Here is a 52,996-nt window from a genome sequence, read left to right on the forward strand (position 1 = left end):
ACAAATAAGAACAGTATGCAATATTAGGGAATGTTACTACTATAAATGCTACAATACAAAACTAATAAAGGTATTTTGCAAAGGCAGTGTGTGTCTTCTGAATTTAGAACTTGAAGTATTTCTTCATAAGTTATAATAACTTTTCAGACCAGAAGCATGTACAAACGTAGACTGCACTGTTAGAAATCTCTACTGGAAGGCTTACAGCCAAACCCAATGCATGGTTATTCAGAAGTAAGTTTATCTATATTTCCTGCCCTCAGTCATATGTAGGTATGTAGAGCCATTACAGTTTTAATTTACTCAGTTTTTAACTTTACCACTTGGGATTGGGAAAATCAGATGGGACAGGAGAAAATCTTGTAAAATTCATTTGGACAAAATCCTATAAAGTCCTTATTCTTCAACTGCCATCTTGATTCAAAATGGCAGGTGGTGTTAAACATGAATGAAGAGTGCCACCCCCACCCTGGCAGCCCTCATGCTAAGTTTGGCAATGATATCTCAAGAGTCATCAAGATGTACAGTGGTACCTTGGGTTAAGAACTTAATTCGTTCTGGAGGTCTGTTCTTAACCTGAGGTACCACTTTAGCTAATGGGGCCTCCCGCTGCCACCGCACAATTTCTGTTCTCATCCTGAAGCAAAGTTCTTAACTCAAGGTACTATTTCTGGGTTAGTGGAGGCTGTAACCTGAAGCATCTGTAACCCAAGGTACCACTGTATAGGGAACAAACAGACAAAGAAAGATGACAACACTTTCCATCAGGACAAAATTTGTTGAGTAACGAATTGTCAGAAAAGCCATTGTTATGGTTGATGGAATTCTGTGTTTTCAGTTTTAACTACAAAGACCTTAAACATTGAAATAGAAGCAAAATAGCAGATGAAGCCTTTCAGAGCCAACTTTCGACTGAACTTGATTTATTTATTCACTTGTGGCAGAAAAAAATAATTATCTCTCTCCCAGTATTTGTTACACAAGCGGAAATGAAAGTTGTTAGTAGTAAGTTGTGTTCAACTTCAGCGTTTCCCCTGGAGGGTATATCTTTTGCTAACTTGCCAATTTTGTGTGTTTTCTTCGTTCCCAGTTTCAAGAGCAGATGACTCTTATTTTGCCTTTTCCTCTGCTCTTGTTGCAGCCTCTTCACGCCACCTGGCTTTCTTTGCTAAGTTCCAGCTTGTGAGGGATTCATGGCGTTCAACAGCCTGCAAAAGTAAAGCATCCGCTTCATAGTGGCACAGTGAAATGAACAGCTGAAAGATAGACATTATTCCACATAGGGTGCCCCATGTGCTGGCATTGCAAGCGTAGCATCCTCAGAAATTTGACCTGTAAGAGTGCAGAGTGTTGGACAAGGGAGATCTGGGTTCAAACCAGTAGGAAGCTCCCTTTAAGCAATCACTCTCTACCCAATCCCTTGTAGGAGTGGAGTTTGCATGCTACTCTAAGCTCCTTGGAGGAAGAATTGGGTATAAACTTAATACATGAAAACCAAGTGGTGGCCCCAATAACCTAGAGCAACCCTGTGCCTTCAAGATGATGTTCCAATACCCATCAGTCACACAGTACGGCTGACAGTGAAGGGGTATGAGAGCTGGAGTACAGCAACATCTGAAAGCAGCAGGGGTGCCTTGTGCCCATTGGGACTAGTAGGGTGGAAGGCTGGGAGCCCAACAGTAGGTGGCGCCAGAGCAAGAGAGGGGCAGAGCTAACAAATTCTAGTTTTGCCTCCATCCCACCTGCTGAATTCTACAAGGGGCAACACTGAGACACAAGTAAGTAAGGAGGCAGGCAGGCAGGTGGGGACTGGAAGAGAGCAGACCGAGGTTGATGGGCCAGTGCCCCTTTTGCCCAAATGAACCAGTCTCCACTGTCCTCACTCCTGACGTGACGGCAGATGAATCCTTTGCCCCGCAATATATCTCATTTGAGCACTACTGTTGACTGCCCAGCCTAAGTAGCGTTGACATGCCTCGTGCCAAAACATAATGCAATGGCTTGGAAACAAACTGCTGCAGCAGTTGGCCTTTGTTCCGAACAAACGTGCAGGAGTAATAAGTCTGATGGTCACACTGTGGCCCAGATAGTAACAGAATCAGAGTAGATATTTCACAGAATCAAAGCATTGTGGGGTTGGAAGGGTCATCTTGTCTAACCCCCTGCAATGGAGGAATCACAGCTAAATAATTCCTGACAGATGGCCATCCAGCTTCTGTTTTAAAACATCCAATGAAGGGAGAGACCACCACCTAATGTTTAGTTGGAATCTTTCTTCTTGTAATTTGAATCCACTGACATGGGACCTACTCTCTGGAGCTTGCTCCATCTTCCATGTATCAGCCCTTCAAGATTTGAAGATGGCTATCATATCACAGTCGTCTCCAGGCTAAACATGAAAAGCTCCCTCATCCATTCCTCATACGGCTTGGTTTCCAGACCCTTGATCATCTTGGTCATTCTCTTCCACACACATTCCAGCTTGTCAATATTAAATTTTGGTGCCCAGACCTGGACACGATATTCCAAATGTGGTCTGACCAAGGCAGAAGAGAGCGGTGCTATTACATCTCTTGATCTTTATTTCTAGTTTATTTAAAGGTGTTTTTTGTTTAGTGTGAAGCCGTTGTAACATTAGGCAGAAATCAATTTAACAATTGCTATTTTAAAAAGAAAATTGTATTGAAATCCAGAAGTTTCCCATGGAACAATACATACCCTTTTAGCAGAGGCAATCACAGCAAAGCAAGCCATGATTGTCAGGGCAATCATAATGTAACAGGCCTTTACTCGGGCTTTGTTCCTTGCAGCATCCAGCATCTCGGGCCTGCAAAAGAAATTGGGTTGGAACCAATTAGAGCAGTGTTCTTCAACAACCTTGGGCACCCAAATTTGGCAAGCAATTATGGGAATTGTCTTCCAACTTCTGGGGACGAGCACCCAAGGCTAAGGAATACTAAACTAATGTGTGACATACTGAAATGTTTTTAATTGCTTTGTTTATACTACAAAAGATACAGAAGGGCTAAATTTTGGGGGTCTTTTTTTAGTAATTTGTAATTAAAGCCATATTTGGTTATGTGGGTGAGAGCAAATATGGGGGGGAGGGCAGGGAAAATGCTCAAAATTGCCTTCCTCATTCCACCTGTTGGATATAATCTGCTGAGCTGTGAACCCTAACCATTTCTATCTGAAAGTAGATCCTATTGAATTCAATGGAGCTTACTCTCAAGTAAGTTTGGTTAGGATTGCTGCCTTACTTGGGAGTGAACACCACTGACTTCTGTGCTTTCACTGAATTTCTCCTGTGAATAATTATTATCAGTAGTAGTATTTATGTATTTTTGTCACATTATACAAAGAAGTCTCAAAGTGACTTAATTGATTGAAATCAATGTGGATGTGGTTTTATGTATGCTGAATTCCCAATAAAGTTTTTGGAACTGCAGCGTCCCTTAGGGATGGACAGATCTGTTCATTTCAGATTTTCATTTTTCCAATCTTAAATTTAGTTGTTCACATTTCCATATTAGTGTACTTTTTTTTTTTTAGTTCTTGTGAAAATTTATCAGCATCTTGGAAAGAATTTCTCTTGGCATACAGATTTTTAAAATGCAATTTTACCTAACATACATTTTTACAGATCAGTTCTCCCAAATATATTGCATTTTTGTAGGTGGTTGTCAGTAATATATGCATTTATATGCATATTTAATCCTAGGTTATACCTTTCAGTACACATTACTGCACTTGGCTGGAGAACTGGATTTCAAAATTAAGAGAAATGCAAATTTTTGAAGCATGTTTCTATGTATTTTGGTACACGTATTGCTTTGAAAAACTCTAATTAGGTAGGTTTGGCTTTAAATACAAATCTAATCCAATTTTTCCCAATTCCTGTGTGAATGCATCACAAACAAAATATGTTTGTTATTATAATACCTCTCTCACACACAAAAACACTTGCAAAAGCAGCCTTGAATATTGGGAAAGAAGCTTCAGAGCTCCTCTCTTCTCAGTGTGGGGAGACAAGACTGTAGATAAACCTGCGGGCAGATGGATTTCATAGTATTAAGGACTAAATGCATTTAGAATTGAACAAATCAAAAACAGGCCAGGCCATTAAACCCATTAATCTCTAAGTCACTTGCCACGAGAGGAGCAAAGCACAAACTTGTTGGGTTAAATCAACTAATTGTTATTTCATGGCCCACTAATTGGAACTGTTTTGAAGCGGCAGATCAGTGCCTTAAACCAGAGGCATAAAAAAAGCAAGAGAGGCAGACATTATTACGATTCCCTGTAATCTTTCCCTAAATGCAGGATCTAACAGTTTCAGGGGCCCCCCAATTGTTTGGGAGGAGGGGCTCAAAGTGGTCCAATATTAGATTAAAAATTAAATTCAAACAGGATCCCAACTAGTGAAATGTCACAGCTTATGAATATTATAGAATGGTAGGAACACTGGAAGTGGAGGGCTGTAGCCAATGTTTGCCCTATTCAGAGTAAACCCTAATTTGCATCTCACTGCCCTGATGTGCCTGGAAAAAAGGGACACTTATAGAGTCTGTAAATAAATTAAAATTGCCATACGTCCTGATTTTCCCAGATATTACTGGGATTTCAAAGGTGGAATTGACACCTGGTGCCTTGTCCTGGATGTTAGGCAAGTCAATTGAAAAATCCTGTGGTTTGTTTGTTTTTTGGCGTTTTTGTAAAAAACAAACAAAAAACTTTGGGTTTGGCTAAAAATCTCAACAATTTTGGGGTCTTCCTAAAAATTGCAACCCTAAAATAAATGTTGTAATTTTGAGTAATACTGTTAGTACATTGTCATTGCAAAAGTATTTGCCTGCTTTCATAAAAACAGCCATGGGAAGCTGCACAGTACAACAATCCTTTGCTATTAAAGGTCAGAAAGTTACAGCTGATGATCTCTTCATGCAAACAGGAACACAAACAGATAAAAAGCACAGCGCTTTTCTGTGGTGACAGGGATGAACAGCCAGCAGAAAATGTTACATTTAGCTTATCAAATGCTTGTATTTCAACAGGATAGAAACAATGATTTTTTTCAAGGAACTGAATGTGGGAGTAGATGAGTGTACACGAAAAAATGCCCTAGAAATGTTATTTCATCCTCAGTCTTCTCGGCCACATGTAGCACAGGGAAATGCAAGCCTTTGAGTTGTTTGCCTGGCATTGGCCATTGCTGTTATGATTCTGCAAGCAGGCCACATCTTTTGCTGCTGTGGCTGCGGCTGCTCTGAAGCGATGGTAACAGAGAAAGCTTGTAGCCTTAAATTCTATCTGAGAAGGGGCTGAAAGACCATGTACGGTATTCCCATCCTGCCACCCACCAGGCCCATTCTTGATGCGCTGAGTGAAGTCTGAAAGGGGACTGTAAATGCATTCAGCTGAAGACACTTGCAGTCCTTCCCAGAAATCAAGAACACATGGATAAAATTTAAGAAGGGCTGAGTCAGCACTTAGGTAGTATCTTGCTTTGCATAACCCAGGAGTTGCAGGAATATGGGAAAGTCCTGCCACTGCTCATGAAATTGTACAGACACCAGGACAGTTATTGCAAGAAATATCTCATCGTTCTGTGGCGCAATGAGGGATGGCTGAACCAGTTTCTCTCCATTTTTAACTTCTCAAATCTTCAGTTCTCCACATTTCTACATTGGTTTACTTTTCAAATTAAAAAAAAAAAGTTCTCTTGAAAATCCATCTGCATTTTACTGCAAATTTCTCCTAATAAACACACTTCTAATACAATTTTGTGCACAGTTTTCCAAGCAATAGAAGACATTTTTTGTATGTTATTTTGGCTAATATATAATATGCATTTTTATGCACACTTTCCTCACATAGGTGCATTTTGGTACACATTGCTTAGCTGGAGACCTGCATTGCAGAATTGGAAGAAATTTGGATATGAAAGATGGCTTGTTTTGGTCCACAAGTTGTTTGGGAAGTGAGAATTAAGTAGGTTCTCTTTTAAATGCAACGAGAATCAAATTTCACCCCCATCCCTGTGCTCAAGGTCAACCTAGACGCTATGATAAGCATATGGCTGGCACTAAAAATGGCCACCATGCATCCGAGACCCACTCCATGACGTCCAGTAGAACTTACTTTGTGTCATAATGGTGCAGGGAAACACAGAAATTTGTAACATCATGCAAGAAGTACAGAGCCTAGAGAGGAAAGTGAGACATGCAATAGCCATTTGGGGCGACAGCAGTACTCCATTGCAACATCTAGTCTGGCCTTAGTTGCACGTCAGGCATGTGAACCATGGAGAAATCAGGCTGGAAAAAATTAAGTTGACTGTGTAGTTCAGCTGTGCATTGGTGCATGTCTGATGCTAAACTGCCCCATACCAATATCTCACTTGCATATATTGCTTAAGCCTGCTGATATGCAAAGCCATCTCAACATGATTATTATTTTTTATTAGGGTGTGTGTGTGTGTGTGTGTGTCACAGTCAACGTGCATGGTGCTTGACAAGAGTACAAACCATGAGTTAGTAAGCCTAAGCATTCACTTAAGTGTGTGTTTGTGATCAAAGTTGTCATTTTTACAGAGGGCAATAAAACATGCTCTGACACACATTCCTCCTCATTTCCTTTCCGACCTTTAAGTGGAATATGAACCTCGCAGTCCAATGTGGAGATGACAAGATGACATTGTTCACGCAGTTTATAAACAAATACGGACACCATCCGCCTTTGATCACAGTTTGCGTTTCAGATTTCCCCCATGCCCCTAAGCAAAATAAAAATGTCATCTTGTACGTGCGATAAGCTAAGCTTCAAAATCCTTAAGGCCATATCCTGGTTTTCTTCAACTAAAATTTAAATTTTCCTAATGGAAAATATCGTTAGGATTAAGCCTATTTGTAGATCACTAGCAGCTCACATCTCATCGCTCCAACCGGCATGGCCAATAGTCAGGGATTAAGGGAGTAAGAGGCAGATAGAGTGGTGCAGTGGACCTAGGCACGCAACTGCCTGCTGAGGAGGGCACCTTCTCAAAGCCAGGTAAACACTTGCCCAGCCTCAGGAAGGAAGTGTGAGGGCTCTGACAGGATCCTAGAGTCCTCCTGTCTCCTTCCCAAAGCAAGAGAAGCATTGGGAAGGAGGTGGGAGTGCTATAGGACCTTTTCAGAGCCCTTACACCTCCTTCCCCAAACCCCAGCACAATGAGGACTGGAGAGAAGGCATCAAATGTTGGCCTTGCACAGGGAGGCATATTACTAAGGTCCACCCTGATGGGAGTTGCTCTGTGGAGCACTAGTTTAGCAAGCCATGAGATAGTCAAGTGTCACACTCCTATTGCCTGACTTTTGTAGTAAGAACATAGGCTGGAAAGCTGGATTGGCCATAGTTTCTTATCACACATAAATAAAGCAAAATATAAATACGTGAGTGCATATCTGTGAAAGTTTAGTGCAACTCAATGATGGAAGCCAGCAATTATTTTTGATCTATATGGTGTATGTTTTGATTGCAAGGTTCATCTTACAGAACAAGGAGAACAGGGGTAGGGAACCTGTGCCCTTCCAGATGTTGTTGGACTCCCAATGCCATCAGTCCCAGCAGCATGGCCAATGGTCAGGGATGATGGAAGTTGTAGTCCAACAACATCTGGATAAAACCATGTCGACTATTCCTGAGGTAGATGGATAGCTTTGTTTTTTCAAAAGTCTTCCATTCTCCCCTGTCCTCCCTTCCACTAAAGGATTGTGACTACGTCTAAAATATGGCAGTGGTTTTTCCTCAGCGTAGTGTTTCTAGTGGTTGAATAAAATGAAGTACATACGGGATCCTTGGAGGAATTTCATCTTCCGTTCTGAAGCGTCCAGTCCACAGGAGGATTTTCTTGTCAAATGTTGAGGGTTTGTGTCCGCCAGGCACTTTGTACACCTTCTCGGCTTCAAAATCCAGTAGACAGAACATCATGTCAAATCACAGCCATGGAAAGGGTAAGGAAATAAATGTCTCTGCTCAGACAGACAGACAGACAGACAGACAGATTTCAGCCGCTTCCAAACAACCTCTGTGTGGAGCATTCATCCTGACTTGTTTGCAGGGTCCTTTCCCCATCACTTTCCTTATTGCAAAAAGTCTGATTTATTTTGGGCCAAATCAAGCCTCACTTTCTACTTGATGCTTTTAATTGGAAAAGTCAGGAAGGAACCTGAGAGCTCCTGTATGCATGAGCTCTGTTTCTGTGTTATGGTCTCCCTTCCTCCCTCTCTAGAGGCCTGTTCTGAATGTCCCCAAGGCTTTGAAATCTATTCCTAGAGCAGGCATGTCCAAAGTCTGTTTCGTGGGCCTAATCCAGCCCCCATGGCAGTTTATTTCCTGGGGTAAAATCCTAAAAAAACCCTCAACAACTTCAATCCTTAAAAAAGTTTGATAACTTTGGTTGGTCCCTTGGTTGGCCCCCATGGCCCTTCACTTCATCAAATCTGGCCCTCTTTGAAAAAAGTTTGGACACCACTGTCCTAGAGGAATATCATCCTTTTCCCCTTGCTGTTTGTCTTCACTACAAGTCAGGGTACTCTTTTTTAAAAAAATGGTATTGGGCCCTCTGAGCTTGAAACCAGCACAAGACATTTTGCTGCCTGGGACAAAGGATAAAATGACACCTTTCCTCCATTCAGTTACAAAAGCCAGCTGGACTGGCAGCTGAATCGTACTTCAGCACTGTAAATGGGGCAGTGCCCTCCACTGTATCTGAAACCAGCAGGTTAGCATAGGGCAAGCTGCTCTGGCCAATAACGTCTCCCCCACTGCTTGCTACCCCTTTTGTGCCAGAGGCACCTGCTTCACTCTGCCTAATGGTAGGGTCGGACATGTTGAACAAATGCCCTTCCCAGCTTGCTCTGCCAGATCATTCCCCTCCGCCTGCTGCTGGTTTCTTTGTTGTTGCTACTGCTTCCTGTTCAATCATTTTGGAGTAGCTCAGTTTAGTTACAGTGGTACCTCAGGTTACAAACACCTCGGGTTACAGACTCCGCTAACCCAGAAGTAGTACCTTGGGTTAAGAACTTTACCTCAGGATGAGAACAGAAAGTACTTAACCCAAGGTACCACTGTATTTCATTATGCATTTGGTGTAAAACAAACAAACACACACACACACACACACACACACACACGAGTTAGATGCTTTGTAGACGCTTTGGATCAAAAACAAGATCCAAATATTCCCATGCATATATATGAATAAGGCATGAATGTAAAATTCAATCCACTATAGATTCTATTTTTCTGTATTGTTATTGGTCTTTGCAGGTTGGTTTTAGAAATGTTGGTTTGTGTGTGTATGCACATTGTAAGTCACCTTGAATCATTTTTGGAAAAAGGCAGGATATATATATATTTGAAATAAAAACCCCCAGATATACTCTGTATGCTTATAGTGGGGTGCTGCTTATGCCAGGTCAAAACATTCAACCCAAAAAAAGTTTTAAACCATCATTGCAACTGAGCTGAGCACAATAACTGAAGCAAAGCTTTTCAAGTCAATAAATACAAAGAACTCTAATTCGGATGTAATAAATACAGTGGTACCTTGGGTTAAGAACTTAATTCGTTCTGGAGGTCCGTTCTTAACCTGAAACTGTTCTTAACCTGAGGTACCACTTTAGCTAATGGGGCCTCCCGCTGCTGCCACGCAATTTCTGTTCTCATCCTGAAGCAAAGTTCTTAACCCGAGGTACTATTTCTGGGTTAGCGGAGTCTATAACCTGAAGCGTCTGTAACCTGAAGCATCTGTAAACCAAGGTACCACTGTATTAAAATCAACCATCTCTCTCTCTCTCTCTCTCTCTCTCTCTCTCTCTCTCTCTCTCTCTGTGTGTGTGTGTGTGTATGAGAGAGAGAGAGAGAGAGAGAGAGAGAGAGAGAGAGAGAGAGAGACAATCTGCACCTGCACACAGAGAATTCCCACAGGGATCAATAGAATCCTGTCTCCCTCTTTCTTCCAGTGCACTTTTAGGCAACACATCAGGGCCAGCCCTGCCATTAGATAAGATGCAGAAGCCACCTTGAGCAGCAGATACTGGAGAGCGTTGTTGGCAGACCTCCCTCTCCTCAGGGCTGCCATTAAGGTCAGAGCCTAAAATCGTCTAACTGCACCACTGATGGGATCTCAAAATCACACTGGAGGGTGGTGCGTTAACAGTCCTTGCCAGCTACTCACTTGAACCCGGTGCCCCCGAGCTTCTGTTCTGATCCGTGCAGGACAATGCTGTGGAGCCCAGGAGCCCTGGTCCTAGAGGCCGGCGCACAGGAGCACTGAGTTGCCCCGCTTCTGCCAGGAGCCGCCCAAACTGGACGCGGATGCGGGTCCCGCTTGCAGCCAGCATTGCGAGGGCAGCCCGTTTGAGTGAAGAAGGAAATCAAGCAAGCCCTTTGCTTCCCACGAGTGGTGTCCAAGCTGCAAAAACAACAACCCAGAAATGACATCCAACTCCTCAGCATCTGCCTTTATCATCTCTGGAACCGCCTCTCCATGCCTGGGAACAGCAGAAGCGATTTCCAGTCTCCTTGATCATTTGCCAACCTTTCCTCCCCTCCTCCTCCTCCTCTTTTCCTGTGTTTCTCCATGTTCCAAATGAAAATTAAAAAGAGATCCCTTTCCAGGTTTCCCTAACCTTCGCTAGAAAACAAGGTTGATGCTGCATTTTATTGTCTTTGTTGCATTTAAATTAGTGGGGTTATTTTGTATTTTAATACAGTATTTTGGGGAACATAGGAAACTGTTTGCTACAGAGACTGTTAATTGTTCTAGCTCATTACGGTCTACTCTGACTGTCAGTTTCTTTCCAGGGATTCAGACAATGAATTCTCTAAGCCCTACCTGTAGATGCCAGGAATTAAGCCTGAGACCTTCTGCTGGTGGTGGGAGAAAGATTTGATTTAGCTTGCATTTAAAGGAAACTTCCTGAATTTGCACCTTCCAAAACGCTACTTGAACCAAAACAGCAGCCATCCTTCGAAATTTGCACTTCTCTGAATTTTGCAGTCCAGTTCTCCAGGTGAGTAATATGTGCAAAATACATATATTAGAGTAAATGGTGCATATGAATGCACATTTTTAAAAAAATAAAAAATAAAATGCATAAATGTGTTCAAATAGAGGAAATTGCTTTGCAAAATATTACTATTATGTAAAAGAAATGTAAACATGCGCATATTAGAAGAAAATAGCACTAACCTGAGGACTTTTTTAAAAAAATTGCAAGCTGGTGTGAAAGTGTGGGGATCTGAACTTTAGATTGGAAAAAATGTGAAACTGGGAGATTCTGGTGTTGATAAATTTGTCTGTCCCTAGTTTAAGGTGATATTATATTTTCATTTACCGTATTTTTCGCTCTATAACACGCACCCGACCATAACACGCACGTAGTTTTTAGAGGAGGAAAATCCGTAGGCATGCCACCCGTAGGCATTCCCTCCATAACACGCACAGACATTTCCCCTTACTTTCTAGGAGGAAAAAAGTGAGTGTTATGGTGCAAAAAATACGGTACATCCCCAATAATCAAAACTCTACCATTTATTAATTTATTGGGTTCAGGGAGGTCCCCCACAAACACGATAATGATATGTGTCTGCATGCAAGGATGGCTCAAGTCATTTTTTGTTTCCTAGGGTGAAATACGAGGTGATGTTTCCACACTCCATGTACAGAAGCCTGTCAGACTGGCAACTGACTTTTACTGCAACACTGGGGGTGTGGAGTGGGAGGGACAGGCACAGTTTTGGGGAATGCCCAGCCACAATGATGCTCTCTCTCACATGACTTTGATAAGCAGCAGCACAGAATGAGACCGCACAGGCTCGGTCTCTTTAGAAAAGAAAACGAGGCTTCCCTTCAGGAGAAGCAACAATCTTGAGAGTGTGAAGACAATGCATGGGTTGACTTACTCAGTTTCCACAGTGCATACCAGAAGGACTTCAGAGCTACTCGTTTATAGAGGTGATATAAGGATATCCTACTTCCAAGCTAAAAGTGAATAATATCTTTTGGAGTGCGTGTGGGGAAGTCTTGTGGTAGAAGACTGACATTATATTGTACCAGGTATAGACTTAATCAGACATCTGGTGTCTGGACCAAGTGTGCCAGCAGTGGAATAGGGGGAAAGGACTGTCGCCGAGTGTGGCAACATTACTTCAAGTTGCAGTTCGCACCCAAATAGCTGTATCTACAAACTCTGGCCACGAGGAGGCAGTATTTAACACATCTTGTGATTTTGTGGAGCTGTTCTTAAATATTGTTGTTTTATTACTCATCCTTAGAGTACGAAGGTCCCCGGGCAGGTACAGTTTAGAACAGGTTAAAAGCTTACAATTAAAAAACACAATCACAAAAATAGGGTGGGTCCTTAAAATACATACCTTGGGTGTCAAAGGACAGAGTAAAGAAGTGTGTCTTCAGCATTTGCTGAAACCTGTATAATGGAAGTGCTAAGTACACCCCTGTGGGAAGGGAGTTCCACAACCTAGGGGCTGCCACAGAGAATCATAATAATAATTCAGCTGTTAACCTAACATGCTGATTCTCAAACCGTGTTCTGTGGGAACTGTGACCTCTTCAAAACCCTTATCAGGGCGGATCAGCGAGATCAATAATTGGAAGCAAACTTCCCTGAAAGAAAGCCTTCCAACCACTACAAATCTTCCCCTGCAATGCACAACCCACAGATGAGTCTTGCTAATGTTTGTTCACAGTTCACACAAAGCAGCCTAGACTGTCCATGAATCTTTACTTCTTCCTTCTTTTCTTAATCATCATTCATGTACATGTCAGAAGATTATGAAGAGATCTATGGATGGAAAGCTTTCCATAAGTGCAATAAATCAATCAATAAATAACTGATTGCTCACAAGAAATGTCCAGGAAGAACATAAATTTAAAAGTTTATTTTTAATAGCAGTATATTTGTATTCCTTTATAATGAGAAGATCCCAGTACACATACATCCATTCAACAATGCTGTAAGTAGCCAGCTGCTGAAAAAAAATCGATATTTTATTAAAATGTTATAGTTTTGTCACTTTCAGATGGATGTAAAGCCACAGACACAGCCAGCTTTCAACGGCAAAATGCTTAACACTGAGGACTTCTGAGGTATTGGTAACAGCATTTACAAACAAATATTTACAATTGGTTGTGTGTGTGTGTGTGTGTGTGTTGTGCATCTTCACACATTTTTCCCAAAGGCTCAGAGATCACACACATAGGTACCGTGCAATCCTATGCAAGCCTACACAGAAGTAAGCCCCACTGAGGTTGATGTGGCCCACTCCCAGGTAAGTAGGTACAGGATTGTCTTCTAAATACAAATTTAATTTCTATGAATCACATTACTCCTAAATTTGTGCATATACGTGCACATAAGGTGTGGCTTTGCAGCAAGAATAATGGGTGGCGAACTGCCCCCTAAAAAGTTCAATGGAAGTTCTCATTTGCTCCAAGGAGGTCACTGTTTCACCCTATGATTAACTATATAGGGTTACTGATGAAGAAAATACTGGTCTAATGATATGTGATTCCAGCCATGTGAACCCAAATCCACTAGGAAAAAGCAAATGTGACAGAAACAACCGGCTAAGCATTTTAAATGTGTTTTCTCATATAATTACTTATAAATGGAATTACTGTGAGATTAATTATAGACCTGATTATTTTGTCAAAGAGTTCAACTTCCAATTTACACACATAAAAGTAAAATCAGGATCAACATACAAAAGTTATCTGTGCAGTTGTGGGAAATCTTGTACTGGAAGCTAATCAGCCAGCAACACTAAGGGCTAATGGTGCAACCAATTCAAAGGACAATGAAGTACTTGATCCATGGTTGTTTGCACCATAAACTTTATAATGAGGTCTTTTACCTTTGGGCGCTAGGTGTCTTCAAAGCATAATTGTCATTTGGCTTTTATTTGTATAATAAAATACATCTTCCCCTTAACTTTTGTCATTCAGCCTCTCCATTGGGATGGAAGCATGTATGGAATGCAATTATTGTCGAAGGACATGCCATAAACCTTCATCATTTGAACTCTTTCTTTGGACATTTTTGTGTGTGGTTGCCATGTAAAAAAAACCTACATGTGTAACCATTTAATTTATTTTTTAACACTCTAAGCGGTGGACTCCAACTTCCATCAGCCCCAGCTAGCATAGCCAATGGTTGGGGATGATGTGATTTGTAGTCCAATAACATTTGAAAGACCACAGGTTGTGGAAGGCTGACTTATGGGGAGATCAAAGAAGGTTTGCTTGTCCTAAAACTACATTTCCTACCACAACTGCTTTATATGCTAGAGAGTCTTCTTCTTGGGATGGTGGGCCCTGCTGCATTTGTGGGTTGCAATTCCCTCCTGATCTCCCTGTACCCAGATGCCTGGAAATGGCAGCTGCCATTCACCCAATTTTTCTGACCCTTAGTTTTGCAACAATCATTTGCACTGGGAATCGGAGGCGTCTCACTTTTCGAGTCCAGAGAACTTTGGTTTACGCTTAGACTCCCTGCACTTTTGGATGAATAATTGTAAAGCATTTTTAGGAAGGCCGACTTGGTATTTGTCTCTTGCTTATACTGTATGATGTAGCACTTGGGGAGGAATGTACAGCACAGGATCCCATAGTTGGATATTAAAATGACAATGATTTCCACGGCTGGCAAATACTTGCCAAAAGTAGTTGTGTAGACGGGGATAAACGTAATCCACGCAATGAAGTAGATTAGCATGCCAAACGTTATGAATTTGGCTTCGTTGTAGTTCTCAGGTAGCTTCCTACCTTTAAAGGCACATATGAAGCATATGAATGCCAAAAGAGCTATATAACCCAGCATGATCCCCAGGGCTACAGCCGAACCCTCGTTACATTCCAGGATAATAACTCTCCGGATGGAGAAGTTCTCATCCACAAAAGGGCTTCGAACGCTGATCCAGACAGCACAAATCATGACCTGAATCCCCGTGCAAAAGGACACGATGGGAATGGGCTTGTAGAGGCCCTTCAGCCATTTTTGTAACTTGGGATCAAAGCTGAAGGCCAGCAGGATTTTCAGAGACTTAATTAAAATGCACGAAATGCAGAGCGCAAAGCTGATGCCAAAGAGAGCTTGCCGGGTTTTACATTTGTACGCCATGGGCTTGCCGATGAAGAAGCCTGTGCTCACAAAAGCGAGGAAATGACAGAGAAGGATGACATAGCAGACAGTCAAGCCGCCCGATGCCTTTACAACAGGAGTGTCCACGTTTCTAGTAAATATTATGATAATGCTGCAAATTAACACAATTCCAAGGACAGAGAGTACCAGTAACAAAATAGCAAACCAGTCATTCCAGTTGAGGTACTGAACCATCTTCCTATAGCACCTCGAACTGTTCACAGGGGCCCAGTGTGTCCTGTTGTTGCATAAAATGCAGTAATCCATATCTGTGCAGAGAGAAACAAGAGACTTCTTGACAACTAGCCCCTAGCAGTGCTGTGCATCTTATTGGAGAGATTAGGGCAATTTAATGCACAATTGTGGTCCATTATAATGAACTCATTTTGTTTTGAGAGCCAAATCATATTATTAGCAAACAACAACTGCATTTATAGACTGATCAATAGCCTATCTTTGTGAGCAATGTAAAAATATATACATGCATATAGAAAAATAATACAATCATGTTAGATCCATTACATTCAGTATTTAACATGGGGCTCCCCCTGGGTACCACAGCACCCTCAGATGCATCTCTTGGCACCTTCTAAAGCCCATTTCCCAATGTTGTTTTAACTAAGGGGTTTTTGGTCTTTGTGGTGTTGGGGGTACCTATTTTTTGGAGGGGGTTTTGCCTATTTTTTATTTTTATTTGGTTTTTGAGGGGTGCATATGATTTTGAGGTGGTGTCTGAGGATCACCAGTTGTTACCCTGTGAAATGGGTGCCCTGTGGTACCCACAACAGTTTATTAGATTTCCAAATGTGCCCTCAGGTAAATCAAGTACCCCTGATTTAAGTTAATGTAGTCACACCGAAGCCAGGCCTTTTCAACTGGAACTGGGATTCAGGTGTTCCAGCAGAGGACTGTTGCCCATGCCACTTAACTGAGTCACAATGGCTAGAAATAGAGGGCACTTCATTTCAGTGCTTTTTCAGAAAATGTACTTTAGTTGGATTGTGCATGCGAATGCAGGTTGCTTTTGTCTGCCCCCCACCTGCCACCCCACAATTTCTATGGCTCCTGAAACAATCAACAATATATTTGATTCACAGAAAAATACATTAAAATTATTATTCTTAAGTAAACATTCTGTTCTGATTCCACACCTGATTTATTAGTGTAATAGTTTTCGGGGCAGCTTATACACTCATAGCAGCAGGTATGTGGGCTTGCGGAAACTTTCTTCACCTGTCCTGGGCTGCATTTGCTGGAGCATTTGGACTGAATGTTCTGCAAAACAAAAGAGGCAAACGAAACCTGGAGATCTTGCATGTTAAAATAATCAACAATGACCGCTCTCCCATCAACCGGAGGGCACCCTTTGTGTGGCTGCGCACAGCACCCCAATCTCTGAGACAACGGCAGAAGTTCCTGGTCCGCCTCCCCATGTCACAGCCCTTTGAGGTTCCAGCCAAATCTCAGTTCTAATGAACCTATCTGTGGTGGGGGGAGGCGGAGCTCTTTGCGTAGTTAAAAGGGGTGGGAGCCTACCTGACAGCACACAGTTGGCTCCCCCGTTAAAGAGGCTGAGGGGAGTCACTGGCCATACACTGAAAGGTTGTCAGTGCACTCTTCCATGTTGCGGTGAAATGGGGGTGGGCACTCTGCATAAACAAACTTTTGGAAAGTTTGGAACTTTCATTAGTCGTGTTGAGCTTAAGTCCCATTGATTTCAGTGGGTCTACTCAAATCATGACTAAGTCTTGATCCAAGTTTAAGCACGCATGACATATGCAAATTGTGGGTCTTGGGTGCACATTCAGCATGCACACTGTATTTTGCAAATCACACAGCATCCACTTGCAGCTTGCACCAATTCCTGCCTATTTAGAATTACAAGCTCATCACAACCGACTTATTGGATAAAATGCTGTTGGTGTAACCATCACATTAATACCATTCTGTTCAATAAGTCAGTTGTAACGACAACCTCTTCTGTTTTGTTTCCCCAGTTTCTGCTTTCCATTCTTTCAACCATAAAATTTGAAAACAAGAGGATAAATACAGAAGTGTTTAAAATCCCTTTGGTTTTATCTGTGTGCCTCTAAATACCTTTAGATTCAGGAACTCCATTTCATCTTCCTCATCTGCAAAGATGAAGTCATCTTTCTCAAGGTCGTACTCTGCTATGTTGGAAATCACCATCCGCCCATCAATTTCCTTCCAAACCAGCACATCATAGCCTGTGTTGATGTCTCCGTGAGAGTCGAAATAGACTTCCCTTTCATTGTCAGTGAACCTGATTTCTTTCAGTTCTTCAAGCAACTGCAGGGATAAAAGTGAATAGTGATGCAAATCAGTGCTTAGGGAAAAGAGATGGCATATAGTAGCATTTTATAGAGGGGCAGTACAATTCAAAAACATATCAGAAGAAAAAGAAATGCTTCCAGAGGCCAGATCACTTCACTCATTATAATCATATTTGGGCAACTTGAGTTTTATCAGTTTGCAGAAAGGATTCCCAATAAAAAATGACTGTATAATTACTTGTTATGTGACTAATCTCCATCAAACTGATCACGGTGTGACCGATCTCACCTCTTCGCTGATGTGTTTTATTCCCAGATTCATCCTTCCTGAATATTTTAGAATGTCCAGATTCCATTTTCCAATTTGGAATCGTGTTTATTATGGGCATGAAAAGCAGCTCTAAGAATCACTTGTGAAGCTGCTTTCCCACTAACAAAGTAGAGCTGGAAAAGGATCATTCTGGGGAGAAGTTGTCAAAGTGTTGAATATTCACATTTAATAGTCTAACGTTATTGCCCTATGGCTATTGCTTTCAAGGCACAAGAGGTAAGGTATTTTTTTTAAAGTACTCTGAAGTCTAATTTCATAAACAAAAGTTTAAAATTGAAGACATTCAAAATGAAGAAAAAATGTATTCAAATGTTTCATAAATTTCCTATTTGTCTATGACATTTCATTTCTCCTCTGCTAAAAAAAAATGTAACCTTGTGGTCTGGGAGTGGAGGAGAAATTAGATTCAGTTCTCATTTAAAGGTGAATCTGAGAACTGAAACACAGCTATCCTTGGGAATTTGCACTTTTCTGAATTTTGTGATGCAGTTGTCCAACCAAATAATGTTTACAAAAAATGTATATATGAGGGGAAAGTGTGCATTTAAAAAATGAAGACATTAGTGAAGATAACAAAAATGCATTGTATCAGGGAAAAATGCTTGCAAAAATGTGTACATTAGTGAAAAGTCCATACTGATGCTGATTTTAAAAATAAATAAATCACAAATTGCACCAGAAACATGTAGAACTGAATTAAAGTTTTCTTTAAAATGAAAAACTGAGAGAACTGAAATGGATAGATCCTTCCACCCCTTAGTATATCTTTCCCTGAAAAAAGAAGTTTAGGCAACAGCAAAAATCTTTCTTCAGTCACAGAAGGTCAAAGAAAGCTAAAGGGTCACATGCAGTCATGGTGCTTCAACTTTGTTTATCTTAAAATAAACCTTGGTTAACTATGTAAAAAATGCAGAAGAGAGTACTGCTGCCCAGGTCCCTAGATAAAGGTGGTCAATTCTCATTTCTTTGCCTAATGTCCCTCTCTAGCTTTGGCTGCCTCACATTGGGCATTTACTGCGGAATGGGCACACTTCGTTCACTCACTTTTTATGGGGCACCTGCATAGTGTCTTGAACAAAATATCATGTTTTCCCCTGTTCAGCTTCTGTTTCTTTTCAGAGGTCAGGAACATCAGAGTTCTTTTTAAATCAATAGAAAAGCTGTGCGATTTCTATTCCGGTCAATTGGATCGCTCTATTTTTCAGATTGTGCTTTTCTATGTCCTGTCTGTCCTCTCTTGGAATCAACCTCACCAGTTTAACACTTCCCTTTCCAAATAGCATTGCTTTTATATCTCCTTTTCCCATCTAAATTGCAGCTGGGGATGGCAGAGAGGGGATAGGGAGTGCTTAGCGTTCCCCACAGCCCACGGTCCCAAATAAAATTACCTGCTTCCCAGGCCAGGTCCAATACATTTTTCTGCTCAAGGCAAAGGGCAAGATGGTACCCCTTCATTCTACATATAGAACCTGACTGGACTAGCAGTTAAATCTTACTTTAACAATAGCAATGTCTCCTCCGGTGCACCTGAGGACAGCAAGCTAGTTTAGGGCTCACAGGACAGGCTCATGGCACTCATAGCTGTACATTTCCAACAGAGGAGAATGGCTGGGAATCCCACTATGCCCCTTTCCCCAACAACTGCTGTCTGAGGTACAATTCACACAGTGGTTTAACAATTAATCCATGTCCCCGACCAACCTTGTTTTGCACATCGTTATATGTATTCTGATATTGATAATATTATATGCATATACATTCCTGGTTTCCTAAAGAAAGCAACACACAAACACATGTATGTATATATACAAGAGACATCACCTTGCCAACAAAGGTCCGTATAGTTAAAGCTATGGTGATGTATGGAAGTGAGAGCTGGACCATAAAGAAGGCTGATCGCCAAAGAATTGATGCTTTTGAATTATGGTGCTGGAGGAGACCCTTGAGAGTCCCATGGACTGCAAGAAGATCAAATCTATCCATTCTTAAGGAAATCAGCTCTGAGTGGTAACTGGAAGGACAGATCCTGAAGCTGAGACTCCAATACTTTGGCCACCTCATGAGAAGAGAAGACTCCCTGGAAAAGACCCTGATGTTGGGAAAGATGGAGGGCACAAGGAGAAGGGGACGACAGAGGATGAGATGGTTGGATAGTGTTCTTGAAGCTACCAGCATGAGTTTGACCAAACTGCGGGAGGCTGTGGAAGACAGGAATGCCTGCCGTGCTCTGGTCCATGGGGTCACGAAGAGTCAGACACGACTAAACGACTAAACAACAACAACATGTATGTATGTATAAAAATTCTGATGTATTCATTCTTGCAAAACTATGCTTCAAAAACATAGTTCCACAGGAGTGTTGACTCATCTATGTAAACCACTTTTAGGCATTATATAAAGTTTGTGAAATAAATATGTTGTGCATATTTTTTTGCAAATGATTTCACATTGAATTGCACAAGTGGCTTGGTCATAAGTGGGCACCCAGTACAGGAAGAGGTCTGGGGCAGGGCAATGCTCACTCAGATCCATGTAAAACAAATTATTCCTCCATCCCTAACTCAGACTGAATATGCTGTGGAAGGAGAGCTGCAATACTGTACAACACTAAGGGACATACCGGACAGATCTTCTTCACCTGGAGGGATCTGGGAAGCTCGGGGGGGGGGAGAGACTTGAAAGCACCCTCACCACACAACACAAAACCCAGAATGTTTTGGGAAAGCCATAACAGTAACATTTTCATAAAATGGATATCAATATATGTGTTGGACCGATGTGATTTTAAGAATGTCCTCTGGGTTCTTAGGTAAAGAAGAACAGCATTAGTTGTGTGTCAACACTAGAGCAAAAGTTTGTGATTACCACAATATAGTCTCAACCTCTCAACACTGCAACAATATCTGATCCCAGACCCCACATGACCCTTCAGCATGAAGACTCAAATACCCAGAGAATCGTGCATATTAATACGCTCACTGGATCAATGTATCTCAAACAGTGTCAAAATGTGGGTGAGGAGATTTGCAGAAGGAACAAAACCAGCTGGTTGGGTTTGTTCTGGACAGATGTGGTCTTCTTTATTACAAATATTTATATGCTGCCTATTGTGAAAACATCAGGGTAGTTTACAACACGAGTTGAAAAAAACAGTGGCAATAAAATAAACCCAGCAGCATTAACAGTCAGTACAAAACAATTCAGAGGTGATATGATAGCCACCTTCAAATATCTGAAAGGCTGTCACATGGACGATGGAGCAACCTGCTGCTCTGGAGGGTAGGACCCGAACCAATGGATTCAAATTACAAGAAAGGACATTCCAACTAAACATTAGGAAGACCTTTCTGGTGTTATGAGCTGTTCAGCAATGGAATGGACTACTTTGGAAGGTGTGGACTCTCCTTCATCTGGGGGTTTTAAGCAGAGCTTGGATTAACATCTCTCTTGGATGCTTTAGCTGAGATTCCTGCATGGAATGGGGTAGAACTAGAACCCCTGGGGTCCCTCACAGGTATACAAATATATGATTGGATGAAAATTAAACTTTTAAAGAAGTTATGGGGAAAGCTGCCATCAGTAACCAGCACAGGCCTCAGTAAGGTTTCAGCAGGTGCTGAAAACTCTTGATCTTTTGCAGTTATGCATTCGTTGTGTTGCCCTGGGATTGCAACTTTATCTCAACATCCAGTTCTCCCCAAGATTAAGCAGAAATAATCGTAAAGAAGATAACAGGATTGTTGGGAGGGAATATAAAATAAGGCATGCAATACTTTCTGAAAAGTTGATTATTATTATTTTCTATTCTTGAGCAAAAGCTTTGTTCATGAAGCATAATGACCCACCTGTATGAACTGGCTTTCATTTTCAGGGGTTAAGCTCGGCTAGGTTTCAGCTAAGATTTTTAAAATCTTGTTGAGACTTTTTGGCAGTGATTTATACAAATGTTAAAGTTTAAGTCAAATGTATCAAATCTTTAAGCTGCTGCAACTCCTGTAGAGTAACGAGGATGTAAATATCAAATTGTTCAAGTAATACCCACTTGAAGTAATGCCCAATGGTTTGTGCTTGGAAATGTTGGAAAGGAAGGGATGAAAAGTGCAGGAAAATATGTGTAATAAAAATATGTTTAAACCATACCTCCCAAGGGGCAAAAGCATATGGGTCTTTGCAGTTTCTGGCCCTGCACTGATTCCGAATGGCATTTGCAATTGCATACACGGCTAGCATGGTGCTATGGATAAATCCTGGTTCGATGTTTGCAATGAGAAATTCCTCTCTCCGAAACTGGTTACTTGGTTTAGTGCGGTTCTGTAGAACTCTCTCAACAGAGTAATTACCAATGCACTTGCTCAAATCTTGATCATTTATATGTGAGCATGCTGCCATAAGAGTGTTGTATTCCATTGAGAACGTGTTGTTTCCATTGGGGGCTGTATGTAGATTGCTCAAGAAGTCGTGGAAAGATGACATGTTGCCACTTTTGAACGTAAATCCAACCACTTTCCCCAGGCGACTGATGTTTGGAATGGTGCTAATCTTGACAGCTGCTGACCAGTTATCACTTGCAATCCAGGTCTTATTTATGTTCCTCTCAATTGCTTTTCTGAACAATCTCATTACGTGGAATTGCCTGAGAAAGACAACAATGACGTTTACCCTGGTTTCCTTGACAATCTTCTCAAGAGCTTGATTAATTTTGCCGTGAATGGTGCTGTCCGAGAGATAAGCTGGTAGCATTTCTTTAAATGCAATGCAGACATTGTTTGCCATTGCCTGTAACCCGAAGCTCTCCACAGCAAGGCGCCCAAAGTCATCGTCGGTGGCTATGATTCCAATCCAGTTCCACCCTGACCTGTGGATCAGTCGTGCCATCGCTTTCGTCTGATAAGAATCACTAGGCACGGTGCGCAGAAAAGTCGGGAAGCGGACTTTATCACTAAGGATTTCTGCAGTTGAAGCGTGACTCACCTGCGGAGATGACAAAACAGCTTCGTTATAGACACATGGAACAGCTCTGAGCAAAGACCCAGGGTTCAAGTTCTTAGAAGCATCAAATGAGCTGTTGCAAAGGGGGAAGCCGAGATGGCTATAATTCACTCTCTCAACTACTGCTGCATTTTTTTATCTAAGTGCTCTTACGCTCCAACAGATATATGTAAGTTTGAGTGAAATGCAGCATGGTGGCCTCCTGCCACAGACACCACCAAAAGCTGCTTGAAACAGCCTTCTCCACTTATGGGCCATTGCAACACATTTTCTGGGCAGGACCCCCAAAGCATTACCACCATTTCAACATTGGGAATATCATGACTGAAAAGAGAACCCTGGTGGATCAAACCAAAGGCCTAGCTAGTCCAGTTTCCTGCTTTCACACTAGCCAACCTTACACAGCCACCTCATTGGTTGCAAGCAATGCACTCCTCTAACAAGGATGTTGGAGGATTCTGGTTTGCTCTACCTTTGAAACTTACCTGACACACACACATCCTTGCAAAACAACAACCCATGCATGGATTGGACACAGAAATGTGAATTAGAGTGCATAATCTATGAGTCGATACACACATGGATCCAACAACCTAACAACAATACAATGACATTACATTATGGACATTATGACATATGGTTGCATCCTGAGAGCATTTAAAAATACTTTTTTAACTGGATAAACATGGTAAAGTTACTAGTTGTTCTAAGCAGTTGATTATTTAAAAAGAAAGAAAGTAAGAACAATGACAATCTTCTAATCCCCTCGTAAGTATAGTGGACACTCGGGTTGCGAACGTGATCAGTGCGGGAGGCACATTCGCAACCCCCAGAGTTTGCAACCCGCAGCGCCGTGTGTGCTCACATGTGAGACGCGATTCGGTGCTTCTGCGCATGCGTGAGCGCCGAAACCCAGAAGTAATCTGTTCCGGTACTTCTGGGATCGGCACGGTGCGCAACCCGAAAACACGCAACCTGAAGCATCTGTAACCCGAGGTAGGATTGTACCCCGTTTTTATTTTTAGTAGAATTGTGCAGATTTGAAGGGTATTTTTTTTTATCCACATGATGTAAATGGGGTAGCATAGATTCTTTCTGTACATAGGAAAAACTGACAGGATGGAAATAGGCTGATTCATCCACCGCTATCTTTAGAATGCATATCCCAGAGTAAGGATGTCCAACAGAGCATGCCCCACTCTCCTTATCTGCATGGTGGGCTGAATCCAAGAGCAGTTTCTTCTAACTGAACTTCAGCTGTATTTTAGGCTGGTAGCAAGACTTTGTACTTGCCTGGAGACGCAAATGAACATATTACTTCATCTTGCCAGGCGAACAGTAGAGTTTGCATTCAGATAGAAATGTTTTCTCAGATTAAGGATTTTCAAAACCTGCTTCTTGAAACTCTACATTTGCATTTTTAACTCATTTCATGCAGGTCAGAGTGAGGTTTGGTATCATGGCTGGCAGCCAGTACCCCGCATGACGCACCCCCCCCAACACCAACACCACAGAGCCCTCTGCAACACAGAGATTCTGTGGCTGACATTCAAAGAGATGTGGAAAAGGTTACCCAAGGATAGGTCATCTGAAAAAACAAAAACACACTCATTCTATTGAATGAAAACATCTGGGCTAATGCAGTGTTTTGTTTCTACATACCATTCATACTGTCGCTACAGTTTCTGTTCAGTTTGAAGATTAACTGTGCACACACTATATCTTTAAAGCACATCCAAAGCACATTTCCCCACTGGAAGAATTCTGCGCATGGTGCTTTACCCCACACAGAGTTGCAATTCCCAGCAACCCTTAAAATCTAGCACCCAAAATTCTTTGAGGGGGTAAATGTTCTTCAAATGCACTTTGAAGATATATTGTGCACTCAGCCCATGCCCCTCCCCTACCAATTCAAGCAGGAACACACGAGGCAGCTGCCATGCGGTGGCTGCTGTTAATTGCAACATGTGGTACGTGGTGGCAAGAAATCTCTATTCAGCGGCTCACCTTACAGACTGTGCAACTTTCTCAAAGCTTTCATTGAGGCAGCGAGGAGGGCAGATACCTTGTTGTGGGGTAAAGTCTCCTGATCTGATAGTGGGCTGCATATAAACAGCTCAGCACATGACAGAACCAGTATGTGGCTGCCAGTTGTGATGTGTGCACTCCATTGGAGAATCTTAAAACATGTTTATGTTCATAAATCTTTATATGGTTTTGTTAAGTCTTTCAATCCAGGGTTTTGTGTTTCTTTTAGAATTGCGGTTCACTGAAATATAAACAGCTCGCAACCACATATATGTGTGGGGGGGGAATCAGTTGGCAGGTTAATTACTGCAAATGGGATATTAAGTCATTCAAGCCTGACTTACTGCTAATCCCTACATGTGTGTGTGTGTGTGCATGGTGGGGGGTGGGTTTGATGTTTGTTTTGTTTGCCTACGCACACATTTGCTATCCTTCTTGGCAGCTCCATAGCTGCGGCACCAGGGTGAATGAAGATAAAACAATCAAGTAAGATGAACAAAAACCTGTGGTGCCAAATGACTTGTCTTTGTCAGAAGATGCAAAAATGTTGTTGGCATGCAGCCCTGCTGTTTTCTGTCAGATTGCTTATGGAGATCACATCGTTGAATTGTCGCTCACCTCAATAAACATGCCTTCTGACATTCAGAAGGCTAGTGCAATAGGGGAGGAGCCTAGGATCTTGACCATGTGCAAGCGAACACCAGCATCAAGAGCCTGGTTTGACTCCCAGCTGGTGGGTGCACACCAGCCTCAGTTTGAGCTGGCTCCTCCTCCAGTTCAGAACCATGACAGTCCCCTGGTATTCTGAAGCAGTGGTGGGGTCTCTTCAGCCCGCAAGCCTAATTACCTGCCCCCGCCCCAGCCATTTTGGCCAAGCCATATCTACCTGTCAAATATGACATCATACATCTGTTAGGTGTAGGACAGGTAAAGAACTGGCCGAAAGGGAGATTGCAAAGCACAGTGCATCTGAATCAAAGACTAAGGCTTAGTGTACAATTACATAGAAGCAAGCTACACTGCCAGGGTGTCTCACTCTGTGTGCTGTCTTAGGTCATTGAAACTCCTGCTCAGTCAACAACAGGTTGGGTGATTCCACTGAGCACCAAAGGTATGTCATTCCCATCAAGGTCTCACGATCCACATCACACCAAATTCATGGCAATAAAGTTGTGGCCTTCTTTCTTTACCCCATGTCAAAATATGATAACCAAGAAATAAGCATATTGTTTATTTAGTACTCTAGAATGTTGTCCCTTCCATGTTGCTATATACCCACCAGCCAAGCCGTCTTATAATTATATTCAGAGTCCTATAATTTCATTAAAACGCTCCTCCTGTTGAAATCAAGAAGCTCTTTTTCATAGTGACTTACCTGTGGTATAAGCTGCAAATTCAATACTCTGGCAACCGACATAGATACTTCTGAATAGGTGGCACCTATGACAGCTTTGACTCTGGGCGTATAGTCTGAATAGTTGCACCTGAATTCCACAAGGTCTTTTGAGGCATTGAACTTGGACAGGAACCTCAGAGCTGCAGCCATTGCCCTGGTGACCTCTGCACAAGTGTCATAGATTTCATACCCCAATTTAATTCCAGGTAAGAGTGTAGAGTTGTTGATTGTTTCGATTGCATGGACCATCGCAAGGCTCTGAAGAAACACTTGAACTTCAAAGCTGTCAAGAAACACATAAAGTCAGTTATCGTTATGTCATCCAAATTCACTTCACATGATATGAAATTAATAAGTGCAGTGTGCATATGTTGAGAGTGTATCCACCATGGAAGGTTATGGCATTTTGTAGTCTTTGAAATCCATGTCAGATCTCTAGAGAAAGATGGCGCCCCTCCCAATGCTGTTAGCTTACACTGCCCCAAAATTCAGCTCTGTGTGTGTGTCTTTCTCCTCCATACTGCTTCTGTTATTTTTCACTCACAGCTTAATAAGGATGAGTCACACCCCCAACTGTCTCCTACCCTCTTGGGCCATTGACCTAACATAAGATGTGTCTGGAATCTTTGCCACTGGTGACAAGGAGCATCTGCAGTCATTCTGACCTCATTAACTTTCTCTCACCTCCTGCGTCTCACAACACAAACACACATACTATCAAGAAATTGGTCTAGCTCATACTTTTCTTAAAACAGTAGCAGCTTTTTCTATACAAGATAAATGAGCAGTTTCATAGACATTAAACACATAAATGTTGAGATACATAAAAAAACCAGGTAGCCGTATATAAATTTAAAAACCATTTTCAATTTTGCAGTTTGCCTTTAAAGGTGAACCTACCTACCGTAATTCACACAAAACAATATGAGAACTGAAACACCGGGCATCCTGCGAAATTTGTACTTCTCTGAATTTTTCAAAGCAGCTCCCTGCCAAGTAATGTGTAATGCATGCACTACAGTAAAATAAGCATAAAAATGAATGCGATTGTGAAAGTAACATACAAAATGCATTATATTGGGTAAAATATCAATATTTGTGAAAATAATATTTGTGAAACTATGTTTTACAAAAATACATATATTAGGCAAAACTGCACACAAAAAGTGTGTATCAGGAGGAATGCTTATTAAATTTCATGTTGACTTTTTTCAATGCAAACTGACACGGAAATGTGGAGAACTGCACTCAAGACTGGAAACATGAGAAAGTGTGAGAAACCAAAACTGACAGATTTGTCCATCCCTACGTATGAACTCTTCACAAACAAAATGGAATGATTTTTTAATAAATAGTTGACATTGTCTAATCTCCTTAGAAATAAATTGGGATGAATGCTCAATACGGCTGTCATCTTGAAGTGATCCCAGTCTCTTCTGTTGCTGTAATTTGTAAGATCCTGTCTTAATCTCACTGCTGGAGCATGCCTCTAGGGCACGGGTGTCAAACACAAGGCCCTTGGGCCAAATCCGGCCCGCCAGACCTCGTCATGTGGCCCGTGTAGTCGCCCCCGGCCGCCAGCGTCTGAGTGAGGGGCTGAGGCGGCTCCTGTTGTCTTTAACAACCTCCCCACGGGCAGAAATCCAGCAAGCATTACGTTCCTCAGTAAGGCTGCCTCGTGCTGGGAAAAGCTTCACCTGTTGGATTTCTGTCGCGCGGCCGTTCAAAGGCGCCGGAGAGGCGTGGTTCGTTCTAGCTGCTGCCGGAGTCCCTTCCTGCATGGCGCGCAATGGGATGGGTGCGCCCTTTCGTTGCCTTGTCTCGGAGGCGCCCCTCTTCTCCCCTCCTCAATCCGCGCTCCTTTCCCCCAACTGCACCCCGAACCTCCTCCGGGAAGCAGCTGACCTCCACCCCCAGGAGGGAGGAAGGCTGCACGTTTTTTTGGAAGCCGTCTTTTCCCCTTTCCCCAAGCCGCATTACCTCATGCTAAAGAACTCCCTGCCTGAAGGGCTGGGCTAAATATCGGGACTGGAACCGGGACCGGGAGTGGGAGAGAAGTGAAGACGAGGCCAGGAGGGAAAGGGAGAAAAGGAAACAGGCCCGCTTGAACCCTGGGTGGGTGGGTGGTGGTGGGCGCGCACTCCTTCCCTTCCTTCTTCCCTTCCCTCCCTCCTTTCTCCTCTTGCTTTTGGCCACCAAGCAGGATGCGCGCCTTTCCGTGCCGCTGCTGCTCTGTGCCTCCCCTCGCAGATCCCCGCTGAGCGCCCGGAGCGCAGCATGCCCGCCCCGCTGCTTGCCCTCCTGCTTCTGCGCACCCTGCTGACTCGCCTGCTGCTGGTGGCTCGCCAGCGCCTCCTGCCACTGCTCCGGTGCCTGGGGGCCCGCCTGACTTCCCGGCAGTCCCGCGAGGCGCTCCTCACCTGCCTCCTCTGCGTCCTCAACCTGCACAAGAAGGTGGACGACGCCTGAGGCGAGCTCTGCAGGGAGACGCCAAGGAGAAGGGGCGGCCGCAGCAGCAGCAGCAGAAGCCCCCAACTTTGCAGGTAGGTAGCCCCACCGCCACCACCTGTCGTCCTCGCTGCTACCGCCACCACTCATGCAGAGACTTTCGAAGTGGAGCAGCACCCCAAAGAGCGAGGAGGAAACCGAGTTCACCCCGCGCTGCAGCCAATTTCTCTCTCTCTCTCTCCAGCATCTGAAGGGACATTTTTAGCTTCTGGGTGAGTGCGTGTGGAGAAGGAGCTGCTCTCCGCCTGCCAAAGGAGAGGGAGAGCAATCAGGGAGCAATCAGCAACTCCAGTCCTCCCAAGGAAGAAGATTTAATTTCTGATCTCATTTCTCAAGATCCACCCCCAGACAAAACGCTTCCAGCTTCAAGCCTCGCTGAATGCTTTTCTCCTCTTCGCTTTGAAGCCAGGACCAAGCTCCCACCCACAACCCCACACTCATGGTCTTTTGGTTGCTGGTGGAGAATTATGGATGGGGAAGCAAAGCAACACCACCATTGCTGACCAGAGGCCTGGCGTGGTGGTAGCAGCGTGATTTCTCAGGCCTGGAAGCTGAAGAAGACTGGAAGTCCCCTTCCGTCAGACATTTCCGAGCAAGCTTAACTTCTGAGAGCATTCCCAGGAGGACTGAACCCAACGGGGCAAATTCTGCATCTGCATGGTTCGGAAGAGGCTGGAGAAGAATCTCTTGTGACTTTGCCATGTGTTTTATAGTCTCTTGTTAGAGTTCAGGACTGGTGGCCCACTGTCTGTTACCAAAAATCATTTTTCAATAAATTGTACAATAATTGTACATTTGAATATCTACTTGCCATTATTCTGACTATGTTTCTGCTTTCAGAGCTAGTTATTACTTACATTATTACAAAAAAAGTAATAATTGAATGCAGTGACAATAATTTATGATAATAAAGAGTGGACACATAGTCCTACAGATACAACCGGCCCTTTGAGGGTGACCTGCTGATGCAGCCCCCGATGAATTTGAGTTTGACACCCCTGCTCTAGGGTGCACCAATTGGAGGGGCCTTATCCCATCCAGTAACACATTTGTGAGACACCTATGGGGTAAAGAAGTCAATAAAATATATTTCCTTGCCCAGGTCTCTGCACAATGGCTGCTCTTCCAGCAGAAACATTTCCAAGCTTTCCCTCCTGCTCTTTCTCTTCCATGGGCACAAATGGGATGAAAAAAGAATCTGTCAACAGTAATCTGCAAATGACCATTCCTTCTCACTTCCATCATGCACTGTACCCCCACAACCTTGCATCAACATCTGCACATTCTTTCCCCTCCCTGCATTTGTGGGACTTCTCTTCCATTTCCTTGCCCCCTCTTGCCACCATTTCCAGGATCCTAGACAGACAAAGCCTCTTGGTTCTTTGCTACAGACTGCAAATCATCCCAGTTAAGCCCATCTCCAGCTCATCTGCTTCCTGCACCCTCCTCTTATCCATGCCTAACTGCCTACTCCATTGCTGGGCTTCTGAATATGTCCTGACTACCCTGGCAACAGCCAACACTAAACTTCTCATGTTGAGTTTCTATATGATGCTTAGACTAGAGGTTGTACTTGGGAGACCTCCAGTCTGTCTGCTCATGCTTACCTTAAAGTCAATGTGAGGTTGTTACTACTACTACTACTACTACTACTACTACTACTACTACTACTGATGAAACAACTTGAACCGCTGCTACATGCTTCATTATGGCTGAACCACACCAACCCAGAATTTCTCTCCAAAGAAATGCAGTCCCACTGCCCATACCAGTTTTGGTTTTTCCAGGGTTGCAGTGCTAACCCAGGTTTGGTTTTTCTTTGAGTTTATTTTCATATTCACAGGTCAAACATAGGTAGAGGGACAGCTTAACATTCCAATAGGCAGCCAAATCCACTGCCCCACATCAGATTTCCAGAGAGGGGCACCTCCCTCCAAAAACACACTTTTCAGACCTTGCTGTCTCCCTGGATCTCTCTGTGTGCCCCACTCAGAGTCTGTTGTCTGTTGCCCAATATGCTTCTGTTGTTTTCCCACTCATATCTTGCATGCCCCTTCCCTCTGGCTGAAGGAGAATGAGAATGAGTTCATCTTCTCCAATCATCTCTTAACCCTCATGGGCAATTTACCACCAATTTCCCTAATAGAAGATACGCCTTGAAACTTGGTCATCAGCTATCAAGTAGCATTTGCAGTCATTCTGGGCCAATTACACAACACTCTCCTACCCAAACCCCAAATCTCACAATACCACATATGAAGCTGTGCTGTATGGAATCCAGGGAAGGACTCTTCAAACTGCATGTTGTTGAGAGGGGGCAATTTTGATTTTTCTTGCTAACTGCCTGGCCCCACAGAGCCCTACATTTTAAATAAGGAAAGGGACAGGAAACAGAGGTACAAAGGAACCTGCCTCAAACTGAGTCAGACCATTCATCTCTCTCGATGTCAACAGCAGCACTCTCTCTCCCTGAGGTGTAGAGGTCAGGGACTGAACCACTGTGCTTTACCACTGAGCTACATCCTCAGAAGTCTTCTGTAACTGCCCTACAGTAATTCTGAAAGCTTTACCTGTTTCTTACACAATTAACAGTCTCTAGCTATCTTCTACCCTACCTTCAAGGGGTACTGGGGGACATACATAGGAGCCAACTCCTAGGAGCTAAGGTCTCTTTGCCCCCCCAAAAAAATATTTGAGGGGGCTGGGGGCACCCAAAGTTGATGGGTGTTACTATTTACCGTAAATGTTTGTGTGCTGCATCTTGTGATTATGTAGGGCAGGGCTTACCTGCCTCCCTCAGATAATTCAAGCTGGCACCCCAGGTGGCATACATGACCCTTCCCCCTCCATACAGTACATGACTGGGACTATGTTAGACTGCAAGCTTTAGTTCAACTGGTCCATTTAGAGCTTTTGACAATTTAACTGGGGAGAGATGATTTTAATTATATACTGGGATATATTTTAATTAGTAGGGTTGAGTATGAAGGTTATACCTATTTACTTTTGAGTCTTTCTTGTTCTGATGTTTCAATATATACAGCAGTTATGAAAAATTGCCTTTCCTTTTCACAATAGGAGTTGGAGTTTTTCTTTATGCTAAGCTGTTATCCCAAGCATCAGTCAGTAATTCAATAGGGTATCTATGTGGTGATTTTGGTGATACACACATATATTGACATATAATTGATTTGTTTGTTAAAACTAAAAGAGGACAACTTACATTAAATGTAAACTGTGATTATGAGTTGAATACATTTCTGGATTACTTACACAGCCAACCTAAAAGCAGTTATGCTGCAATCCTGAAAACACTCTCTTACTGAGTAGTCACATCAGTTTCATTTGGGTAACATCAGTGTAAACAGTCTATGGACAGCAGGTTAATTGCCTTTTGGCTGGCACTGTCAAAATGTTGACACATCAATGCAATGTAAAGTCTACAAAGTAATGAAAGGACTGACATGGAATGATAGAAAAAGAGGTTCAGCTGTACTTTCTGAAAACACTCACATTCTGTGTCAAAAATGCTCTCTGTTATTTTATGTCACTACAGTTCAAGCTTATACATTTCCACTCATAAGTAAGTCCCACTGAGTTCAATGGGATTTACTCAAAGGTAAGTCCACGCTTTTCTGGGAGTAAGTCCCATTGAACTTAGTAGGGCTTTCTCATGAGAAGACATTTATAGGTGTACATTGTCAGGCTTTAGCATGACCAAAGTGTAAAAGTTGGATACTGTGGTATAACACAGAAGAAATCCAATATACAGACTGGGTTCCAGTTATGTACTATGTTTTATGCCATATTAATATGTGGTGTATGGAGGTAATAAAAATGCAGCGGTTGGTTATATACCACAAAAGAGGTGCAAGTCAATAAGACACTAACAGTGGAATCCTATGCATGCCTGTTCAAAAGTCCCATTACATTTAATGGGATCACCTTCCTGATAAGTACATATAACATTACACAACAAAAGAGATAGAAAGTGATTGCAGCCTCTCACAGTCATTCACATTAGATTTTACCCAGGCATATCAGACACACACTTTTCATTGCTGATACCCTTTTAAGAAACAGTGATTTAAAGTTTCCAAAAATTTAAAGCTTCCCCCCATCCTGCTTTTCTCATTTGCTCCATTCATGTCCATGTCACCCTGCTCTTTTCATTCTCCTGATACAGTTGTTATTATTACTCACCCGGCACAATTGGCAATCACTGGCTTGAGGGGGTTTTCTTCTGAATGCAACATCTTGCCATGAATTGCAAACAAGCCTCCAATGACAACATCTCCCGGAGAGCTGGCACCCACAAAGTCATCAGAATTCCGGCAAGACTGCCCGATATTAAAGCATATCAGGAAGAAAGGCATCAACACACCAAATATTGCCATGTTTCTGTTTCATTTGATCTTTAGTTGCCTTCAGTCAATGAGGTAAGCAGCCCTGCCAACAACACAGTTCCTATTTCACCTGTAAACATCAGCAAGGCACAGGGCTGTTCTGGGAGCCAAGCACGCCTTAACCAAATGCTGGTTACCAGCTCAGACGGGTCATGCTGTTTAACTGATACCACTGGAGGACTTATGAGGGAGGGGGAGGTCTGGGGAAAACTGGGGGGGAGGGGTGTATAAAATAAGAGTGCACAACTCAAATCACTCCAGAGGGCCACTGTTTTTTACAAACTCAGGAGATCTGTATCAGTAAATTAACTGGAGAAGGATTTTGGTGAAGCTCTATATTTTTGGTCCTCTTCATAATACACACTCGCTCCCACTCTTTTATGTAGGTTTGCAGTACCCACATTCAGAGTACCTCTTGTCTTTTTTTGTTGTTTGTCTCTGCATCTCCATCTCTTGTTTCTCTGCACCCCGTTGCACACTCTTCTGTTGCATCTCATTTTCTGTCATGCTATGCCCCGCACTCTTTTTAAAAAAATATTTTTATTAAACAATTTCAGCATAACAAAATATCAGTCCGAATAATCAATTACATTATTTACCCCCATCCCTCCCCCCCAAGGACTTCCCTCAGCTCCCCTCTTTGATTTCTTTGCACATATTGTTCTCTGCATGTTGCAAATTTGTACATATCCTTCCCTTATCTATCATGTGTTCAGCTAATAAATTTGTGGATGTTTATTCAAAACCTTCCAAGGAGTCCAGATTATTTTGTTGTCTTTTTATAGCTATCCCCCGGACTCTTGCTTCACCCCACTGGCCCCTGTGCACCCCATGATACCTACTTTTCTTTCTCTGTGCCTTATCTCTCAGGTTGTTCACACACACTGTGCATTTGAAACACGCACCCCTGGGAATTATACTGGGAATTATAGTTTGCCTCTGACACAGCCACAGGTCCCAGCATGCTTAACAAACTACAGTTCCCAGGATTCTTTAGGGGGTGCTTTAAATATATGCTTTGTTTGCAGCCTTGGTTCCACCCCCTTTTCTTCCTTTAATCTCTTATTTTACTCTTGTCTTCATCCTTATATCCATTTCTTTTCATTGAATCATGCCCAAGGCTGAGAGAGCTTTGAGTTTGGTTGAGGGGACTCAGGAGGAAGGAAAGGCTTGTATTTAAAAGTTTGGGATTCTGCATGGAACTGAGAAGCCATGATGGCTTAAGGGTTTTTTCAAAGGTCCTGACAATTTCATGACAACTGGAGACAATGTCATGCGCTGCATTTTGTGTGCCTCGGGGCTCGTCCCCCTGGTGCTATTGGCAATAAGGGCTGGGCTGGCACGGTGGGCTCCATCCACCCTCTGTGCCCTGTCTCCCTGGTGCTGGTGTGCCCACCCCAAGCACCAGCAATCTATGCTCCGCCGCTGCCTCAGACCGACAGACTGAAAAAGATATCACACATGAGGGGAAAGGGGATTTGAGGGATGAGAGTGTCGGGATTCAAGCCAAAAGTCAGAGCCCCCAGCTTAGCTCTTAGTCCAGAGGAATTTGGCCACCCTCCAGGTGCCCGGCTTGATTCCTTATGACCTCCCGTCTGCGACTCCCGGCAAGATCAAAGGAGGTCTCCAATCGGCGATTCTCCTCAACGTGAAGGAGAACACACCACCACTCCTCCCCCACTCCTCTCCCAGGGAGGGGGAAAGAGCCTGACAGAAATATATTTACATGTCTTTATTCCTGTCTTTCACCAGTACAGAGAAACATGTCTGCACACTCTGCTTCCCACTGCAGAGAGAGAATAAACTCCACCCATGTACTTCTAGTACAGGGTCATGTGCTGCTCTGAGGTAACATCCGGCTCTCAGAGCAGTGAATAGACTGTTCCTGGTTCCCACGGTACAATCCAATAACATCCATATCCTGTTTACCATTCCAGCCACCTGGTGCTTGCTTCTGCATTGCTCCTTTTTCGTAACATCCTCCCCCAAAAGAATCAATGCGTGATGCAGCAAGCAAAGCATGATCCAGAGAAGAAAACAAACAGTTGTTATACACATAACACTCCCCTGTTGTTTCAGTTCCACCCTTGGAACTCCCCGCCACTGGTTTCCCCAGTGTACCTCTCTGGTTGTCTGGTTTCCAAGGAATGAGTGCATCTGCATTACCTTGGCTAGCAACTCTCTGTTGTGTCTTTGTCTCTGACTTAGACACAGCTCCAACCTGTCCTCGGTTGTTTACAACAGCAACACATGCAACAGCTAAGTTAGCAAACTCTTTTGAGTACCTCTTGGGTGGTTGACCCTTTGTAACTCTCTCAGACCTCCGTATGAGGTGCTGATCCTCTCTGCTCACTGGTCCAGTCTCAGGACTCTTTGGAGAACTAGTTCCAATGGTAAACAGTGGTTCATCCTTCAGTTGTGACGGCCTATCTATTATGTGAGACTTCCTCTCAATGACTGTGACAACTGAGCTCTCCGAGCTATCAGTGCCATCACTTTCTGTACAGCTGAAATCAGTGAAATCATCATCATCTGAATCGTCCTCAGTGGGAAAAGTGTGTACTATCACTCTCTCCTGTTCAGGAGCACTCTCTAGAAATTTTGTGAGAATCACCTGACCAGATTCAGACAAAATTACTCTGTAGAGACCCTTTTCATACCCCACAAAAATGCCTCTGGCATTCTTTACTCCACCTGGAGCTTCTGTTCTCACATGAGACCCAAAAACCTTGAAATGGGCAACAGAAGGTTTTCTGTGGAACAGTTTCTCAAAAGGAGAACTTCCCAACTCTTTTGAAACCTTTCTCACTTTCGTATAACAGAACGACATCAGAGACTCGGCCCAGTACTCATGTGGCAGATGTGAACTTAGCAATTGCGCTTCCATCCCCTTTTGCAATTCTCTGTTCACCCGTACACAGACACCCCTGTTCCACGCTTCCGCTGAAACAGCAATCTTGTGTCTGATCCCCTTCTTCTGCAGGAACCTCTGGAAATCCTGTAAAAGAAAAATCTGCTTCTCGTCTGTGAATAGACAATCAATGTTAGCATCATGCATACTCTTAACTTTGTCACAAAACTCCTGAAACCTCTCCAAGGCTTCCTGTGGCTTTCTCAGCACATAAACCCAGACATAGTTAGAGAAATGATCCACACACACAAGATAATATCTTGCATTGCCTCTAGATGGTTCTAGAGGACCAATCACATCAGCATACACCCGCTGAAATGCTCTGTTGACTCCGGTCTTCTTCTTGCTCACACCTGCAAGAGAAACTAGGTTAGACACAGATGAATTACATTCCATGTAATCACTTTGTGCAAAAGTCAACAAATATAGTCCATCCTTCTGTTTGGCAGAAAGATATAACTCTCCATCTTTGTAGATCTCGCAGCTCTCAGCATCGTAGGACAGTTTCAGTCCTCTCTTTGCAATCTGCGAAACACTCAGCAGATTGAACTTCAATTCAGGAACCAAGTAAACATTGTTTATTGTCAAGTCCAGACTCTTAAGATAGACAGTCCCCACGCCGGCCGCTTCCAGCTCCTGACCATTGGCCTGTGTCACAGTGAAGCTTTGCTTCTTAAACGTTGAAAAGAGTCCTCTGTGTGGGGACATATGAACTGTGGCTGCAGTGTCGATAATAAACGCGTTCCCAACATCTGGCGTGGTTCCCTTCGCCATCAATGCCTTTGCAGGTTTCACCATAGGCTTGGTATGACCTTTGCCTGACGCCTCAGGCTTTGCTGAGCGGCCCTTCGCTCCTTTAGGCTGACGTGGCTTCTTGCAGCTCCGCTGAAGATGCCCAGCCTGTCCACAAGTGTAACACTGCACAGCATTCAAAGCTACAGCTTCCTTTCCAGTAGCCTCATCGGTGGGGGAATTAGAACTCCGTTCCTCCCTCCCCCTGTCCTTTACTTCCAGTGCAGCATGCCGGCTGTGTTCATCTAGAACCACGGCACTCAGGGGCACTCCCCCCTTCTTGGCATCCATGCTGAATCCAAGGGTCAGTTTTGCACTCAATCTTAAGCCAGCTTTCACTTTTCAAGCCAGTAAACTCCCAAAAGTCTCTCGGCTTGTTTACTGCTTTCACTGGCAGGCAAACTGTTGGGCTGTTTTCAAAAACCTTTGCACAGCTGCACAGATACACTTTTGATTTCCCAGGCTCTTTTTAGGCCACTCAGTAACTGGCAGACGTTGCCTAGCAACCTGCTCAGGACGGAACTCCTTATCTAAACCACAGGAATTCCTGGTATGCAAGCCTGCTCTTTCAGAGCTTGTTTTTTCAAACGCAGCTATTGTGAACCAGAAATTAAGCCTTTCTGCGTTCATTCTCTCTTGCCCGAAATGCTGCATACCTTTTCTGGCTCCGTTGCCTTGGAATACACTCCTCTCGGTGTCCAGCTGTCTGTTTCAGCTTTCTGGCTGCAGGCAGACGCTTTTCTTTATCTCCTTAGGTGCAGAGGATGGCAACGATTCATCGACCTCTCACCTCTCATGCAGATTCTCATAGATCAGATATCCATCGGTCTGCTACCAGTTGTCGGGATTCAAGCGAGCAGAGCCCCCAGCTTAGCTCTTAGTCCAGAGGAATTTGGCCACCCTCCAGGTGCCCGGCTTGATTCCTTATGACCTCCCGTCTGCGACTCCCGGCAAGATCAAAGGAGGTCTCCAATCGGCGATTCTCCTCAACGTGAAGGAGAACACACCACCACTCCTCCCCCACTCCTCTCCCAGGGAGGGGGAAAGAGCCTGACAGAAATATATTTACATGTCTTTATTCCTGTCTTTCACCAGTACAGAGAAACATGTCTGCACACTCTGCTTCCCACTGCAGAGAGAGAATAAACTCCACCCATGTACTTCTAGTACAGGGTCATGTGCTGCTCTGAGGTAACATCCGGCTCTCAGAGCAGTGAATAGACTGTTCCTGGTTCCCACGGTACAATCCAATAACATCCATATCCTGTTTACCATTCCAGCCACCTGGTGCTTGCTTCTGCATTGCTCCTTTTTCGTAACAGAGAGGACAACAAGCTCAGGCACCAGTTTTTAAAGTTACAAGAGCAGTGGGCAATATCCAGAACTGGAGGCCAAGGCAATTCCAGCCACTAGTTCTTCTGCAAGACAGCTGGCTTGGTGATGACAATGTTTGTGGTGGCTCTAAATAGAAGGCAGGAGTGGAATATGTTTGCATGTGTGGAACTGCCATGCCTTTCCTGGTAGGCAGTGGGGGCAGAAGCCCCCATCGCCTATCAGGAACCGGATCCTACCCTGCATCCTGATATGGCAAATGGGGATGCAGGCTGGGACTTGGGCTGTGCCATAGGGTGGAGCAGGTAGGCTTCCCTCGGATCCACCCCTTGTCCATTTAAGCAGCCCGCACCTCTGATTGTTGGTCTCTTATTTATATGGGTTGGGGTATGGTGAGCCTGACGCCTGGTCGTGCAAGTGTGCTGCTAAACGACCACTACATTTGTACTCTACAAACTTTTCACAACTCAAGCAGATCCTGCAGAATAAAAAGGATTTGTGGGGAATCAAGAACTGCCTATACACCATTTTCTATCTTAACTCTTACAACAACATCACTTGGACAAAGTGATTGCTGAATGCATTCATTCTTCAACAGGTTTATGTTTTTCACATGAGTTTCCATTATCATGCTCCTTTGCCTTAGGCAGATAAGCAGAGCTTCTCAACAAAGACTCAATGATAATATTAAAAAATGGATTTTCCATGGATTGTTTGAAGTGCTGAACAGGAACATTGCTGCTAGGGACTGGAGACCCATTGTAACATTTGGTTGCTGGACCCAACTTGTATACTCATTGTTCAGCCAATGTAGAGTTTGCATGCATGGGCGCTAGTAATAATTTTTGTTCCAGCTTTTATTGCTAGAGGAGGAGGAAGCTGGAGCAAAGGGGAAAAGGCAGAAGCAGTGTAACCAGATAAACCATTCAGCCAGGATCATTCCTACCAGTGAGCAGATGCCATCTTCTGTGATTACACTGCTTAGAACCCACTGATCCCCATCTACAGTTAACCATACCTCAGCTTTGCACTTAAACAGGTACAGTCCTAAAGCTAAGCAAAAATGAATCCCTAGTAGATGGACACAATCACACACAAAGTTTAGACACACACACAGTTTAATCAAATTGTCTTTTTAAATGCTTTCTCTTACTGCAAAAGAATTCCAAACACATAAGATTATTCATCACATCAAATTATTGTTGTTTCCATAAATAACAGCCAATTATGTACCAATTATAGCTACTGTTTATTTTGTCAACTTCCATTTCCAATGTGAAGGCCCAAGGATTTCCTTATCTAAATCTTATAATTCTATTTAAAGCAAGCAAGCTTGCTGCCACAAGCCAAGACAGGTTTTCCAGCTCTTACCAGTTGCTAAGTAAAAAGAACCCTGCCCAAGCATAATTGTCTTGCAAGTTCTGAAAACTGTGAATTATATTACCGCCATCATGTAGAACTTAGTTCACAGACTGGAAAAGGTGTGCCGAAGTCTGGGAGCTTCCAGATGCATGTTGACTATTGCTCCTCATGCATGCAAGCTTTTGGTTGGCATCTAAGTGCCACTCCCCAAGTTTCCCCATTTAATCCGGATTTACCCTATCCATGGAAAATCTATTTTTTATATTATCATTAAGCCCTTGTTGGGAAGCACTGCTTATCTGTAGTTATAGACAGTTCTTGATTCCCCCCAAATCCTTTTTATTCTGCAGGATCTGCTTGAGTTGTGAAAAGTTTGTAGAGTACAGATGTAGTGGTCATTTAGCAGCACACTTGCAGGACCAAGAATCAGGCTCACCATACCCCAACCCATATAAATAAGAGACCAACAAGACTGGTTTTGGGTCAAAACAGGCCACAACTTTATTGAATACAGATGAAAGAGGGTTGGCTTGGGCATGGGGCAATCTAACTACTTCCAGCCTGCCCACCCACCGGCTGGAAGTGATGCGTGGTCAATCCAGGCAGGGGTTCCTAAGACTTACATCCAATAGGGTGACCCCTGCAGGGACCGCTGTCTGGGAGACTGCCTTCGGCCCTGGCCCCACCTGGGCACGCAGACATGGCCACTCCCCCCGGATCCCTTTAACGGGATACCCCAGCGTTTGGAGGGGCAGGCAGAGACTACAACCTCCCCTCCATCCAAAACAAAGGATTGCCCCAATGCCCAATCTGTTGTGATGACTGCTATGAGGTAGGCAAAACCACCAGGTTGGTGCCAATCAGCCCAGTGGGCAAATTCCTACCCAGCCCCAATAAAGAACGGTGACCACTGCAGCCACAGCAAAGTCACTGGCTATCAGCTTAAACCGAGGGTGGGTGGGCAGGGAAAACTGGCAAGGGAACGAACAGTCAGGGCCCCAGGTTCAGGCTGCTTATATGGACAAGGGATGGATCCGAGGGAATCCTACCTGTTTCATCGGCTCCACCCCATGGCACAGCCCAAGTCCCAGCCTGCATCCCCATTTGCCATATCAGGATGCAGTCTAGGATCCGGTTCCTGATAGATGATGGGGGTTTGTAGTTCCACACATCCAAACATATTCTACCCCTGCCTTCTATTTAGAGCCACCACAAACATTGTCATCACCAAGCCAGCTGTCTTGCAGAAGAACTAGGTGGCTGGAATTGCCTTGTCCTCCAGCTCTGGATACTGCCCGCTGCTCCAAGTCATGTAACTTGTCCATAACAAACCTGCTGCCCTCAGATTTGATGGAAGATATTATCTTACTCCCTGTATTGTAGTAAGATTCAACTCTCAGTTCAGTTGGCTTCTCTGCAGAAATGCTGCCTTGCCCTTCACATCAGGTAGAAAGAAGTCCTAGGCCAGGCCAGGCCTGTTTCTTTGTGATTCCTGCTTCCCAGCTTCCCAGACCCTGGAAGAACATCAGCTGAGAGGCTGTGTGCAGGAGAATTGGGAGGGAAATGAGTTTTTGCTTGTCATGAGGTTTCTGGACTGGCCCAGCCCTTGAGGGGGGTGCAGGATGATATTCACCCTCCTTTGTGTGATAACTCAGAACTCGGGGAATGTGAACAGCCTTGAAGAAAAGGGAGGCTGTGACACACATGCATGAGGAGTCTTGCTTTGTGGGGACTTAATGCAGAAATACATCAAACTCTGTATACATCAGGATCCGTTGGATATGAAGAAACCTCTGCTTTGTTTTGACTTCCAAACAGATTACCATGGGGCCACCAGTTTTGCTCTTAGAAAGAATGATGATTTTATCGGATTTTCATCCTACCGTGACTTCAAAGAGGTTCCAGCAGTGCATCTGCATAGTAACCCTTTAAAATAATTTAAGCCAGAGCTTAGCTTTCTTCTGAAGTGACAGTGTGTTTCCTGGCTTATTTCAAGTGACAAAGTATTTCAAATTGTCAGATTTATTTCATGGCTGAGCAGATATATGAGCCAAAGTTTCTGCAGTTGAAGTCCTATATTAGATTCCCTCCTCCACTTTTTCCTCCTCTTTTTAAAAAACTTTTTTTCAATGGCATCTGAATACAGATCAGCAGAAAATACTGTTGCAATACTGAAATAATGAGAGCTCCTGCCAGGGCAGCAGCTCACCAGTGTCACAAAATCTCCTATGTTACTCACTTCCCTCTTCCTCTGTATTGACAGTATCTGGTTTGTGCGCTTGATCACATGAAGCAGCATTTAGTGCCCTGATTTGCTGCGATGATAACTCTTGAAAGAGCTAGCTCAGGCAGCCAAAGCACATGATAAGGGCTTGTGAGTTGACACCCCATATGTGCATATTTCCCCTTTGTTTATTATGTTTTGAATTCTTGGACTGTGGCAGCTTGTGCAATGCTGTTCACAGTCTGGCTTTTACAGTATTTTGTGAGCTAAATTTTTACCATCCTGCTATGTTTACAAGCAGTGCTGAGGATAACAAGCAAAGGATTTGGTAGGGTTATGATCGCTGGATGACATGCTTTAGGAATATAGGAGAAGTCGGAGGTGAGAATGGCACATTCCTGTCCAGGTTCCCTGATTGTGAAGGTCATTCCTCATCTGGAAAAGTCCTGGCTTGACCTCTAGGTTCTTGTCCTGCACCCTTTGATTCATGAGTAAATAATGTTATGTGTGAAAAGAACAGGAATGAGCTGGCAAAATGTATATCATTCAGGTACACTCACCAGTAAACCATGATTGAATACAGCTGGAGTGAGAAAGGGGTTTAGATTGCCTTGTAATCTTCCTTCCTTCCTTCCTTCCTTCCTTCCTTCCTTCCTTCCTCTTTCTTTCTTTCTTTCTTTCTTTCTTTCTTTCTTATTTTTTTCTTTTCAAACTGCTTTTTTAAGTGTATTATCATAGTCTCACCATGAATACCTTCCTTCAGGGTGTGCATTCAAACCCATAACTTACATTTAACAATTTAACCAATTTTAAAAGGGGGGGGGAACTAAATTGTTTAAGCCTGCTGGAGAGGGAATAAAGGAGAATAAGTTTCCACCGTCTCAAACCTGGGAACGGGGTGTCAGAGACAGAAATTATTGGAGACGTCCATTGACTGTGAATGGAATATTTTGACAGATAGTAAGAAAAAAGAGAAACAAATTGATTCTAATGTTGCCTGTTGCATTTTAAAGAAACAAAATATTTGAAAATTGAAAGTAACTTTCTTTTGTTGGACATGATTTAAAAAAGATGGACACAAATAGAAATTGTATCCTCTAGAGGGAGCTTGTCAAATTGTTGCTGCAGTTCACTTGGAGATTTCACAGCTGCGAGATTAACATCATGGGACCAGACTGTGACCTTGAATAAAAATGTGTTTGGAAGAAGTCCTGGTGCTTGCTTTTTGCAAGACAAGTGCTTTGTTGGAGCAGTTGCATGAGAAGGTGGATTTGATGACTGTTGTAAACAGTGAATGTGGAAAAGTAGGGAATATTGACATAGAAATCATACAGGGACCAATTCAGGAAACTGGTTCGACTGGGCAAATGCAAGGGCAGACAATAATGAAAGAAGCTACGGTGCTATCTCAAGCAACACAAATGGAGAGACCTGAGGCCCTGCAGGAGCATAAGTCGCTGTTTTGGAAGAATGAACTTGAACTAGGCCAGAGGGAGTTGGGAGCTGAGGAGGCTCTCAACTTTGGAGAGATTTTGAAATATGCTGTTAAAGATCTTTTGGATTATATTGATGACTGTGGGGAGTGGGACTGCGGGGAATGGGCTGGTCTGATGCGGTGAGATGGACATGAGTATGGGTGGAAATCCCCTGGAGACCTACTCCCTAAGGAGAAAGGAAAGAAACTAAGAAAGAGATCAACAAAAGACAAGGAAAAGTGCAAAAATAAACAAGAAGAAAAAGATCTGCAGAAGGGGCATGGAAGAGACTTAAGAGCCTCGGATATCCGACTACCAGGTTGATGGACTAGATGGAATGGATAGCAAGGACTGACATAACCCGAGACCAGGAAGAAGGGACGTTGGATGAAAATTGGAAGAGTCTATAAAGAAAAATTTTTATTTTAGGAATTAGTGTAAAATTAATGAATATTAGGGAGAATGTTGGGATGAAATTGTCTGGCTTTAGCAGAAATGATATAAGGATAAATAAGTATCAAGTTTTTTAAGTTTTAAGGTATTTTATGGTAAGATAAGGTCAAGGTATTTTATGGTAAGATAAGGTTAAATAAAGTAAGGTAAATTGAATAACAGAATATGGTGAAAGATGGATAGGATATATAGAGTTAATTAATTGGTTATAAGCTAAAATATAGAAAGGATTTGCTGAAACAATGATTGAATCAGGATACAAGAAGAGGGAGGTGTGAGGGAGTCGGGGAAATAGGCAGATGAAAGATAGGATATGGAATGACTGATTTGTTTTTAACGATTTTTATTTTTCTGTATTTTGTATATTTTTGTCTTTTTCTTCATTTTTTCTTCTTTTTTCCCTTTTTTTCCTTTTTCATATTTTTGTATTTCCTCTGAAATTTTAATAAATATTATTATAAAAAAAAACAATTTAACCAATTTTATTCTAGAGAAAAAAACACAATCCAGGTAAGCCGCAGCAGTGCCAGTATCAGGTACACTGGCACTGGCATGACCATTACCACTCTGTTCCAGGGCACTTACTTACTTATTTAATTTGTATATTGCCCTTCATCTACAGAACTCAGGGCAGATCTCAACATAATTTGGCCATGTGGACATGTGAACCTGCCTTACACTGAGTCCATCCATTCCATCATCATCATCATAATTATTATTATTTTACCGTGCCCATCTGGCTGGGTTTCCCCAGGCACTCTGGGCAGCTCCTAACAGAATAATAATAATAATAATAATAATAATAATAATAATAATAATGCAATAAAACATCAAACATTAAAAACTTTCCTAAACAGGGCTGCCTTCAGATGTCTTCTAAAAGTCAGAGAGTTTTATTTCCTTGACATCTGATGGGAGGGTGTTCCACAGGGCAGGCGCCACTACTGAGAAGGCCCCTTCTGGTTCCCTGCACCTTTGCTTCTCGTAGTGAGGGAACTGCCAGAAGGCCCTGGGGGCTGGACCTCAGTGTCCCGCCTGAACAAGGGGTGGGGGCGCTCCTTCAGGTATACTAGTGTCTATTCCAATTGGCAAGTGCTCTCCTAGATCTTAATAGATATATTTGCCAGTCCTGCTTCCCACAACCATTTTCTAGCAGGGACTGAATTTAGGACCTTATCTTATGCAAGGGCAGCATGTACATACACTGCCATGAGGAATATCAGACCCAGGGGCTGAATGCAGCCATTCAGGTGTCACTATTTGGCACTTAGGGTTATTTCCAGGGTTATTTCCCATCTCCCTGGGAAATCAGAAGCCATCCAGTCAAGGAGGAGGTGCCTTAAGATCTATGTTCTTTTGCCCCATGTGGATCTTCTACATTGGAAGGGAAAAGTACAAATATTTGATGGGCCAAAGATACAGAAGCAGGTTTTCTGTTTTGTCTGAAGATGGTGGATGTAGCAGACCTCACAGACTGATTTCCAATTCAAGGAACGTCATTTCGCTGGGTTCATTCTGCAACTTGAAGCTTTGCCATCTGCTCTTCTGATCACATTATGGCTTCCGTCTTTTCACACTCTCGGCTGTTTACATCAATTCTTACTGCTGTTTCTGGGAATCCAATTTTCGTTTGGTTCCCAGCCATAGGAGAAAACAGCAATGCAGCAGACCTGTAAGGAAGAGTCCAAACATGTTCTAACTTAAGATGCAATGATAAGTGGCAGAGAGCAGGAAATGTGAGTCAGTTGTGCATCTTACCCTTTTTGTCAGCTTCAGAACAGCTCCAAACTTCTTGAGTTGAATGAAATAATGTAATACTGGCCATAAAAAACCATATTGCGTTTTGCATACATCATATTTTTGTGTGTGGGTTTTTTGAGATATATAAACTACCGGTAGATGTTGAATTACTATCTGTTCAGGCCATCAGTGCATCAGTCAGTAAAGGAAAGAAAACACAAAGCAGAGAGCAAACGTTGTCAGAGCACACTCTTGGTGTAATGGTCAGGCTTTGAAAAGGGTAAGGAGGTGAAAGACAGTCCTCTGAAATTTTAGCAATAAGCAGGGAGGGAGAAGAAGACTGTGCTCCTCCTCTCTCCTGCTTGGTGCTGCCTCCCGGCTCCTCCTCTCCTTGCCTGCTGCCACTCCCATTTTTTCTTTTCCTATTTCTCCACGCCCACACTAGTGGCACCCTCTCTCCTTCTCCCTGCCTCACTCTGAGAAAAGGCCTAGGCTAGGGGATCATTCCTCAAAGCGAAGCATTCTGAGGGAGCTGCTCAGGCTAAGGGAGCTGGGCATGTTTAGCCTGGAGAAGAGGAGGTTAAGGGGTGATATGATAGCCATGTTCAAATATATAAAAGGATGTCACATAGAGGAGGGAGAAAGGTTGTTTTCTGCTGCTCCAGAGAAGCGGACACGGAGCAATGGATCCAAACTACAAGAAAGAAGATTCCACCTAAATATTAGGAAGAACTTCCTGACAGTAAGAGCTGTTCGACAGTGGAATTTGCTGCCAAGGAGTGTGGTGGAGTCTCCTTCTTTGGAGGTCTTTAAGCAGAGGCTTGACAACCGTATGTCAGGAGTGCTCTGATGGTGTTTCCTGCTTGGCAGGGGGTTGGACTCGATGGCCCTTGTGGTCTCTTCCAACTCTATGATTCTATGATTCTATGATTCTATGATTCTAGGACTCTGCAGGACACTGCAGTAGCTAGAACTTCTGGTTAAACCTCACTTTAAAATGACCTTAATTTTAAAATCTAAGTTGAAACAGAACTTCTAGCCACCATGACACAGGTGCGGGCACTTTCCTGGCCACCATGACCAAAATGCCCCATTCCAGGCCCCCCGCTCCCCAAAGTCCATTCTCAGACCAAGGCAAGGTAGACGGCCCCATGGGAGCCCCCAGGTTGTTGTATCGGTGTATGTTTTTAATCATTGACTACTGGGTCAGAATCAGTTTATACTGGAAAGAACTTTGCTGATCTGCCAAAGGCAGGTCGCCAAACTCCTTTCTGGGTTATGCTATATATCAGATACAGGCAAACTCAGCCCTCCAGATGTTCTGGGACTATAATTCCCATCATCCCTGACCACTGGTCCTGTTAGCTAGGGATGATTGGAGTTGCAGTCACAAAACATCCGGAGGGCCGAGTTTGTATATGCCTGCTATATGTCATATACGTGGCATTTCATAAGACCATGTCTTTGCTGTATTTTTAAATCCCTTTCTCTGGATTAGGACATGTTTTACCTAATGCAATATTTCTCCAGAGACATTTCTCCAGACCCTACAAACAATTAGGCAATCAAGTGTTTCCCACAGCTCATTCTTTAGAGTGCTATGGGTGGTGTGTATTTTTTTTTTAATGACTGGATCTTATGTATATCTTTCTTAAATTCTAGTTGATAGGAGAAACAATGGCTCAGATTTCATCAGTTCATTGGGTTCTTGTATGTCACATGGAGTACTTCTATGAGGAGAAATGCAACTTATAAACTATACTCCTTTTACATGTCATAAATCCATCCTTAGAAAAAAGGGCTCGACGGAAGCTGAGCCAGTTTTGTGACACGAAGAACGAGCAACCCTGCTAGCTATGGTTGCTTCTAGATGATCTACTTCCAGTGGCGTAGCGTGGGGGGTGCAGGGGGGGCCGGCCACACCGGGCGCAACATCTGGGGGGGCGCGCGGAAGAGACTTGAGTGCTAAAATCCACGGGTTAGGGGGCGCAAATTACTTGCCTTGCCCCGGGTGCTGACAACCCACGCTACGCCACTGCCTACTTCTTGAGCATTAATCCCAATTTATAGGGTCCTGTGGAGAGGCTAGACAATAAGAGCTGAGTCAGGCTAATGGCCCATTTAGTCAAGCATCCTGGTCTTACAGTGGCCAACGAGATGCCTCTGGGAAGCCTGCAAGATGGACATGAGCTCAAGAACACTTTGTCCACCTGCGATTCTCAGCAACAGGTATTCAGAGGTGTGAGGCAAGAGTACCAAATCACCTTTAATTTTGCTATTATTATTATTATTATTATTATTATTATTATTCCCCAGCCACTCTGGGCGGCTCCCAACAGAATATTAAAAACACAATAAAACATCAAACATTAAAAACTTCCCTAAACAGGGCTGCCAAAATGGAGGTGCGGGGACAGAACCAGTCATATAGCCCTCTTGACTATTACACATGTACCATCTTGCTTGTCCTTTCAGCCTCTGCTGAAGACTTTCCTCTTTCAAGAAGCCTTCTGAGATTTTTCTTAGTTGGCATCACTATTGTTGTCACTAGAATTGTTGTTAAGATGTTTTAGTTCTTTTATCATTCCAATGAAAGGGTGAGCAGGATATACATAAATAAGCACATGCAGACAGTTTAGCACAATCAGCTGGCAATTGTGGACACCATTTTCTATTGGTATCTAATCCATCTTGGGAAATTGCTAGATTCTTTGCCACAGCAGTTTCCTACTGGAAATGAATTCTATAGTTCAGCTTTCCTCAAGCTAAGTGCAGCTACTGGAAACACTGTGACTCGGTTTCCCCATTTCAGGAAGAATTTGCTGATTCAGAGGCTCTAAGTGAGGCTCTTTTCTATTCCCCCCCCTTCCCACCCCATGTATTGCAAAGTATTTTTTACTCATCTATCATTTCTTCTCCCATTCTTCTTTCAAGCTCTTCTTTCATTTGCAGGTATGAGATTGAATCACACTAAAAAAAATAGGTGCCTGTTGAGAATTGTCATACCGGAAGACCTTTAATTAGGTTGACCCAAATGTGAAAGAACTGAACTTTAAAATGTGTGCAGAAGTGTGAATTTAAATGAGTGGGATTTTCTGAATCTTGCTCATCAAGCAGCAGAGCCTGGCCCACTGTGGTCAATAGGGCACTGCCCCGCCAACCTCAATCTGCCATCAGCCAGCCCCTACCTATGTGCCTTTTTGCAACCGGTCAAGGAGTGACTCTGCCTGCCATTGGATCTGCTTCACCTGCTTTTGGCCTTCCTGCCTTCTGCCCTACCAATCCCAACATGCAACAGCCACCACTATTAACAAGTCACACCCAGTAAGATCCCCCACCATTCCAATATGTCTCCTTGTAAAAAAATAATAATCCCTGTTGTTTTTCGCCCACTCAGTCACACTGGCTTTTAAAAATGGCATCTCTCTGCTCTGTAGACCCATGAATGAAACCATGAAACAAAATTCCCTTTGGAGGTCCTGTTTTCCTCCTGAGAACATTTTCAAACAGGAGCCAAGGAAACAGAAACACTGAAGGATCTTCATAACTATTCAGGATTCTGATTTCACTGAGCTGTTAGGAAAACCAGTTGCCCATTGCAAACGCACCACCTCACATAGTCTGTTGAACAGAAAAACATAGCAAAAGGTTCTGTAGTGTTTGCAAAACACTTCCAAGACAGGGCAGGTGGTGTTTTAGAAAGTTTTGCAGAGTTCAGATGAAATGAACAGACAAGCTGAAGCTGGTTTTTGCTAAAGCACTAGCATAACAAATTTAAGTGTGTAGAGGAAAGGGGAAAGGGGGGCAGGAATGTATGCAAATATCTCTCCCCCTCCCCCCATGTGCGCACCAGCTTCTTTGTCACATTTAACTTGAACTTACATTTTTATCACACACTCCAAAAATGATAGGCTTTGGTTTAATTGCTGCAAACTTGTATCAATGTACCGTAATATTCCCCAGGGTGTTTTATGAAAAAATAGCGCCATCTAGGGTAACTAATGCCTTATCTTTTTATATGATATTGGATTTGGGAATCCAAATATCAGCAAGATCCACTTAGGAAATGCACCTTGTAATACCAACCATTGCTAATCCATGAAAAATTAGGCACCAGCTATACCAATTTTCCTTGACTTTAACATGATAATCAGAAATCTGTATCTAATGTTTGATACATTGTGTTTTAATCTAAAGTGTCCAAAGGAATTTCCACTTAAAAACAAATAACAAATAGAATTTTTGGTTGCTTTCTTTTGATTCTGATTCTGAACTTTTCCCCAGTGTCATGAAGCTTGTGATAGTTCTCTAAATGGCCTTTAAGAAAGCTGAGCTAAATATTCACTGAAAAGCTGAACTGGTTCTTATATGTCTAGTAAGTGTTTTGAACCTGTATTTTATAGGGGTTATGTAAATATGCATATAGCTATATATAAACGTACTGTCAAAATAAGTAAATACCACAAAGGCATATGTAATCAGCTTCTATATATACTATTGTTCCTAAAAATCAAAACTAAATTTGTTGTGTTTTTAATGACTCACAGGACAACGGGAAACTGCTCATAAGTGCAGATTCTGGATCAGGCCTATTAACAGATCTCATTTCCTTCAGGAACCATAAAAATTGTTCCCTTGGAGAGAGAAGGAAACAGAAACAGCATTAAACATTGCCATCTACTGGTGATATTTTCCTTCAAAATCAATAGCACAATGAACCCGATCTAGGTGTACTCAGACATAAATCCCATTAATCTCAAGGAGAATCCCTGTTATGTGTGCCTAGGCTTGCAGCCTGAATAACCCACTGCCATTAATAGAATGTATTTTCAAAGTAACATGGTAGCCTGCTGACTTTTGCAGAGTAAAAAAGCAGGAGAGGAAGGGGCAGAGCTGGAGAGAGTTCCTATAGGCAAAGGAGACTGCCTACCCTTGTGGACATGAAGAAGGAGCAGAGAAAGGCCTAAAGTTGAACCACATCATCACCACCCATTGGATCATGTTACTGGCATCTTCTTGTAGAGCCCAGATGCTTCTTCTCAATTATCACTCATTGGGATACTGAACCAGTACTCACATCAGGATGGCTTTAAAAGATGACTAGGCAAATTAAGGGGAAAGAAGGCTCTCATTAGGGACGTGGGTGGCGCTGTGGGTTAAACCACAGAGCCCAAGACTTGCCAATCAGAAGGCCGGTGGTTCGAATCCCCGCGATGGGGTGAGCTCCCATTGCTTGGTCCCTGCTCCTGCCAACCTAGCAGTTCGAAAGCATGTCGAAGTGCAAGTAGATAAATAGGTACCACTCCGGCGGGAAGGTAAACGGCATTTCTGTGCGCTGCTCTGGTTCGCCAGAAGCGGCTTAGTCATGCTGGCCACAGGACCCGGAAGCTGTACACCGGCTCCCTCAGCCAATAAAGCGAGATGAGCACCGCAACCCCAGAGTCAGCCATGACTGGACCTAATGGTCAGGGGTCCCTTTACCTTTACCTTTAAGGCTCTCATTGGCTACTAGCCATAATGGCTATGTTCTCCTTTCACTGCCAGAGGCCTTTGAATGTCAGTTGTTTGGAGTTGGCCACTGTGAGGACATGATTATGGGCTAGATGGGCTACTAGTCTGATCCAGTAGGGTTCTTCTTGTATTCTGGTGTTGAGAAAGACTTTGGGAACATCCAGGTCCACACTCACCAGGTTGAGCAGAAATGCCGCCAAATGCAGCAAGGCTGGATTGCCGCATTTTGAAGTTAGCGGAGTAACACATCTAAAAAGCCCCCCAATACAATTGCTCAGAGTCAAAAAACTGGAGGGGCTGGGCTCAGAGTTAACAAGGAGAATGGGGAAAGGAATTAAAAAAAAAGGTTTCTTGCCTTTCTCTTTGACTCCCCACTTCCTTGCAGGTGGCCACTGGTATCATCTTTATCAAAGCCCCTAATATGATCAGATCAAGTGCTTATTAACATATATCAGAAAGAAGTACATAGGAGGAAGGCAGAAAAAGGATATGGTGCCTGCTTTTGTTCACACAAGAGAGCTATATTTGGCTGCCCTGTGGGGGCAGATCCTGGCAACTTGTTCTATTTGACATTTTGTGAGTGATATGATTAATGTATTTTTTATGTTACTTAGAAGGTGTGATGAGAGAGTTCTGACCTCTCCCTGCACCCTGGCATCTCCTGGAAGACCAATTAGCAGGGCGTCTAAGTTCCTTAAGTGGTCACAGTGGTGTGTTAGAATGTCTTGGGTCATTCTTTGTCTAGCTCCTTCCCTTTGAACTTACCGCCTTGGGTGACCCTGCTGGGAGTATGAGATTCCCTACAGCTTCACTCACAAGGGTCATAGGAACGTGCAAGCCCACTCACTCCCGCCCAGGAACCAATGTCCCCACTGTGGAAGGACGTGTGGGTTCAGAATTGGCCTCCACAGTCACTTACGGACACATTGTTAAAACTGTGTTTATGGAAGACAATCTTACTCGGCTACAAGTGATCGCCAAAGATTAGAATGTATTAGAGTGTTGGCTCAGAACCTAGGACACCATGGTTCAAATCTCCACTCATTCATGAAGCTCACTAGGTGACCTTGGGTCAGTCACAGTCTGTCAACTTAACCTACCTCACAAGGTTGTTGTGAGGATACAGTAAGGAGGAGAACCATGTACACAATTTTGAACTTTTTTGGGGGGAATGATGGGATAGAAATGTAAGCAATAAAACAAATGAACAAATATCACAATGCTTTAGCCCAATGGAATGTCAGTTGTCACCACCTACTGAGTATAGAGCAGTTGTACTTTACAGAAGCTTGGCAAAAAGTTCCAAGGCAAAGATGTGGAATGAAATACCAAAGGGTCGTCGTCTTCTTCTTCTTCTTCTTCTTCTTCTTCTTCTTCTTCTTCTTCTTCTGCTTCTTCTTCTGCTTCTTCTTCTGCTTCTTCTTCCTCTTCTTCTTCTTCTTCTTCTTCTTCCTGCTGCTGCTGCTGCTGTTTTGAATCTCCTTGGGCCAATCAGACTGTACCAGCTACAGCTGAATGAAACCATTTTTTTAATTAATAAAATATATAGAACATGATATTATAATCAATTTAAATGAACAATTTTAAAAGGCAGTTCTAACTTCTGAACTTGCCCTAACTACCTGCATAAGTTACAGGTTACTGGAATTATCCATCTCTCTTCCTACCCTCCTGGCAGGTGGACAGCAATGGAGCTTTATTAACAGGACTTGGCTAAGCATATATAGTTATTTGCCTGCCGGTCTTTCTTTTTGTGGTGCGTTTGTCTTCCCCACTGATTTGGGAGAGATTTTGTAAATGAGCTGTGCATCGTACTAAGTACCTATCTAAGAGATCACAGAGTGAGGGTGGGAAGCCTAAAGTCTGTGTGGACACCTGAGCCCACCTGTTCTCTGCAGGTGATCTAGCAAGGTGCAGCTGCACTCTCTGTGCAGCACCTCATGGTGGGGGGAAAGTAATCCTTTGTTAATTATGCAGCTTCCCAGACTGAGGTAAAGAGGTGCATATTTGAATGTTATAATGTCCAAAGAGATGA

At 43.2% G+C, this 52,996-nt stretch overlaps 2 protein-coding genes across 2 annotated transcripts; both read right to left on the minus strand.

Annotated features, from left to right (window-relative positions):
• Nucleotides 1–903: 903 nt before the first annotated feature.
• Nucleotides 904–10,535, minus strand: FAM162B (family with sequence similarity 162 member B). Its single transcript, XM_053381753.1, has 4 exons — nt 10,223–10,535; nt 7,832–7,943; nt 2,719–2,827; nt 904–1,208 (listed from the first exon to the last, which is right to left on the minus strand). The coding sequence occupies exons 1-4, from the start codon at nt 10,386–10,388 to the stop codon at nt 1,110–1,112; spliced, it is 486 nt and encodes a 161-aa protein (XP_053237728.1). The 5' UTR covers nt 10,389–10,535; the 3' UTR covers nt 904–1,109.
• A 3,248-nt stretch (nt 10,536–13,783) lies between these two features.
• GPRC6A (G protein-coupled receptor class C group 6 member A) lies at nt 13,784–33,256 on the minus strand. The gene is made up of 6 exons (XM_053381754.1): nt 32,959–33,256; nt 26,227–26,530; nt 21,975–22,805; nt 17,307–17,519; nt 16,361–16,484; nt 13,784–15,478 (listed from the first exon to the last, which is right to left on the minus strand). The coding sequence occupies exons 1-6, from the start codon at nt 33,150–33,152 to the stop codon at nt 14,346–14,348; spliced, it is 2,799 nt and encodes a 932-aa protein (XP_053237729.1). The 5' UTR covers nt 33,153–33,256; the 3' UTR covers nt 13,784–14,345.
• Between the last annotated feature and the right edge of the window lie 19,740 nt (nt 33,257–52,996).

Source organism: Podarcis raffonei, chromosome 3, assembly GCF_027172205.1.
Source record: "Podarcis raffonei isolate rPodRaf1 chromosome 3, rPodRaf1.pri, whole genome shotgun sequence".
Lineage (NCBI taxonomy): Eukaryota > Metazoa > Chordata > Lepidosauria > Squamata > Lacertidae > Podarcis > Podarcis raffonei.

Coding starts and splice junctions, on each gene's coding strand:
- GPRC6A (XM_053381754.1), bottom strand. CDS start 33,152: ATGGCAATATTTGGTGTGTTGATGCCTTTCTTCCTGATATGCTTTAAT. Junction 17,520..21,974: donor ATGCTTTTGCCCCTTGGGAG/GTATGGTTTAAA, acceptor TTATCCCTGCAG/TTGCTTGAAGAACTGAAAGA. Junction 15,479..16,360: donor CTATTACACTAATAAATCAG/GTGTGGAATCAG, acceptor CTCTCTGCACAG/ATATGGATTACTGCATTTTA.
- FAM162B (XM_053381753.1), bottom strand. CDS start 10,388: ATGCTGGCTGCAAGCGGGACCCGCATCCGCGTCCAGTTTGGGCGGCTC. Junction 7,944..10,222: donor CTCGGGGGCACCGGGTTCAA/GTGAGTAGCTGG, acceptor TGGATTTTGAAG/CCGAGAAGGTGTACAAAGTG. Junction 2,828..7,831: donor GAAATTCCTCCAAGGATCCC/GTATGTACTTCA, acceptor TTTCTTTTGCAG/GCCCGAGATGCTGGATGCTG.